The following is a 69,266-nucleotide window of genomic DNA, read 5'->3' as shown; positions in this document are numbered from 1 at the left end:
GCGACCGGCTCCCCGCCAGTGCTGTGGCCTCCGCAGAAACTCCCTGACCACGGCCCCCTTTATGACCCAGCCGGTGTGGCAGTCCTCCACGGCTGCTGGAACGCATTACCCCACACTTAGTCAACTCCAAACAACACAACAATTTCCTTATAGTTCTGGGGTCGGAAGTCTACACTGGATCGGGCAGTTGCTTCTGGAGGCTTTCCTGGCCTCTTCCAGCCTCTGCAGACCACGCATTCCGTGGCTTGGGGCCCTGCCTCTCCTGGTCCTCTTGCCTCTCTGCCTGCCTGTCCCTCTCTCGTAGGGACCCTTCTGATTCCCCACCCATCCAGTCCTACGATAACCCCAACAGCCTTGACTCACTCACAATGGCAAAGTCCTCTCTGCCACATGGGGAACTCTACTCCCAGGTCCTTGGAGGGTCATTATTCAGCCACCACACTTGGGTCTCAGACTTTCTTACCTCCATGGTCTGGAAAGTCACGGGCAGCCAGGGTGGCCCTGGTGCTGAGATAGCATCACTGTACACACATCGCTGATGTCCAGACAGAGTCATCAAAGCTATCACGGGGCATGGGTTATTCTCTCCTGCATACTTTGGTATTTGGCGGGGGGTATTTTTTTTTTAAGATTTTATTTATTCATGAGAGACATAGAGAGAGGCAGAGACATAGGCAGAGGGAGAAGCAGGCTCCCTGCACAGAGCCTGATATAGGACTCAATCCCGGGACTCCAGGATCACGCCCTGAGCTGAAGGCAGACGCTTAACCACTGAGCCACCTAGGCATCCCTTTGGCGGGGGTTTTAAAAAGAGATTTATTTATTTATTTATTTATTTATTTATTTATTTATTTATTTATTCATTTATTTATTTGAGAGAGAGCTTGGGGTGGGGGGCAGAAGAAGAGAGAGGATCTTAAGTAGATTCCCACTGAGTATGGAGCCCCACATGAGGTTCGATCTCATGACCTGAGATCACAGCCAGAGCTGAAATCTAGACAACTACCAGGCGCCCCTACTTTGGTATCTTGTAGTTCCTACAATGAGCATGTGCTATGCTTACAATCAGCATAAGGGATCATAGGGTGATTGGTGATATAGGACAGATGACAGACCAACAAATGGCAGGTGGGCTTTCCTGCCGGCAGTGGCACCTGGTCATCGAATTCAGATGATGACCAGTGCCCAGGGTGGAGCCGGGATGGTGAGTAAGAAGTCAGTGCTGTGCCCCCCAGCTGGTCCTGGGGCAGCAGCCGAGAGAGAGCAGTGAGGTCCATGTCCCAGAGGCTCAGAGCCAGAGGAAGATCGGGGCTGGACCAAGGAGGAATCTGAGTGGATCGGGGGCTCAGGCTAAAGCCGGGGGGTGGACACTTCATCGTCCCTGTCACCTGCTCTCTTAATTCCTGCATCATCTGTGGGAGTCCTTGGTGTGGCTTCCCCAAGAGGCCCAGAGTGGTGCTGAGACCTGCTCATGCCCACATGGCCCGAAGGAACCTGACATCAGTGATGCCCTGAGCTTGCACAAAGCTAAGGGACCAGGGGTCTGGGGGGTGGAGGGACAAGTCACTCCTGAGAGGTGGGCTCAGGGTGGAGGCAGAGATGCTTCAAACCCGGCCAGAGGTGTTTTAGGGGCTTCCCCTCCCCGCGGGGAGCTCACAGGGTCTGGGACCAGCCCCAGAATCCCAGAATCCCAGAATGCCCCTAGCCGGCAGCAGCAGGATTCCCCATTTGTCAGGAATTCAATTAGGTGGGAGAGTCCTTATTAATTTTATAGGCTTTGCTGGTCTGGAGGCTGCGCCGGGGGCGAAATCGGAGGGCCGCCTCTTCCCTCAGAGCTCGGGGTCAGCCTGCAGAGGCGGCGCGAAGGCACTAGTCGAGGTATTAATGAGATGCCTCTAGGTGCAAATAATAGTTTAATAGGTGTGACTTACCGGGGGGCGCCCTCCCCTCGCCGCCACGCACCTCCCGCACACCCAGACAGCCCGCCGCGCCGGCCTCCCTGCCTCGTTAGAATAAGTAATTAGAGTGTACGAACACTCACTTTGACACTTTAATAAAGTGTCAGCCATCACCAATTTGGTATTTAATAAAATAAAATTAAATATTTATTACATTTTTGTATACATTATATTTAAAACACATTTGGCCCCCAGTCACCACCCCTTCCTAGCACCCCAAGATTTTAGTCCCAAGGACACCCCTTCCCACCTGTCAGGAGCCACCCTGTGGCAGGAGACGGGGCTGGTGATGGGACATGAGGCAGCTGGTGGGGGGGAGGCCCAGGGAGAGGTGTGGCGGGAAGAGAGGAGTCCCCCCCCGGGTGAGAAAAGGCAACAGACGGACCCCCACAGACACCTACGAAGGTTTGAAGGCCTTGGTCTTTCCTGCTTTGCTGTCATTCTGGACCAAGACTAGCTCCAAAGCACTTCTTGTCCTGTCCCACCAGCCCCCCAACAATTTGCTGAGGGCCACTGAGGGCCCCTGTGGAGCCAGCAGTGCCCGGAGCCTTCAGGACAGCAGGCCCCAGGTGCACCTGGGGAGCGGGCAGGTGCACGGAGGTGGGGCCAGGGCCCTGGAGTGGCCGGCTGCATGGACCCCAGGTTCAGAGTATCCCAAAGACCCCAAAAAAGCCTCAACCTCCCAGAGCAGGCCCACCCTGAGGATTTGGCAGGGGTCTGAGGAGTTGGGGGTCACACTGCATGTGCCATAAGTGGTGGAGCGGCCACCAGCCTCCCCCAACCCACCAGCGCAGCTTCCCTCTGAACCCAAGCCTGGTTTCCCCCTCTTCTCGCCCCTGCACAGCCTCCCCCACAGCTACCATAAAAATATTGTTTCTGATAAAAGTAGTAACCGGGAGGTTTAAATGCAGGAGATGGAGAGCTCACCAGGCGGGGAGCAGTGTTAGGAAAGCCTCTGTTACGCAGGAGCAGGGGGTGATGTGAGAACCACACTGGACCCCCACCCAGGACCTGCTGTGGGGGGTCCTGGATCCGTGCACCCAGCCAGGAAGCTTGAGACCGCAGGGGCCCAGCACCATGGGCCCAGCGCTCCCCGTGGAACACACGCTCTCGGGACAACGAGCAGTCATAGGACGTGTGCCCCCGAGATGTGGTCGGGAGTGTGCTCGGCTGCACGTCCGTGGGGGCTGGAAGCTGGGAAGGACCAGACGCCCCGCGTCGGGAGTGGAGTACGGCACAGCAAGGAAAAAGCCCCCTCCACAGACCTGCTCAGCATGGAGTGAAAGGAACCTGACATCACTGCGGGATCCCGCGTATCAGACGTCTAGGTCAGGCAAACGCCGCTGGTGGGGAGGCGGGAGTCCTTCCGGGCTCTTCTGCTGAGCTGACGGCAGGGGCTTGGCTTGACGCCCCTCCTCAGAAGGGCACCCTGGAGGCATCCCCCAGCTCCCTCTGCAGGCCTGGAGAGCCGAGGGCCCCCCCACTTGGGATGCCCCTGCCGAGAAAGGCCCTCAGCTCTGCTCATCTCCCCAGTCCTGCCCCACGCCCACCCCCAGCAGGACATTCTGTGCCATCACCCGCCCACACCAATGCCCCATCACCATCACCGTCCCCGTCCCTGCTGGCCTTTCAGCTGGCCGTAGCCTGCTGCTGGCCAGGAGCCCAAGCCGGAGCCTGTGCTGCACCCCGGCCAGCTGAGCTGGGTAGGGGGGCCCTGGCTGCCTCCAATGCTGGACCCCTAACATCCACAGGCTAGAGGCTAACCCAACGCACCCCAGGCCACACTGCAGCTCGTGGCCAAAAGAAAAATCAGAAAATTGGCTCCTGACTTTTTTGTGGCATCCTGGTATTTTGTTCATCCTGGACTTTGTGTGTTAATTTGGAGTATTTGGAGTACTAGACCGAGCTCGCTGATGGCGCTGCTGTGCACCCTGACCCCGACCGCCTTGCGGCCGTCCCGGTTAACCCAGTAGCCAGAGCAACACGCGCAGTCAAGTCTCCGAGCCCCCAAGCCCCGTGCAGGGCGCCCATCAGTTGCCCTGCCCCCAGTGTCCGAGCAGACCTCCGCCCCCGGCAGAGGCCCAAGGAGGCCAGGCGTGTCAGGGCTGGTTATGTGACAAATATGCAAGGTTCTGAGGGACAGCTGAGCGGAGATAACCGGCACCTGACGCCCAGTGGGACAGTGGGAAACCGCAGGCTCCTTTCCCGTCTCTGTCTCTCCCTCCCCCCACCCATGTTTGCAGCAGAGCCATGTGAATTAAATGCACAGAAGATGGGGTTCCACTTGATTCACAAACTCCCCCGCTCTGCCCATAACCAGCACCCTCCCAGCTTGCTAGGAGCCAGCAGTACCACCACTGCCTCCTCTTCTGCCAGCGGCTCTGCTCCCTTTGCAGACAGGGAAACTGAGGCTCCCGCAGGAGACTCCACATGCCAGACCACTAAGGAGCAGGGGAGAAGCAGGTGATTCCCATCTAAACCCACGGCTGGAGCCACAGCACCCCTGGTCTTGTTGCCCCCACCCCATTAACTAGCTCGTGGACCTTGCTAACCTGGAGGTCAATGTGGGGGTGACTTGGGTGCGGTGAGGTCATAATCAGGCAGGCAAGGTGGAGGGAGCCAGGGAGCTGGCAGGACGCTGAGGGTGAGGGAGGGCAAGTCCCTGGGCCCCCAGCGCCCCCAGGCCCCACGTTGCAGATCAGCTTCCATGACCACAGAGCCCAGCCGCCAGCAGCACACGCCACAGACAGGAGAGCCAGCAGGGTGGGTCAATCCCAGCTGCCCCTCCATGACCACCCCCGCCCCAGGAGCCAGGCCAGGGGGCTCCTTCCTGTCCCTCAACCCCCACACTCTGCAGGTAGGCTGCCCTGCTCAGCTGCGTGGTTGGCTTTGGAAATTCTGCTGAGAGGCCTTATTTGTTGGTATCTGTGGCAGGGGTACGGAGGGGTCTGGCTGGGAGGTGCAGAACCAGGGCCTGTACAGACCCCTCCCCACAGTGGATGAGAACCCAGGGTGCAAACCCAGCTGGGGATTTCCTCGCAAGGTTCCATAGCTCCAGACTGTGGCCAGGGCAGGTGTGTGATGCCACCAGAACCACAAAACCCTTAGCGAACCCCCATGTCGGAGAGGGACTGCCCAGGGGTCTAGCCCAGACCCAGTGGCCTTGCCTCAATGACCCAAAAGCCCCAGAATTGTATTCCAACCTCCAGCCTCCTGCTAGAGCCCCATCCCCGCAGCCTGTGCTCAGACCCTCCCTAGGGACGCCTTCTCACACCTGCTCCCTGCATGTGGGGTGGGGGATCACAGTGACAGCCCCTCTCTGGGTGAATGGTGTCATACTGGCTCGGGTGCTGGGACCTCAGGCACTGGCCGGGAGCTGGGGGGCCCCCCGGGGCCTGTGGTCATCCCAGGCATGACCCCACCCCCTACCCCGAGGAGCCTTCTCTCCTCTTCCAGTCTTTGTGGATGGTGCTTGGGTACCCAGGGAGCCAGTCCCCAGAGCAGCCCTTACCTCAGGGACAGCCCTGGGCCCCGTTGCTCGGCAACCGCCTGGTGCAACCCTGGGCAACCGCCACCACCGGGTCTCCGCAAAGGCCCGTGTTTCCACTGCGTCAGCCCCTGGGTCCCGGGAGCCAGGATGGAGCGGCCCAGGGTAGCGCCAGCCTCCTGCCCCGTCACACCTTCCCCCTGGGCCCTGGCGCGAATGTCCTGCCCGAGCGTGGGAGCTACAGCGGCACCCAGCCCACCGTCATTGGTGTGGGACAGGGTGGTGGGACTTTGCAAACTGTAAAGTGCCCTGTGTCCCTGAACCGGTCTGGTGCCCCAGGCCCAGCTACGGTGGACGGTAAATCCCAATCTGCAAAACTATACAGACAGCCCCAGCTGCATTTGCATCAAAATTGGTTGCAAAGAGCAATTAGCACTTCATTAATAATCAATGAGGTGCCAATTTACACATCGTCCAAGAACAAATTGCAGATTCGGCTTGGCCTGTGACAGGCAGGGCTGTGGTGCCAGCCCTGGCAGAGAGGTCCAGAAGTGACGAGGAGAGGCCGCTGGGGCCCTACCCCACTTGCCTCTGCCCTCACAGAGGCAGGGAGGCCCCGGAGCAGGTGCCCACAGCTCGCTGCAGGTGCAGAGAGGATGGCGCGGCTGCCCCTGGCCACGGAGGGACTCAAGGAGCCGCCAGCGCCCCCCACGGTCCAGCCTGAGAGAAGCTCCTTCCAACGGTTTCTGGAAGGCCTGTTCCGTGCAGGCTGAGGAGGGAACGGAACCTATTGTTTGTCCCTTGCCTGTCATAGGGAAAGTGGGGCCTTTCCTGAGTACCTACTGTATACCTGCCATGCCTCCCTTTTCAGTCCATTTTGTAGGCAGGGAGAGCAGACAAAGAGGGCAGCAGGACCTGTGCGTGGCCCGGGGCTCCGTGCAGAGGCCCAGCGATCCTGTGTGCACCCTGACAGACTTCACTTCTTGTCCCCACGGCCCTGTGAGCCTCTCTGCTTAAGAATCCCTTGCTCATGGTCTGGGTCAGTAAGGAGGGCTCCCTGGAGGAGGAGGGGGCCAACTCAAAGGACTGCTTTTACCTTCTTCCTTCCCCAGACCAGGCCTTTGCCACTGCTGTCTCCAACCAGCGAGGGTGCCCCCAGCTTGCTGCCTCCTCACCCATTGTCATGTATCTGCTGCACAAAATGCTTGCTCTCACTGGCTGGGGAGTACCCTCAGTGCTGACAGGCAGTGGGTGCTCTGGAAATGTGGACAGTGATCAAGAACAGACCCCCAGGTGAACACTGGCAGAGGGAGTAGCCTGTGCAAAGGCCCTCAGGTAAGACTGGAGCAGACATAAGGGCCCGTTGGCATGAGGACCAAAGTGGGGAGGGGAGGGTGAGGAGGCTGGCTGAGATGCAAGCCTGGATTTTATTCTGGGGTCTCCAGCAGGGAATGGAGGATGTGGCCTGGTGTCCATTGGCTGCCATGTGAGGCTGCTTGGGAGGGGACACAGGCAGGGACCACAGAGGGCATCTGAGGGCCACGAGGGAGAGTCTGAGGGCAGCTCCAGCACAGGTGGGCCCTGGCCGTGGGCGGGATGGGGCGTTGCCTCTGCTTGTCGCCAGCAGGTGTAAGGAGATTCCCAGCTGGGGCCACACACAACTTCTCCGATTCCACCCAGGCCCCGGCCTCCTTGCCGCCTCCTGCCTGCACCCGCCACCCTCACCATGAGATTGAATTTACAACGGACTCCAACACATTTAAATCCATTTATTGCAAAATTACTTTTCAATAATTACATCACCGTGCCGACTGTGTTGCATAATGAAATTAGCATGAGGGATATTAGAGAGAATATAAAATTATAAGAAATATTGAAATACCTCTTCCCCGTCTGTCTTCATGAGGCCCCGTAGCTTAACTGGGGAGCGGGCGTACCTCATGGACGGGATTGGAATGCACAGAGTGTAATTTTATAATGTCTTTTGTATAAATTAATTATAACAGTTATTGCAGGTTTCTATTATTGGATTGAAATTTCCCTCTACTGAAGGCTATTAGGGGAGAGTGGGACCCTGGCTCGTGGCCCTGAGTCCCCTGGGGCCACAGAATGGAGCGGGCGGGGGCCTGGGCTGCAGGGTCAGAGAGATCAGAGTTCAACTCTTGGCCTGCTGTGTGTCTTCAGTGGAGTGGCGTAGCTTCTCTGGGGCAGGCTCCCCTCGGCTGCTAAGAACAGTCCTGCCACAAACCCAGGTACGTTGCCATGTCGGTGTGGCCGTTGCGTGTCACTGCACAGCGGACAGCTCCCAGACGCACTGGCCGCCGTACACGTTCAGCACTGGCAGTTCCTGTGGGTCAGCAGCCTGGGAGATACTCCGTTAGAGGCTCCGGCTCGGGGCTGCTCGCGGGGCGGCCTCTCTGAAGGCTCACCTGGGGTGGAGGACTGCCCCCCGGGGGCCCTCGGATCAGGACTCACAGGCCAGCCCTAATCCATGCTGGGAGGGGCTTCACCAAGGGGTAAAGACCCCGAGGCAGGGGTCACTGAAAGCCGTCTCCTCTTGCCTTGGGATTTCACAGGGCGGGTCCCCGACAGCCCAGGGTGTGTAGTCCCGAGAGGACCTGTGTTCTTGTCCTGCTTCAAAGGTGGCGAGCCCAGGGCAGCTTTCTGGCCTCCACAGCCCTGTCTGCCGAACCTAGGATCAGGAAACCCCGGAGGGGTGCAGGGGGGGCAGGGGGACATAGAACCTGCGCCTTCTTTCTGTCCCCGTGTTGCCAGAACGACTGGCTGTGTGTGTGTTTCCTGAGCACGCCCGTTGTAACTGGGCCCCTCGCACGCTCCGTGGTGCCAGCCAGTATCCCCAGGAAGACCAAGTGTGCCTTCCGTGTGGGGACGGTGCCAAGCTGCTCCGTGTAAGCCAGGACCTGGGGGTCAGAGCAGCGGGTGCCAACAGGCAGGCAGCTGGGCCGGCTGAGGTCCGGGCCCCACAGATGTGCCGTTCAGCCTGTCTCATGCCCACTGGCTGCTCCAGAACGGGTGGGGTTGCCCAGCAGGCCAGGGCCCAGGATCCTCTCCGGGAGTCTGTGTGATTTCCCAAAATCACGAGGAATGGAGGGGTCCCCAAACATGCCACCTTGGTCAGCTGGACTCGGTGATGTTCTTGCTGGGGGAGGCTGGGGGTGGCATCCAGTGAGAGCAGAAGTGGGTCATGTGAGCGAGATGCCAAGTCTGGGCCAGGTGGGAGTGCCCTGCTCTGGTCATCCTGGGGCAGGTGCAGGAGACTTTCTCCAGAGGAGCCCAGGAGGATGGACCCAGGACCAAGGGGGTGCATGGGGCTCTGTGGTTGAGAGCAGGCCCTGCTGTCTCTGCAGCCATGCTAATGCCACCAGCCATGCTTTCCTACCTCCAGATGTCACATTTCCCCAGTGTGGACATGCGCTGCTCTGCAGCATAGAGGAAAACTCAGCCACTTCAATGGGACTTGGTCACACGGAGACCAAAGGGGCTGGTGGCAAGGAAAGAAACAACCCCATCCAATGACATCAAAGCCAAACCTTTTAGCTTTTGGCAGCTGCTGGACCAAGACAGGGGATGGGAAGGAACTGGTAGCCTTCTCATGGAGTCTAGAGTCGGGGCCTGAATTCGGGGTATGGGTCTGGTGTGACCATGGGCAGGGGGGCGAGGGTCCCTGCAACAAGGTAGGAGTGCAGGGGCTGAGAAGAAGCTACCTGAGGCAGGCAGGGTGACAGGCTGGCCTGCCGCAGGTGGGAGCCGTCCCTGGGATCCCAGAGTGGGTTCTTAATATGACCATTCCCTCCGGGGCTTCCTGGACCAGCCACCTTGACTGGGCCATGGTTTGGGCTCTCCCGGGAGGGGCTGGCGCCTGTCTCTGGGCAAAGCATTCTGGTGGGACACTGGTTGGAGGAGGGTCAGAGGTGGCAGGAGATGGACCAGGGCCACCTCCCACTTCCCCATGGCCCTCAGGAGCCCCTCCATCCCTCCCTTGCCCAAAGCCTGTTCCAGGTTTGTCCTCACTGCAGCAGGTCTAAGGGAAAAGGCTCCCAGGCTGCAGGCAAGTGGGGCCTGCAGGGAGCCCCGCACTGGCAGCACTCTCTCTCCCCATTGCCAGTTTGCAAGCCAAGAGCCGGGGCTCTGGGAAGGCCCTTCAGACCCGAGGCCTGCAAGCCCCTCCCCACTAGCCTCCCAACATTAACTCCCAAACCTACTGTGTGCCAAGAGCTGGGGTGGGTCAGGCCTGGCCTGGCCTCAAGGAACCCTGACAGTTCCTGAAGTGAGGGCAACCCAGGAAAACTTCCTCTAGAAGGTGATGTTCGAGCCTGCCCTGATGAGAGAGGATTGATGACAGGTGCGAGCATTGCCAGAGTTGGTTTGCCTTCTGCCACTGCAGAGACTTGACAGATGCACACACGTGGTCTCACGGTTCCTGTGGGCTAGGGTTCAGCACGACTCACCTGGGTGGCCGGCTCAGGGTCACAAGGCTGCAGCCCCATCTGCAGGCTCGACCGGTGTGGACTGTGTGTGGCCTGCTCAGGTTATGGGCAGCACACGTTGTCTTGCAGGTGCAGGGCTGAGGGCCCTGCAGCTTTGCCGACGCTGTGCTCAGGTCCCAGAGACTGCCCACGGTTCCCTGCCACATGGCCCCCTCACAGCGCCACAGCCCGCTTCTTCAAAACCAGCAAGAGAGGCAATCTGTATGGCCGTCTGCTCCACGACCCGCTTATAGGACAGAATCCAACCTGGGAGCTGGTAGCTTCACCTTCACCATGTTCTGCTACTTAGGGTCAAGTTGCACTCCCACACTCAATGGGAAGGGATCATGGGGGCCCTTGCCACAAGGGTTTGACCCCAGGTCACAGGGCGAGTGAAGGATGGAGCTGACCCCAGGTCATACATGGGGGAGGGATGGGGTTGACCCCTGGTCACTGATGAGCGATATGGCACTGACCCCTGGTCACAGGTGAGGTAGGGATGGCACTGACCCCAGGTCACAGGTGAGCAACGTGGGGAGCTGACCCCAGGTCACAGGTGACAGAGGGATGGAACCCTCGTCCTTCCTCTCCAGGTAGGGCATCTGGTTGTGGGATGCAAGGGCAAAGATGCTGGAAGGGTAGAAATGGGTGGAGGGAGTGGCCAGAGGTACTGACCACTGTCTGGGAGAACAGGGGTGGCTACAGGCACGGAGGCAGAGTGGGAGAGACCAGTACCCCAGCCCCACGTTCAGCAGAGTGCCACCGTTCACAGGTCCTCAAGAAGACCAGTTCTAAGTGTGGCCTAATTTATTAATGAGGACGGAAAGGCTGTTTATGGCGGCCAGCGCCAGCCGATCCCGATCGATGGGGGTTCCAATAAGCGGGTGATCAACCTGGCTGTGTTTGGAGTCTAATTGCAGGACGCGCACTCGTGAGGGGTTCTGCCTCCGAAGTGGACCCCAGAGAGCTGAGGTTAATTGATGCAGCTGTTTGCTCCCCGCCCACACGGCTTCATGGGAATCCCCTGAGGTTGTTATTAAACTAAAGTGTTTAATGAAGTGCTAAGGAGCCCGTTTCCAACGAGTGCTCCCAGAATCCGATTAATGGAAGGAGAACGCTCCTCCCCAAGCTGTGAGGCACCCCTAAACCTCGGGAAGAAGATGCAGGGGCCCAGAGCTCTGACCAGCACCAGCCTCCTGAGGCCTCGGCCCCCAGCGCAGTCCCACCAGCCTCCACTCCTCGGGTCTGCTGAGGGCTCTGGCTGCCAGAGGGTGGGAGTGGAGGGCAACGTTCCCTTTTGCACTTGGCTGCTCCTGGCCCCATCCTCACACTGCCCTCTGGGCCATGTCCTCAGTGGGAAGCTCATCTCGGGGTCTACCCTCCGGACCTGAGGGATCTGTCTGTCCCTCCAGGCCCAGGGGCCTGGGCATCCACAGTCACATTTCTCCATCTATCTATTTGTTGCACAGCTAACATGTTCACAAAATTTAAGATTTTTTTAAAGTAGAGAAGGGTCTACACCCTTCTTTTGGTATGCACCCAAAAGAAGCAAATGGCTACTTCTAAGGTTTTCACAATAACCAGAGCTGGAAACAACCACGAATCAACTGGCCCAAGACTGGGTCAATAAAGCATGGTGCATCCACGCAGTGGAATACTACATGGCAATGAAAAAGAGCAGCTGGGAGCCAGATCTGCAAGACATGCTGCTGGGTCGCACAGAAGAGGACAGGGATGCGGGCCTGTGCAGGAAGTCCAGGGGCGAGCCACACGACAATGGGCTCCCCGACCTGCATGCCTGGGACATAGGCACTCTCTGGAAAGTGTGCTCTGCTCCCATGGATACGTTCACTTGATGCTTCCAAGTAGACAAGGGTTTACAGAGGAAAGATCTGACCCTCGGTCCCCGATCACCCAGTAGCCTGTCACAGGCAGGGCTCTGAGTACTTCCAGACGCATCCTGTACCTGCAAAAGCGTGTATAGCCGTGCAGGCGTAACAAGCACCCCTTGTGATTCTGATGATGAGTTCAGACAACACTGCTTCGGAGAGCAACCAAGGCCCCCCGCTGCCCACAACTTAGTGACTCACGGGCTGTCTTCATTAGGGATCTTTGCACACCAAAGAGGACTTACAAAAACACGCACAAGTGCATATGTGCACAATTAGCATAAAGTTGAGCAGACATTTCCGTGTTGCCAGATTCCGCCAACACTAGTTGGGCATGGCCCCGAGTGGAGACAGCAGCCTTCAGTTAAAGGACCTGAAAATGGGAATCAAAACCACAGCGATGCCACTTCACCCAACACTAAGATGGCTAAAGTAGAAAAGGTACTGACAAGTGTCAACAAGGACGGGGAGGCACTGGAGCCCTGCCACGCTGCAGGTGGGCGTGAGAAATGATACAGCCGCTGTGGGACACGGTCCGGCCACTCTGCAAAGCAGCAAACATGCCATTATTGTGCAACGCAGCACTTCCAAGGCTGGGTTTGAATGAGCTGAAACCATACGTCCACACAAAAACTGCATGTAGGCGCTCACGGCAGCATTACTCACGACAGCTACCACGTGGAAATGACCCAAGGCCCATGGACTGGTGAGTGGATGAACACAATGCCGGCTGTCCATACCCTGGAGGGGCATCGTCACATGGTACAACATGGACGGATCTTGCAAACATGCTCTGTGAAAGAAGCCAGACATGGAAGGCAGATGTTATATGATTGCATTGATAGGAAGGGCCCAGAAGACACAAGCCCGTGGAAAGAGTAGACTGGGGGTTGCCAGTAGACTGGGGGAAAGAGTAGATGGGGGTGGTGGTTGGAGGTGGCTGTGATGGCTGCAAAACCCTGTGAACACACTAAACCCACTGAATTGCACACTTTCAAGGGTGAGTGGCATGGCATGTGAATGACATTTCAAGTATGAAAAGAGGAGGAAGAAGGATCAAATATCAGTGATCACTCAGTGCCAGGATGTGGCAGGAGCAGCTCAGTGCTTGAGTCCCTACGACAAACATGCCAGGGAGGCGAGTCCTCATGGGGGATGGGACAGGGGGTGACAGAGGACACCACAGAGGGGTGCTGGGCCAGCCCCAACAGCCGCTGCTGCCCCGCAGCTCCCTGCTCCTCTGCCCACCTCGAGACGGCCAAACCCTGAGCATGCAGGAGGATAGCTCAGTGACTCCTCGTCACTCGTAGCTCCCACATGCGAGGGAGCCAGGTGGTAAACTGAGTCAAGGAACAAACAAGATTTATAAGTGAGGGAGGACAGAAGGGAACAGTACGTTTCCCACTGTCTGGGGACAACTGGCAGCTAGCGGGAGGTCAGTTGTGGCTGGCCAACGAAAAATCATTCTTCGTTATTCACGGCTTCTCCAGAAAACCTTGAAAGTTCCACCGTGGATCATACCTGACAGGCCGTGTCCAGAAACACCTGCCAGGACCCAGGGCTGGCCGCGTAATCTGTGAAATGAAAACGCAAGACTCTTGTTCGAAAGGCAGTGAAAACTACTACTGCAAGTGCTAAACTAGAAAACTTTCCATCCTTCCCACTGCCTCCCCTCTTAACTGGTTGGAAATTCTCACCACAACATGAAGAGATCTTAAATGATGTTTTATTATGGAAAAATACACATAATATAAAATTGACCGTCTTAACCAATTTCAGTGTATAATTCGGGGACACTGAGCGCATTCCTGCTGCTGGGCCGCCGTTGTCCCATCCAGCTCCAGAACGTTCCATCCCCATGACCCCCAAAAGCTCCCCCAGGCCCGTCCCGCCATCTACTATCTGTGTCTGTGAGTCTGAGGCCACCAGGACCTCGTGTGCATGGGGTCCCCATGTGTCCTTCTTCATCTGGCTTGTGTCACTCGGCCTCACATCCTCAGGGTGCATCCCTGCAGTGGCAGGTGTCCCTCCTTCCTTCCTTCCTTCCTTCCTTCCTTCCTTCCTTCCTTCCTTCCTTCCTTCCTTTCTGAGGCTGAACAGTGAGCCACTGTGTGAACGGACCCCACTGTGTCCATCCGTTCATCTATCACCAGACCTGCTGGCTGTTGTACATCGTACTGTTCCAAACATGGGGACAAGCATCTCTTCCAGTCCCTGTGTCCAGTGCTTTTGGGGATACACCAGCAATGGGACCGCTGACTACATGGTGAGTCTACGTTTGATGGTCTGAGGAGCCGCGGAGCTGTGTTCCACAGCAGCTGCCCCGGTTTGCAGTTTCACCAGCAAGTGTCCCAGCTCCTCCGTGTCCTTGCCAACTCTCATTATTCTCGGTTTTGTTTGTTGACTACTTGAGCCATCCTAATGGGTGCGAGAAGGCAGGAACCCCATTGTGGTTGTGACCTGCATTTCTCTAATGATCGGCAACATTGAGCATCTTTCCAAGCACTCACTGGATGTGTGGCTTTTCTCCTAGAGAAACGTCTGGTTGGGTCCTTGCTTGTTTTTGAACTGGGCTGGTGTTCGCTGTTGTGTGGAGCCCTGGATGCCTTCTGGATGTTAGCCTCTTACTGGACATATGACTCTCCATGTTCCCTCCCACTGCCTGGGTGGCCTTTCACTCTGTCCATAGTGTCGTTTGATGCACAGAAGCTTTTCATTTTGATCGAGACCAATGTATCAGGACACCTGGGTGGCTCAGTAGTTGAGCATCTGCCTTTGGCTCAGGTTGTGATCCTGAAGTCCCAGGATCGAGTCCCATATCGGGCTCCCCTCAGGGAGCCTGCTTCTCCCTCTGCCTGCATCTCTGCCTCTCTCTGTGTGTTTCTTATGAATAAATAAATAAATATTTTAAAATTTTTAAAAATTTAAAAAAGACCAATGTATCTATTTTTTTCCATATCTATTTTTCATTACCTATGCTTTTGGTGTCATAGCCAAGGGATCATTGCCAAATACAACATCACAAAAAAATTTTTTTAAGATTTTATTTATTTATGAGAGAGGCAGAGACACAGGCAGAGGGAGAAGCAGGCTCCCTGCAAGGAGCCCAACGCAGGACTCGATCCCAGATCCTGGGATCATGCCCTGAGCCAAAGACAGACACTCAACCGCTGAGCTGCCCAGGTGTCCCCAATGCCACACAATTTTGCCCCTATGTTTTCTTAAAGAGTTGTATAGCTTCTCCGTTATGTATATGTCTGATCCATTTTGAGTTCATTTTTGTATATGGGGTGAGGCGAGGGTCCAGCTTTATTCATTTGCATGAGGACACCCAGTTGTCCCAGCATCACTGTTGGAAAGACTGTCCTTTCCCCAGGGAATGGTCTTGGCACCATAGTGGTCTTTATTTGCTATTTAACGTCATTCTCAGTAAATAAAATATGTTTTTAATTCAAATTATGAGCATGAATTTTACTGTTCCCCTTTATATTGTGCAATGTCAGTATTAAATACCAGTAGAAGGAGGACATTTAACTCATACTGGAACCACCAAATTACACAAGTCACACTCTCTTAGTCGTACATCATGTGTGTTTCCTTCTTACTGGAACAGTGGGCTGCATTTCCCAATGATGGCCACCATCCCACATGATCTTCCAGAACCTTCCTCATCAAGAGGTAGTTCCCATATCCCCTCGCCTTGAACCCGGGTGGACATCAGTGACTGCCTTGACCAGGAGCAGAAGCAACTTCTAAGCATAGGTGATAAAAATGCCAGCCATCTACACCTTGTTCTATTGGGACACTGGCTCCTGGAACCCAGCTACCATGCTGCAAGAAAGCCCTACAGCCATGGTGAAGCCCACATGGGGAAGAAGGAAAACCCAGCTCACATCCCGCTGGACTCCCAGACATAGCCATGTGGACAAGCAGACCTGAAAATGGGCCATCCTGCAGAGCCATTCCCACTTTGCACATTTGAGGGCAAAATAAGTACCTGCTGTTGTTGGAAGCCAGTACTTTTGGGGAGGGGTTGTTACACAGCAGTTGGTAACTGGCAGGTCGAAGGCTGGACGCTGGCGCCCTCCGACACTGCAGCCATAGCCTTGGCTGTTGTCCACACAGAGCCGGTGGGGCCGGAAAGAATTGGGCAGACTCGGGACGTGCTCAGGGGTGGAATTGCCAGAATGTGTGGGGATGGACATGAGGGGGCAAGTGGGAGTCCTGGAGGGCTGCATGTTGTGGGGATGGCAGGGCTACCGGTTGAGCTGTGACATTTGGGGAAAGGACCAGGCAGGGGAGGGGGTGTTTGGGCTTCACTCTGGGGTTCTGGGTCTGGAGTGTATGGCCAGGAGGAAATGTTGCAAGAAGGGAAACAAGCCATGTGTGTGGGCAAGATCCTGTCCCTCCCAGGCAGTGATGGGCTGAATTGTGTCCCCCTCCCCCAGAACCTCAGAATCTGACCCTGTTTGTAAATAGGTATGATGAGTGCATCCTGGAGAGGGTGGGATCCCAGTGCAATAGGCTCTCATAACAGTGGGACATTTGGACACAGACACACAGGGAGGACATCATGGGACCGTGATGGCAGAGATCCAGGGTCGTTTCTACCCCGAGGACTGCCAGCAGACCACCTGCAGCTCTGGGGGTGGCCTGGAGCAGCGAGTCCCCGCAGCCTCCAGGAGGAACCAGCCTCACCACACCTCCATCCTGGATTCCTGCCTCCACAGCAGGGAGACAATGAACTTCTGCTGCTGAAGTCACCTGGTTTATGGCTTTTTATTAAGGCAGCTCCCGGGGAAACTGACCCAGGCCTCAGTCTCTGTCTGCCAATCAGGGGACAGAGGGACGAAGTTGCCCAGTGGAAGCTACTCAGATGCAGTGGGTAGCCAAGTTCTGCCCCGGTGGAGGCAGGTGGGGTGGGGAGGCCTGCCTCAATGCTTTAGACATGGAGCACAGCTGCGTGTCCAAGCCGGATCCTCACCCCCCACCCAGCAGGTGGCATATTGGCCACTGAGAGCCAATGGTTTCCAGGAACAGACATTGATTGAGCCCCTGCTGTGTGCTCACACAGGTTTCAGATATGACAATAGACAAGCTTCTATGTGTCCTTCAAAGCCCAGCTCAGGGGTCACCTCCTCCTTGAAGGCTTCCCTTTACAACTTCCACCCTGAGTGACCTGGGTCCCTTAGCATCCTCTTCATTTCCACTGTGGGGTCCTAAACAAAAGGGACAGCACTGTGAGCACCTGAGAATCCTGTTCATCTCTGTGCCCAGCACTGAACACAGGGTCTAACGCATAGTCGGTTCTTAATAAATGTTTGTTAAGTGAATCAACAAATAAAAGTTTAGCCTAGTGGGTTTGGTCCAGTGGAGTTCAGCTGAGTTTGCTCATTTTGCTAAATACAAGGAGAACGTGGCCTGTTGCCTTGCCATGGGCACCTGTTGGACATCGGAGTCTGAGGGGAAATCCAGGAGGTCTTCGTGAAGGAGGGGACATCTGAGAACACTCTTTGAAGCTCAAATAGGTTCACCGTGGGGATGAGGAAAGGGAAAGTGAGGTGATGGGTACAGGACTGGAAGGGAGAAGAGAGGGGCTGCCCAGAGCCCCCAGGAGGCCCCCCACATTGCAGTCCTGCCTCCCACAGGCCCCCATCCCTGCTATCCTGGAGGGCTAACGTGTCCCTGCTCTCAAGTGCACCTCATGAGAGGTAGGGGGTGCTCTGGGAAACAGAAGGGAATGAGCGTGGGCAGTGGGGACCCTCTAGGCCACCCACCAGTCACCCTGGATGTGGCTGCTCCTCAGCATGCACTGGACTGTCCACTCGATGTCCCCAAACACTCCTGAGACCCTGGGCGCCCCTGCACCTTGCTCTAGGCCTCAGCTCCCCATCTGTTCAGTAAGGGGTCACCCCTATGCCCTCAGGACTCCCTCCCGAGCCGGTGTGCCCTTCACGTGCTCCTCGCCCCTTAGGCCCTGGCAGCCTCAGTGAAGCTGACCCTGACAGTGGCCTGGCCAGCGCCGCCGCCCAAGGTCCCCGCCAGGAAACCGGGGATCGGGCGGGGTTGGGTGGACGGGGCGGGCGGGAGGCAGCAGCCCTGCCCAGCGCACATTGGCGCTCCACCGCGGGTTGTTTGTTTTCATAACCAATTCAATATTTAAGACGCGGCCAGCCGCCGCCGGAGCTCTCGGGCTCCCCCTTCCTTTGTCTCCGCCGCTCCCCTCCGCCCCTCGCACCTCCTCTGACAAACCCTGCGATTCTGATGGAAAATTCATTAGTCTCTCCCTCCCCTTCCCGCGTTCCCAGGCAGCTCCGCGCCTGATGTGTCAGCCTCTCCATCCTGATTATCTGGAGACGCCAATTTCAAAGAGACATCTTAATAGTGATGTCAACGAATTAATTAGATGTGTTAATGAGCTAAAAGCAACCCAAATTAAATTAATGCGGCAATAAGCACAGACAGCAAAATTAGCTCCGATTTCTCTGAATGACTCTGAACTGTACACAACACCTCATCTCGCTAGAACATCACCATCCCCCAAAGCTAATCAAGAACCCGGCGCAATTAACTGCTTAATTACAAACAGGCACGCGCGCACACGCACGCGCACACATGCAAACACGCCTACAAGAAATTCAGCAGGCAGGGAGGGTCCAGCTGCGGCCAGCCTGGAGGGGTGGCCACGAGTGCCCCCAAAATAGCACCCATCACCAGCACACCGCCACCCCACCCCAATCGGAACCCCGACAGAGGGCAGTCAGAAGGGCCTGGCTTGGAGGCCCCGGCGTTCGGGTGTGCAAGCCACATCAGGTGGCTGGACCGGCCAGCGGGGAGGAGGGGCGGCTGGAGTGCTCATCCAGAGCCCCTGGGCCTCTACCTGGGGGTGCAGAGTGGCTGAGGGGGAGGCCACAGGAAGAGCCAGCAGGGAGGAAGAGGAGCAGGGGGAGGGAGGAGCCCAGCGCTGACTTGTTTATTGCTTGCATCAGAATCTGAGTTGCAACTAAAAAGCTAATTGTCCAGCCGGCTGATTTCCCACCGGGCAGGGAGAGCTGCTAATAGCTTCGCAAGCGGCTCAGGTATCTGATTAGCTGTAATTGCAGCTAGAGACAGGAGACGGGTAAGGACAGAAGTGGAGAAGAAGGGGGAGACTGGGGCCAGATGGATGGCGGGGTCCCAGGCGTGGAGGGCACCAGGCAGGTGCCAGGGAAGAGGGACCAGTGACCAGAGGAGGTGAAGGAGGAAACAGAGGTGATGCGGGGGCTTCCCCAGCAGCCTGTCTGAGGACCAGCCCCCCGTGTGTGGATCTGGGATCCTGGATCCCGGCAGGACCCCCAGCGCGACTCCTAGGCCGTGCCACCCCAGCGGACGCCTGCACCACTGCGGGCCCGTCTATAAGACAGGGGCATGGCTGGCCTAGCCCGGCCCTGCGTGATGGCTGGGCCCATGACCCAGAGGCCTGGTGCAAGGAGCAGGCCAGAGCTGTACACAGTTGGTGCCAGGCGTCAGGGGCACGCCCAGGGCCAGCAGACAGTAGGCCCAGACCCCTGCCGCTGCTCCCACCTTCCCACCTTTGACAGCCATGAGTTTAGTCTCCTAAGTCAAGGATGCTTTTTGTTCATTTCAGATCAGGGTGATTGATTCGGGGAGAGAAGGAAGGAGCTGATCGATCTGGCCCCTCCAGGCCAGCCTCCTGGGGCGCCCAGCCCCCATGGAGAATGGCTCTCCCCAGAGCAGGGCAGGGGAGGGGGTCGCCGGGAGACCCACAGGTCGGGGCTGGGGGCACAGGGCACAGGCCCTTCCCTCTCTGTCCTTCCCTCTTCGTTCATCCACCGGTCTGTTTCTCAACCGATCGATTCATTTAAAATATGTCCATTTCCATCCTTGCTCCACACTGGAAACAAGGCAGCACTGCCTCATTAACCCGTGGCTGTGGGCTGTGCCCTCATGGTGGACACCGAGCCCCCAGGACCCCAAGACAGCCATCCCTGGCCTCCAGAGCTCCTGTGCACTGGGACAGGAAGAAGCAGTTGAAACCCTGTGACAAGTGTATTAATGGTGTACACACAGGGCACCGGGGCTCCAGAGCACCCCGTGGGGGCACAGGAGAGTCCCCAGGAGGTGGCCTTGGAGGGAGTGGGGTGCAGATTAATGGGGGGGGGAGTTGAGGACATGTTCTGTGACAGGAAAGCTAGGGGCTGCTGCTCAAGGAGCCATGGGGGACTGGGGGGCCTAAAGGTTATGCTCCCACATGTGTGTGAGCAGATGCAACCACATTGCCCTGCAGAGAGGTGCTGGGCTGTTGATTAGACCCCCAGACTGCAGTTACAGGGAACCCACCCCCAACTTCACCCCTCAACGCCAGCCAGGCCTGTGATTTCACAGATGTGAACCACAAGCACGCTTTTAAGGAAGGAAAAGCTTCAAGGTCTTTAGAGCCACCCAAGCCACAGGCCCACGGAGGTGGCATCATGCAGTTCTCAGGAGGGCAGCCAGGGCCGCATCCATCACAGGTTCAAATTCTCAGGCTGGGTGCCTGTGCCACATTACAGGCAAGGAAGAGTGAGGCAGAGGGTCCTTGGTCTGTGTCACGCAGGACCCCCCGCTTGCTCTCCTCGGATGCCGTGCCATCACCTTTGGATGTTGTTACAGGATTTTATCTCCCAGCAGGAAAAAAGGATTGTTTTGCTCAGGCAAGTGCTCCAATGAGCTTTCCAGTCCCTGAGCAGGGGTGAGTCCCAGAGGCCCGCTGGGGGCGGGGACAGCAGGATGGGCAGGGCATCCCTGACCTGCTCTCCCCTTGGTGGCCGCCCCTTAGTCTCTGTCCTCTAACTCAGGGAGGCACCAGGGCATGAGGTGGGGGCTTCTGTGCTCGCCCGTGTGCACACAGACAGGTGTGAGTGTGTGGTGAGTCTAGGGGAGCAGGCTTGTGCCGTGTCAGGCACACACCTGGAGGCTGCCCAGGCCCCGCAGCCCACACCAATTAGGAACTCACTTTACATTATTTTAATTTGTCTCTGGGGCCCTGGAAGCAAAGTCATGCGATTATTATTATTATTTTTTTGGCTGGAAACTCCAGCAGCCATTATATAAATTACATATAATTGAATCCATCAGAGGCAGTTTCCCTTAAACATTCATGTTTTCCCTTTCCCAACAACTGGGCCACCCACTCCTCAGAACATGTTCTGAGGAGAACAGAACCTCAGTTCCCCTGGGAGGAGGAGGGAGGCTCTGCATCACCCAGGCCACCTCACCTATAGGGGACAGGGGCTTTGGAATCCATCCCATCCCTCATGGGATCCACCTGCTGCTGCACCACTGGCTTGCTGTGCAACCTGGAGTGAGTGGCCTAAATTCTCTGAGTCTCTGTTTTCTCACTATCAGAGTGCTGATGTGAGGTTTAAAGAGAGAAAGCCTGGAAGGTTCTCAGTATGCTGCCCATGCAGAGTGTCCCGGTCAGAAAATTCAGTGTCCAGACATCTAGTACATGGGGGTTTGGCTTTAATCAAGTGCCAAAAGACACACAGACATGGAAAGGAGTGTCATGAAGGAAAAGTTTGTTATTCTCACAGTCCCCTGGAAACAGGAGGCCACACACACACACACACACACACAAACACACACACACACACATAGGGCCACAAAGGAAGCACCAGGGTTGGGCAGGAGGTGGGAGGGGGAAATGTGAGGCAGGATGGGCAGGCCTAGGATTGGTTAGTGTGAATGATCTCAGCAGGTTCTGGGCTGTGGGGGCCATTCCTGGTGTCTGGGGTGATTAGGGCAAGCAGATAGGGCTTAGGAGGAGGTGAGGGCTCCACAAGGGAGGGTTGGGGTGGGGGCTCTGCACTCACTGGTTTGTATTTGGAAAGTGTACTCTCATTTCTGGGACTCCGTTAATCAGGGAGGGAAAGTCCCTCCAGGGTCAGCAAGGCCTAGATGTCAGAGCATCAAACATGTAAGCAATGAGAAAACATAGTTAATACAAAGGGAATCAAATGGATGCCAGCAGTCCATGGGAGGGCTGTGTCCCGCCTGAGGAGCTTAGCCCTTTCCCTCAGCTTTGTGGACACCGCAGTCTGAGCTTGGATGCTGCCCCTGGTGTATAGCTGAGGACACTGAGGCCCAGCATCAGAAGCCACTGCCTTGAAGTCACCCAGGGAATTGTGCTGGGCCAGGGTGACCTCAGCATCCTTGGAGTTGGCAGAGAGAGGAAGGAGCTTGCCAGTGGGTCACATGTGGGGCCAAACGCCAGGCTTCCCATCTGCGTCAGGGCCCAGTGAGGCTCTATCTGTAGTGCGCTGGCGCCTAACAGGTGCCAGGTAAGCTCTCACTCTCTAGGTGAGCTTGGACAAGACCCAGCCCCTCCCCAGGCCTCCGTTTCCCTATATGTACCTTGAGGGATACAGTGGTTAGGCCACGGGCCCAGGCTATAAGACAGCATACACCATCGGCCCTGGCATCCTCACTCTGGGAACCCACCCCAGCTATACTCTCGTACATGGGAGCTGGGGGTGGGGGGCCCAAGCTGCTCCTTCCCTCTTGTGCAACACTCCAAAACAAATTGCACAAGGGCTGGTGGACGTTATGGTCACACCCTTTGTTGGCACACTTGGTGGCTGACAAAAGGGACAGTATAGCTCCACATGGAAGCACAGTCAAGTGACCTGGGTTAGGCCAGAAAGACACAGGGCACTGTGTGACATGCTATCACTGTGGGGAAGGTGGGGTCTTCCTCGGGTCCTCGTACAACTGTAGAGCGCTTCTGGATACACTGGACGCTGAGGGGGGGACACTGCAGCTAAGGGACTGGCAGTCTGGGGTCCATAATAGAAGGGAAGCATTTTCAATTCATCCCTTCTGTACTGCCTGTGATAGCTTTTTTTTTTGTATTTGTTTTTTTGTTGTTGTTGTTTTGTTTTTATTTTGTTTTGTTTTGTTTTGTTTTTACCAGGATAAAGTTTTCTCTTTTATGAAAAGGACCTGCACTTTATCTTTAAAGAAGTTTTAAGCACTTCTGGGTATATATCCAAGAAAATTAAAAATGTACATCCATGCAAAAATTTGTACACGAATGTTCACAGCAGCATTACTCACAATAGCCAAAAAGTGGAAACCACCCAGATGTCCACAGACTGACGGATGGATACACATGGTGCGGTCAGTCCATAGGAGGGAAATTGCTCAGCCATAAAAGGAATGAAGCCCCGACACCCACTCCAATGTGGGCAACCCTTAAAGACATTCTGCCCAGAGACAGAAGCCAGGCACGGAGAACATATAGCATACTACGACTTCTTTACAGAAGATGTACAGCATGGAGAAACCTACAGGGATAGGGCAGTGGTCTGGGAGCAAAGGGGGAGTGGCTGCTAATAGGTTCGGGGTTTCTTCTGGGGTGACGAAAGCGCTCTCAAATTAGACAGTGGGGATGGCTGCACAGCTCTGTGAACTCACTAAAAACATGCAAGTGAGCTTTAGAAGTGAGAAGAGTAGACTGTGTTGCCTGAATTTCTAGGGCCACGGGGACAAAGTCCCACGAACCAGGGTAAATGAAACAGCAGGAATGTAATGTCTTACAGCCCTGAGGGCCCTAAGTCTGAGATCCAGGTGGCAGCAGGGCATGCTCCCTCCAAATGCTGTAGGGGAGGAGCCTTCTGGACTTGCTCCTGGGCCCACAGCAACACTGGGCATTCCTGAGCTTATGGCCATAGGACCTCCTCCTCCTCCTGTCTACACATGGCCTTCTGTTCTTCTTATGAGGACACCATTTCCCCCCAGTGACCTCACCTGAGTCCGATGACCTCCACGCAGACCTTACTTCCAGTATGGCCACATTCACAAGTACCAGAGGTTAGAGCTTCAGCATCTCTTTTTGGAGGCACAGTTTAACCCAAAGTTTATGTGACTTTTATCTCAATAAAGCTGTTATTTTTCTTAAAAGTTTTAAGCTATAAAACACAAAGAGAGAGAGAGAGACAGAGAGAGAGAGAGAAGGAACACAGGCCACGGTAGGGATCATGAGCCTGATCGGCTCTGGGTGGCAGGCACGGGGTGCTCCTGAGGACGGCAGTGGCAATAATGCTACCCCTGGCCTGCATCCCCACCTGCCCTCCCTGGGGGTACCCCCCCCCCGCCCTCTCTCCTCCTCCCCCGACCCTCCCAGGCCTGTCACGTGCACACACCCCCAACTTGTGAAGTAACAACCTGTCACACGCACAACCTCTTTGCACCCAAAACGTTCTCTGATCTGTGTAAGCTGCTGGATGCTGCGCGGCTTGATATTAATATCTTTTGTTTGTGTGTCAGGGTTCTGCAGAATCTAATTAAGGCGTGTTCCTGGCGTATCCGGGGTGTTCAAACAACTCCGTGGAGCAGACGATGCAAGCTGTTGACCTGCACAGATAAACTGTGCGTCTGGAGGGTCGGGGGCTGTGGGCGGGGGCTGCTCAGCTGTTCTTTTCTGCCGAGGAGCTGCGCCTTACCGGCTGCCACTCACCCTTGTATGAGGGCACCCCGGCATCTCCTTTGGGGGGCTGACCACAGCAGTTTTCCATATGTACTTCTGTGTATACACACATGGGCACACACGTGCACCAAACATGAGAGCCAGGCCTCCCTGGATGAACGACCTGTCTCAGGAGTCTGTCTCCCGTGTCACCGTTCCATGCACAGAGGAGGCAGCGGAGACGTTGGGTGGGACCTCAGGGCTGCCTTCAAGTAGCTTGTCAGGTACCAGAGAATCCCACATTTGGGAAGGCTCGGCCGGTCAGCAGGTGAGATGACACACAGGCCTGCCCTACAGCCTCCGGGGCCGGCCCAGGTAAAAACTGTCATTCCCCCCCACCCCCCAACAGATGGGAAAACTGAAGTCCAGAGAGGTCGGGGCCTTGTCTGAGACACACAGTGGGCTGAAGGCAGTGCTGGGCTTTCCTGACCCTGCAGGCCACAGCTGAGCTCCCTTTTAAGGAATTTGCTTAAGCTCAAACCAAGAGGCCAAGGCCAGGAATGAGTGTCCTTCTGTCTGAGAGCAGCTTTGGGACCCCAGACCTGGCCCCATCTGCCCCTGACCTTGGCTAGGTTTGTTCCCTCTACCCTCAGTTACTCTCAGCCTGGGAGATAACAGGACCCAGCAGGCAGGTTGGTGAGAGCCTTATGGTAGCGAGATCTGCCCATCAGCTCCTGCCCTGTGCTGGAGCCCAGGAGGTACAGCTGCTCAGAGTTGCCACCATCACTGGTGCTGTGGTCAGCGACCCTGCTGCCCAGTGGATGGGTGTGTTCTGTGCTGTGCACACGGGACAATGTCCATTCCAGACCCCACCCCAGTTCAGGGCCTGTCCACCCCCCAGTGTGGCTAAATAGAGATGCTCGCTCCAGGTGGGAGGGATGTGCTCTTGACTTGCCCCTGACCTTGACATCCCCCAGACTCTGGAGGCCAAGTCTGCTGAGGGGCAGGTAGGGGCAGGCTCCAGGCCCTGGGGCTGCAGAGTGGAGCCGGCTTGCAGAGGAGGCAGGAGAGGTGGTGAGAGCAAGGCTTGCAGACAGCCTGGCCCAGCCATTCAGGGTTGGAGCACCGGCTAGGGTAAGGACCCAGCGTGATCGGTGGGCAGCGAAGGTCTACCCCCATGTGTGCATGTGTGTAGTGGATGCGCAGGCACGCGACTTACGTGTGCGTGCAACCGGGTGCACAGCGCCACATCTGTGCTCAGCACCTGCCCCGCGCCGCTTAGGAAACGCCGCAGCGCCACCTGCCGACCGCGCTGCGGGCCACGGGGAGGGCGCGAGGCTGGACGCGAGGCCCCGCCCCCTCCGGGCCCCGCCCCAGGCCCCGCCTCTCGGTCAGGCCCCGCCCCCAGGCTCCGCCAGGCCCGCCCATCTGCCCGGGGCCCGCCCCAGGCCGCACCTGTTGCCCCGAGGCCCCGCCCCTCTGCCGTCCGAAGCCCCGCCCACCTGCCCGCGGCCCCGCCTCGTGCCCTTGGGGCGCAGCCCGGGAGGCAGGCTCCAGGAACCCTGACCCTATAGTTCCCCAGGGAGGCAGGCACCCGGATCCCAGCTTTAGGGTCCAGCCTGAAGTGGACCCAGACGCAAACCGGGAGTGCAATCAGCGCGCTCACTGTCCATGATCCTGCCCTATAGGACCCCATCTTACGGATGAGGAGACCCAGCGGACAGGTGTCACCGGCCCGGGTCCCACAGGGAGGAGTGGGTTTTGAGCCCCACAGCCTGGGTGCACAGCGTGCACTCCACGATGACCGGCAAATTGAGATGTATTTGTTGCCTGGTAATTAAGTTGTTTACAACTGTAAACCGGTGTGACCCTCACACTGCTGTGCAATAGGTGTGCTGACACCCGTTTCACAAGTGAGGCGCACAGATGCGCCCGCACCTACAAGTGTCAGGGCCGGATGCACCTCAGCTTTCTGAGCCATCGCCAGGACCCGACTTGAGCAGGAGTTTGGGGCAGAGGCCGAGGGCTGTCAGGGTGTCAGAAAAGAAGGCATAGGATCAGGAGCCGGGTGGGCAGAGGGCCACGTCGTGGGCAGCACTGGGAGACAGGGCCCCTGGCTGCTCTCCACTGAGTGGCCTGTCTCCCCATCCTCACAGTGGGGGGGACAGTGGGAGCTGGGGTACATTCTCAGGGTCTGCCGGCGCCCCCTCCAAACAGTGCTATTCCAGGATTCCAGCAGGGACTGTGCTGGTGCAGGGACTCAGGGTTCACCAGCTCTGTGGCCCTGCCAGCGCCCACAGGCCCCTCCCAGAGCCTGTGGCTGTCCCTGAGGGGGAATTTCAGAGCCTCTGTCCAACACAGCTCCATCCCCTGCCCCACCCTCATCTCTAGTGTCCCACCCCGAGGGGAGGCGTCTCTGGGGATTAGGGGCTGCCAGGGGCATATGGCACCAGCCTGGGCTCCACAGAGCCTGCTGCCGTGGAGAACTTCTGCCAAGAGTGTGGCAGGCCCTGCACTCGCGGCCACCTGGGCGTGGGAGAGGACAGCCACTGGCTGGGCTGGCTCAGCAGTGCCCCTAATAAACATGACCTTGGGCAAGTCCCTCTGCCCGGCCTCCTCCCCCAGCCCCCAGCTCTCCCTCCACCAGCGACCATGTCACTGGGGGCCCAGTCACACATGGCTCCATGCACACCCCAGCTGGGATGCTGGCTGACTGTGTGGCTTTGGGCGAGTCACTTCACTTCTCTGAGCCTAATTATCCTCATCAGGGGCCAGAACCTGAGCCTTGAGCAGAAGAAGGTAGGTCTGCAGCCCCCGGCCGGACCAGGACGGTCTTGGGAGGCCCTACTGTGTGCTGGTACCGCATCAGACTCGATGTTGCTGCTGGCCACTGCATCCCACAACTAGCCGGCCAGCCAGGCTGGAGGGCCTTGGTCAACCCCATTTTACAGGTGGGAACATGGAGTGTCAGAGAGGCAGTGTGATTTTCCCAAGGAGTGAGGGGAACAGGTCTCTAACCCCATCCCAACCTCAGGCCCAGGGGCCCCCAGGCCCATCTGGCCTGGCCTGGACTCTGGGACCCTTGGAGAAAGGAAGGAAGTCCAGACCCTTCGCAGATGCTGGGAATGGGCTCCTCCTCCCACAGAGTCACAGCAGGGCCTTCAGAATGTTTTGCAGACAGGCAGCCGAGGCTGGGGTACAGCCGCCAGGAGCCAAAAGTGTTTGTCTCTAAAGAGCAGCAGGCTGGTCACACCATGGGCAGGAAAGGCCACCATGGGCTGCTACTGCCCAGCAAGTGCACACACAGCCCTCTACCCACAGCCACACCCCACACTGGTGCACACACACACACCCCTCTGGGGTCCTGAACAGTAACAAGAGCAGGGACCAGCTTTCCACCAGCCTTGTGGGGTGAGGAGTATCAGAGCTCCCACAGTTCAATCCCCAGCCCCTGCTTGGGCAACAGGCCTGAGACCAAGGTGGTTCAGAACCATCCACGATGTCCCTCCAAGCTGTAACCACTTGCCTGGTCCCTCTCAACTCACATGGGCACACCTGCATGCAGGTGTACCCAGGCTCACACCTGCCCATCCACGCACTGTAGATGTGCCTGCTTTTGTAAGTTCAGGCGCTGGGCAACGGATATAACTTACAAATGTCCACTTCAGGGCAGCCAGGGTGGCTCAGCAGTTTAGCACCGCCTTCAGCCCAGGGCGTGATCCTGGAGACCCGGGATCGAGTCCCACATCCGGCTCCTTGCATGGAGCCTGCTTCTCCCTCTGCCTGTGTCTCTGCCTCTCTCTCTCTGTGTCTCTCTCATGAATAAATAAATAAAATCTTTAAAAAAAAAAAAAGTCCACTTCATTGTTGGGTGTGTGGGAGGCTGGATGGAGAGGGATGCTGGGCACTGGGCGCTGGGCGGTGGGTGGCCAGCTGGAGGGACTGAAGCTAAAGGACGAAATGCACTGCTAACTCCCCCATGACTGCGTAGTGGACGTGGGTTCCTCTAAGTCCTGCCACGAGCCCCATTTCAGAGGGAAGAAACCAAGCAGGAGGCAGGCACCACTGGCATAGGCCCCCAGCGCTCTCCGCAGAGCTCAGGACCTGTGGTCACAGAAGCCCCTGCCCCGTGGAGGTGGCTCGGTGGTGTCAGCACACCCCAGCCCCGCAGACCCTCCGAGACCCCAGATGGGCCCTGGCCCCTGCACCTCCTGCAGTCTTGTCCGGGGCCATCCACCTCCTCCCCAGAGCCTGCATGTCCCCCCGTTCCAACCCCCTTTCCACCAGCTCTCCAGAGACCCCTCACAACCTGGGCCGGACACAGGGCGCTCAGAAGCAAGCCCTGGCGGGATGGGCCCCTCCCAAGGCTCTCCAAGTGCATCGTTATACAGAAGTTTGTAATTAAACACTTGAGCCCCATCAGACTTCCCCGCAAGGTGCCTGATGTATTAATTAGGAGGATGCCAGACCCCGGGTTTGTGGCCTCACTCCTGAGCGTCAAGTGGTGGCCCTGAGCCTGCACTGCGGGAGGAGATGCTGAGAGGGGGCAGGGTGTGACAGAAGCAGACCCAGCTCTCACCCTGCAGCCCTCTGCAGGGCCCCCCAGGCACGCTCAACAGAAATGGAGGTCCTCCTGGCCCACTCCTCACCACCCTCAACGCCCCCACCTCCCCAAGTGCTCCAGACCCACCTCCATGAGTTCTAAACGTGAACCCCTGCTCATTGTCCTCTGGCACTCCAATCCCTCTCCCTCTGCCCTCCTGACCCCCAAGGTCTGCTCATCCCACCCTAAAGTGCCCAGATGTCCCCCCTTCCCCCCATGGGTCTCCTGCGGCACCTCCCCAGGTGGCCAGATCTGAAGATGGCAATCTTCCTCCCAAAACCCTGAGCCATGAGGAAAACCCCAGACAGACCCTAATCGAGGGGCATTCTGCAAAACGCTCAACTAGTACTCATCAAAACTGCCAGCGTCATCAAAGCAAGGAAAGTCCGGAACAGGAGTCCAAGGAGCTGTGACGCCAGATCACGGGGGATCCCGCATGGCACCCTTGAGCAGCAAAGAGGGCTGAGGGAAACAGGAAATCCCAGTGACGTGTGGGCTGTCCTTCCTGGGCATGCACCTGCACAGGTGTCCCAGCGGTGACCTAGAGGGACGGGGATGCTAACAGCGGCGCACAGGTACCCTCCATGCTGTTGCTGCAGCTTTTCTGTAAACCCACACTCTCCTAAAATAAAAGGTTGATTTTAAAAAGAGAGAGAGCCCGTTCAAGAGATCTGCTTGAAATACGTAGGAACATTGACATCTGTTTCATCATGGTGACGGGTTAATGGGGATCCGTTATACTGTTTCTTGCGCTCCTCTGTGTGTAGGAAATGTTTCATAATTAAATACATAAAAAAAAAATCCAGACCTAGCGCATCGCCCTGGTCTGACACCCTCCGCGCTTTCCCTGGAGTCCTCAGTGTCAAGTCCCAAATGCTTAACCAGCCCACAAGGGGGCCCGGGACCCTCCCGCCACACACTGCCTCTGATGCCACTCAGGGCCCGGTGCCTTCCCGTCGCCCTGCTCCAGCCCCTGGACCACATGCCAGCCTGCAGCTCTAGTGGGTCCAGCACTTGGAGAGAGGGGCCCGGGTCCCAGCTCCTGTGCGGTCACCTCGCTGGAGCCACTACGTCCTCCCCGCTCGGCTGGCTGCTCCTGGGTGGGACCCATAGTAAGGGCTCGCTCCCACACAGGCAGGGAAACTGAGGCTGAGAATAGACGGAGCCTCTCGTAGGGACAGCTCAACTTTCATTTGCTCCCGATTTGTCTTCTAAAACTCACATTTCACAGAAATACCCACACGTGTGCACGTGGGTGTGTTCACATGCACACAGGTAACACAGGTGTAATCACAAGTGCACACGCTAGGGCTGGAAGTCTGTGGTGGGCTGCTGGCCAGGTCTGTCACTTACAATGCACATGTGTGATGTGACAGGTGTATGATGTGTCCTGTGGCGGTCCTGCGCCAGGAGTCACAGCATAACGCACGGTGGCACATGTATGTGACATACTCCCTCTCATGCAGCGTGCGGATGGGCGAAGTGTTTTATTCCCATGTGGATGCACATGCGCGTGCGAGGGAAGGCTGGCTGCAGTGGGCATGCAGCACTCTGTGTGTCAGGTTTGGCTGCTTTGGTGACAGTACAAGGACTTCGGGTGTGACTGCTGTGTACAGTGTGTACCCTGCACTATGTCTAAATGTTTCCAATGGGATCAATACATAGCAACAAGGACACCATGGCAATCAATCGATCGATGGATCAGTCAGTTGATAAATTGAGAAAGATGATGTTGAGCACTGCTATGTGCCAGGTCCTGGGGATACAGCAGTGAACAGATCCAGTCCCTGCCATTATGAGACTTTCACTCTGTGTAGTGGGGGGGGAGGGGCTCTGACAATAAATAAGCAAACATATGGTGTCCTGACCAGAACATGGATGAATAGGAATGCAGGAGGGAGAGGGGATGGGAAATCCCGTGGGGAGCCATGGGAGGCCTCAAGCAGCTGAGGGAGCCACGCAAATACTCCAGGAAAGAAGCATTCCAGGCAAGGAATAGCAGGTGCAAAGGCCCTGAGACATGGGTAGGTCTGCCCTGTTTGTAAACCACAGAGAAGCTGGCATTGCTGGAAAAGAGTGAGGGGGCACCAGGAGACTGGTAAGGGGCCTACTGACCCCGCTGATGACAAGCCCTCCAGCAGGACAGCCACAGTCCTGGACCACAAAAGGCCAGGCTGCTGGAGTCTGAGGACTGACCGGGCCCGCAGGACATAAGTATCCTGAGCGCCAGCTGCACCAAGCTGACTGCCATCCTCAGAGACCCTTCTGGTTTGGTGAATGTCCTCCCCTCCCTGTCACCACAGGACAGGCAGGGAAATGGGGCGGGGGGTGGCAGGAGGGGCAGCAATAGTCTTCAGTGTCCGTGCAGCTCAACTCCTGTTGTCCCAAAGGTAACTGAGACCCAGAGAGCATGAGGATCCCCCAGGACCTCCAGAACCTCAGGACAAGCTGCTGGGACTACCTACTGGGTCCCTGCCTCCCTGGTCAGGTGTGTACAGGTGGGTAGGCAGCTGCAGGGCCCACCTGGTGGGCAGGTGTCCCAGGACACAGCAGTGTCTTTTGATGGGAAAAACTTGGCCAAAGCACCAGTCAGAGCCAAAGGCCCTGTGCAACCCCAATGGGCTCCCAGAAAGGGAAACTGAGGCCCACAGAGGACCCGCCCCTCCCCTGAGATGCTGTAGTGCCCCCAGGCCAGACTGGGTCCCCGCACCTTCCCACCCTGTCCCCCTGGGTCTCGTGACAAAGAGAAATCTGGGCCGGGGGCTGCATCCCACCCTGGACTCTCCCCGCCCCAACCCCCGAGGAACAATTTACCTTTCAGAGCCGGTCCAAGATATTAATTAAGATAAATCTACCTCAATTTTGAGATTCTCTTATCATGTAATTTATCAAAATTATGTTAATTATTTCTGTAGGGCAGCAAAATTATTACCTCTTTTGTGTCTGATTTGTATTAATATTCATAATTTAATAATTCAGCATCCTGGCCATCTGGTCCGGGAGCAGGCTCCCTTCCCTCCTTTGGTCCCAGCCGTCGCGTCTCCACCCCGCCGGGCGTCCCCGGGGCCCAGCCCGCCCTGTCCCCTCGCCTTCCCGCCGCCCGACCCGGCGGACACGGCCCCTGGCCCGGACCTGCCCGCCCCGGTGGCCCCACGCCGCCTGCGGCGCCCGGAGGCCCGAGCACAGGTACGCGCACAGCACCGCCACCCCCGCTTGGCAGGTGAGCCAAGCTGAATTGACATTTTCCACACTTTGTGAGTTTTACACTGTAATTTGACATAATTAATGCCTACATTACTGCTGATAATTTAGCTAGTTAATTAAACTCAGAGGAGATAATTAAGGAAAGGCTACTGCTTGGATTGCTAATTGTTTTTGTCATTATTTCAGGGGGCCGACAGCTGCCGGCTGAGTCATCCTGTTTTGTCAGCTGACGGGTCATGTGACGTGGGGGTCCCCTGGGGTCCCCCACTTCCAGGGAGGGAGGTGTGCAGCCGGCTACCTGGCTGCTGCCTGGAGCCCTGCCAAGAGCCAGGCGCTACTGGCTGGCTGAGCCCCACGTCTCCTCCTCCACCTCCTCTCTGTCCTCCTCCTCCTCCTCTTCCTCCTCGTCCCTCTCCCTCCCCGCCTCTTTCTCTTCCTCCTCCCTCCCTCTCCTTCCTCTGCCTCTCCCTCCTCCCTCTTCCTCCTCCTACTCCTCCCTCCTCCCCCACTTCCTCCTCCTCCTCCCCTTCCTCCTCCCCTCCTCCCTCTCCTACCCGCCCCCCCCAAAAAAGCCCCTAGAGAACTCTGGCCTGGGGTCACACAAAGGTCAGCCTAAACAAGCTGAAGGAGGAGAGACCCCTCCCACCCCGCATCCAAGGGGCAAAGTGGCACTGGCAACAGCCCAGCCTTCCACAGTGGTCAGATGGGAGGTGGGACTTCCTGGACCTGCTAGGTTATCTCTGGTCAGAGAAGGGCAGGGAGGTCAGGGAGAGGGCGGGGTGGGGCCCCTTCTCCAGACTTCTTGGGCCCATGGGGCGGAAGCTGTGCTTGGGGAAGTTCTCCACATTGTCCCCCACCGCCAGCCCTCCTGAGGCCCTGTGCTGCTCCCTGCCTGGTGGCAGGCAGACCTGAGCCCCCCCAGGGCTGCCTGGTGGAGGGGCCGCCAACCCTGGGACCAGCCGTTGGCCGCCACCAGCAGCACCTCCCGCCCACAAAGCCAGTCCTGCACACGGCATAGCATGGGGATGTGCTGTTACCACCATGTCCCCACCTTCCTAGACAGGACCCCAGGGCCCTGCTCACGGTCACACGACAGACCTGATGCAGGCCCCCTGGGAGGGCAGAGCAGTGTCAGGACGGACGCCAAACCCAGGGCCAGGCCGTCCTGGACAGGCCGGAGGCAGGGTACATGGTCAGGGTCAGGTCTTTGCCTCCAAGGAGCTCCTGGTCCCAGGTGGGACTTGGGACTCACGGTACCACAGCAACCAGCTTGGGACCATGAGGGGAGAGATGGCTGCCGTGCGGAGACTGGCAGGGCAGGAGCAGGGAAGGTGTCTGGGTCTCTGTTGATGTCCTGCTGATGTCAGTGAGCCCTGAATCAACCAATCTAGAACCTTCTTACATATCAACCTCTTGTTCTAGTGGATAATAGACCAGAATTGTTTGGGTTTCTTTGACTTGAATGACCGAGAGTCAAGCTGAGCACCGTCATGGTTGCCCATCCAACAGCATAACCGTCTCCTCACCCGAGGCACCCCAGCAAAGATACGGGTAGTGTCTGTCACGTAATCATATTATCGTCTTCATGGGTGGTTTGCGGGGTGGGGGGCCGGAAACTCCAGGTTTTCTCCTTCGAAGACTTGTACTTCCTTCTTCACCTTCTTCACCCCTGGTGAGCACTTCCACTTCGGCCACAGGATTGGCTCCCCCACCACGGCAAGGCTCCAGCTCCCAGAATGCTTGATCAACCTGGCTTCAGACAAAAGCCCCCTCTTAGCAGATCCCAAAGCTCCTTCCTACAACTTTCACACTGGCCCCTTCACCGAGGCCCCCCTCTCTTGTACGACGCCAAGAGCCACAAAAAGTGGTCCACTAATCCTGATGTTCTGTTTTCCCACTGTGTTCCCAGCCTTGCTGAGCTGTGGTCTGGGAGCCCAGGGCCCCACGGTGTCAGCTGGGTCTCATCTGATGTGGGTGCCTTCCAATGGGTGCAGCCCGAAGGCTGGGGTTCCCACTAGCCAGCACCCCACCATGGTTCCGTGACTTACCACACCCCCAGTCCTGGAACCGAACTCCGTATCAGCTAGGACCCTTTCATCGACACACACCGGGAGATCTGAGAGAAAGTTTAAGCACAAAGAGGACAGTTACCTCGTGTGTAATGGATTAGATGCTGGCCCCCAAATTTCGTGTCCACCCAGAACTTCAGAGCATCCAGAGCCCTGTATTTGGAAATCGGGTCTTTGCAGATGATCAAATTGAGGTGAGGTCATTAGGGTGGGCCTTAGCCCATTGTGCCTGGTGTCCTTATAAAAGCGGGGGTCATTTGGACATAGACAACACACGCAGGGGAAGGCCACATGCCAATGGAGAGAGAGATGGGAGCCATGTGGCCACAAGCCCAGGATGGCCAGTGGCCACCAGAAGTGGGAGAGGGGCCTAAAACACTTGTCCCCACAGCCTCAAAAGCAACTAGCCTTGCTTGACACTTTGATTTCAGACTTGTAGCCTCTGGAATTGTGAGGAAATAAATTTTTGTTGTGTTAAGCCACCAAGTTTGTGGTATTTTGTTATGACAGCCCTAGGAGATTCATACATCTTAAGATAAATCCAGAGATAGGTTTCAGGACTGACTAATTCAGGGGGCAACTCACTGATGTCACCAAAGACCCACGGTCTTCCATGTTTCTGTCCTGCCATCCTCAGCATATCAGCCATATTCTCCCTCATGGTCATAAAGTGGCTGCTGCAGCACCATGCATCCCAGGGAGGCATGATGTTCAGCAAAGAAGAGCATATGCCTCCCTGGTGCCTCCTATATCAGGAAGATGCCATGATTGGCTTGTACTAAGGATGATTCACTCTCTGGGCTTGCAGGCGGAGGCACATCTGAACAAATAGGGAAAAGCAGCAGCGTCTGCAGGGATGCACACCCAGGGCCCTGGGAGAGGGTGGCAGATGGGATTGCAAGAAAAGTAGACAGAAAGGGCCGGGAGTGGGACGGGGGTAGAACAGGTGTGAGAGGGATGGCCAGGCCGCTGATCCTCAGCCCTTCGTGCTTCAGGTCTGGCCACCGCCACCATGTACCCGTGAACATGGCCTTACTCGGAAGCAGGGACTCTGAGGTGGTGATGGTTACGTTGAGGTCACGCTGGAGCAGGGTGGGGTCCTCGTGGAGGAGGGGAGCATGGATGTGCACGCATGGAGGAGGCCACGCAGCCAGGAGCTGGCAAGGCAGGAAGGACCCTCCCCTGGAGCCCAGAGAGGGAGCGCGGCCTGCACACCTTGGGTTCACACTTCTGGCCCTAGAAAGGGGGGAGGATCCAGAGCGTGCTGGTTTGAGGCCCCCGACCTGGTGCTCTGTTCCCGCAGCCCCAGGACACTGGGAACCCCCGAACCCACTCTCCCTGCATCCTGTCCCTACAGAGCCTCCACCCCCAACCACAGCCCCCACGCGAGGCACCAGCCCCCAGTACTTGATGCCTCCACCCACAGATGCAATCACCCCTTCCAGAAAGTTCTCCCTCGTAAATAAACGAGAATAGAAATGGCCCATATGGAAATATAATGTTGTTAAAACCACTGATTAAGTTTTACACAACCGTGTGAAAGCAAACGAAAAGGTTTTAGCTTTTTAATTTAAGAAAAGAGGAATATGATATAATTTCAATTTGTGATAAGATAAGATGTTCTCGATATTGCGGCTTCAATTGGATTACATCCTAATGTACTTTGTAAAGTGTCAGGCCGGCTGCCGATTACGGTGTGTGTGTGATATTCTTTATTAACAATGTAATGGGCCACGTTCGCTCTATCCGTCTTCATCAGCGTTCCTGGCCCACCTGGGAGACCTCGTTAGTGGGGGATCTGCAGCCCCAGCCCTGGGGTGGGAGGGCTGGGAGGGGACCCCCAGGTGGACCAGCTTGCAAGCAGGGCTGGGGATGGAGGGGAGGGAGGTCCCGGCCTGCAGGAGGCGGCATGCAGAGGGCCGGGTCTGCCGCACTGTGGGGAGGAGGGCTGAGACCCTGGTCCTCCGGCCGCAGCCTGAGGGACCCCGGGGATAGGACCCAAACTCACATCCACGGCCTACAAAGTGTTCTGGGTACCCAGAGCTCCAGGACTCCTGGAAACCCTCTTTCCAGGGGGTCTTGAGGAACCCCCCAACCAGTGGTGTGCACAGTCCTAGAAGGGAAGTGGGGTGCACGCACGTCCTCCCGGGGCAGGACAGGCCCCAGGGGGCAGGAGGCAGGGGCTCCAGGGAGGCTGGCTGCTGGGTGAGCCCAACCCCCCGGCCCCCCGACCCCGGCCCAGGACCTTCTCCGTGGTCACGATGAAGGAGCAGCTGACCCTAGGGTTGGGGAGCCCAGGAGGGATATGGAGGGGAAACCCCTGGCTCAGACCCAGAAGATGTTGCATGAAGTCCCAGCCACTGTTTCTTCCAGGGACCCCCAGACACACAGGTGCAGAGATGGAGTCCATGCAGGGATTTCATGTGTGGGGTGACTGTGGGTCCTGCCCAGGCCCAGTCAGACAAGGTCCTCGTGCCAGGGAGTCCAAGCTCTGAGGCCTATGTCCTCCCAGATCAGGCCAAAGGCACCCAAACCCAGGCCCTGCCACTCCAGACATGTGACCCTGGACGTGCTTCTGTGACTCAGTTTCCCCTCCTGTCAAAGGGACATACTGCTGCCTAACACCCCTCCTTTCTGTAGGGGAAACTAGGTGCCCCCCATGATCCCCTCTGCAAGCTCTGCTGCAGCCAAGGACACCCCTGCCTCCTCTTCCTCATGCCTCTGTCCCTGCTCTGTGACCCCTGGGAAGGCCCTTCCCCTCCTGAACCCTGATCCCCTCCTCTAGGATGGGAAGGGGTCATGGGAGCTCAGTTCCTGCCCATGGGAAGGGCCAAGCCAGGCTAGCTGCGCAGCGCAAGACCCCTATGGGTGCGTCCACCGGGGCAAGGGCTGAGGGAGGAGGGTTGGGCCGAGTCAGCGGAGGTTGCATGGGGCGAGGCGTGGCGGGGGTGGGTGCCCTTCCCATACCCCTCACCCCCCTCCCCTGCCCCAGGCAGGGGCCTGTGGGGGAGGGGCCGCCAGAGTGAGACGCTCCCCATGACGCCCCTGGGCCTCGGGTGCCCAGAGCATGTGGTGCAGACCCCCAGGTGGGCAGGGGGCAGAGATGCCTGGTCTCTCCATGTCCCCGGCACCCAGCAGGGGCTCTCGGCCCCGGTGAGGCCGCTGATTCTCCCAGGCCGGGGCTGCATCTGCGCCAGGCCAGGGTCCAGGCAGGGCCTCCCTCCTGCGCCCACGGACACCCGGCGCCATGGCCACCCTCGCCCACAGGAGACAAATGGAGGCCTGGAGAGGCCACCGGCCCAGCCAGTGTCACAGCTCGACATATGCGTTTCATTCATTTCCTCCACACATACGTTTGTTGCACTTGCACCATGTTCTGGGTGCTGGGGACCCCGCGATGCTAGGAACAGACAAACTCCCTGACTCAGGGGCCATCTGTTTTCAGATGAGATCAACACCTGAATCCAGAAGGTGACTTCCAAGTGAGAAAATCCACCGGGGTGGTAGGCAGAGAGCCAGGGGACTCAGGAAAGCTCTCTGAGGAGGGCACAGCTGAGGAGCCAGCCTGGTGGGTGGGGGTTCTAATAGGCACTAGCAAGTGCAAAGGCCCTATGGCATCTGGGTGGAGGCCAGTGAGCTGCAGCAGAGCAGAGTGAACAGGGGAGGGGCAGCAGGAAGCCAGCCCAAGCCCTGCCTTCCTGGGGGTGAGGCAAGGGTGTGCCCCCATACACACACACACCCCAGCACCCCATCCCTGGGCTGGATAAGCCTCCCTCCCCACCTCCAGCTACAGCCACACTGGCCCACTTCCTACCCTGAGATCCCCCCCAAAACTTCTACCCGGTCAGCACCTAGTTCACAGGTTCCCTCTACCCCAAATGTCTTCCAGACGTTGGGCCATGAGCCCTAGACCCACGGGGCAGTGGGGGCTTCCAGGAAATATGTGCCATGGGTGTGAGGGGTTCAGCCCAGGGAACAGCCCACCTAGCAGCCCCCATCCCAGGTCTACTGATGGGAACACGGGTCTTTCTGGGCCCCATCAGGGAAGACAAAGGCCGAGACGTGAATTGAGAGCCTGCTGCATGCAGTGTAGCCCCAGGAACAGCACAGCAGGCAGGTCTGGCTGGGCCACCCCCTCCTTAGCTGTGCCTTCTGGAACCTGCCCAGGTGTCTCACACTGGGGTGGGGGCTCCCTGGCCTCCTCGCAAGTTGTCAGAGGTCCCCTCGAGGTAGACTTGGCTCCTCAGCTGTGCCCTCCTCATGGGGGTAGATCCCCCATGCTAGGGCAGGACAGCAGGGCAGTCAGACCCCACCTGCACCCCACAAGCGGCCACAGCAGTGGTTCCCCTCCTGCTCTGGCCCCTGGCTGAACAGACACTGCAGGACCTGGCAGTCCCGTGTTCCCAAAGACATGTCCCTGCTTGTCCTGCTCTGACAGTGTCCACAGGGTCTGCAGGCCTGTGGCTCCCGCAGAGAGCAGGGCTCTGTTGGGAAGCGCCAACATGTGCCCACGTGGTCCCCCAGGCAGTGGTTGTGACGATGGGCGTGTGCCCCCAGCAGGACCCCCCACCCCTGTGCCCCTGGCCTTCCAGGATGGACAACACACCCTCGTGGGTTCCTTGCCTGCCCCCGTCTCAGAGTGCCCACACGTGCCCCAGCCCACCAGGCGTCCCAGGGCCTGGGGGATGAGGGCCCCAGAGGCCAGGCCCAGGCCCCACCTAACTTGCTGTGTAGCTTCAGGGTGTCTGGAGGCCTCTCAGCCCATTTCCTTGTCTGAGAACCACAGCTTCTCCCAGGCTCAGAGCCCCGTCCCTGCTGGGTGGCCCTCTGCCTCCCTCTGGTGGTGAAGAGCCCACACTTCCGCGGGCCCCCGGGGGTGTGCCCAGGGGAACCTCAGGAGCTCCAGGGTCTCTGCTGGAGGGACCAGCAGCCCCAGCCACTCTCCACCATGCCAATCCCACCCTGGAGCCTCTGCTCAGAAGCACCCATGGTGCCCAGCACCCAGGAACGACACCAAGCCTGCGTGGCCCAGGCCCTGCTGACCACTCTGGCTGCCCCCCTCCACTGCCAGGCCCTCCAGTCTCTCCAGGGCTTCCTGCTGTGATGGGACAACCACTAGGAGGACTCGAGTTCCTCCACCTCCACCGCAGCTGGTATAGACACATGACCCTGCCAGTCCTTAGAGCTGAGCGGCACAGGGTGGACTGCAAGCCCATCTCTACCCACCCCGTCACATGTCACAGCCTGACCTCAAGCCCTGGAGTCCGAGGCTGAACCCTCCGGCACCCTGTAAAGGCAGCAGGATGCAGTGGGAGCTCTGTGGGCCCCATGTGGTCCTGAGCCCGTCTGCCACCAGGCTGGGGAATGGTGGCGCTGTGCCATTGTCGAGGGTCCACCAGCACGGCCATGATGGGCACCCACAGTGGCTGGAGATGGCACCGAGACAAGCCCAGTCCTGTCACACACAGGGACGCTGAGGCCCCTAGAAGTTACTCTCCCAGGTCACCTCCACGAGGGCAGTGCTAGGCAGGGACTCAGAGTGAGCTGCAGGGACCTGCTCCCTTCTAGTCCTCTCTGTCCAGCAGGCATGGGGAAGGATGGTGAGCCCCCCTCCCTTGCAGGACACAGGGGTCCAAGGCTCAAATCCTTCCATCCCAGGGCACAGCTCACCTCCACCCCAAAGTCAAGGGAGCAGACTTCAAGCTTTGGAGATGACCGCTTGGGGCCAGCCCCTGAGTACTGTTGGGGCAGAGAGGATCAAGGCCACAGATGTGTCTACACTGGTACAGAACTGGAAGTCAACCAAGACCTCCGCGCCAGGCTACCCTGGAGTGTGGTGAGTGGAGAACAAGAGAGGGAGCCCAGGCCATGTGGTTTGTTCCTTTATTGTGGCTGCTCAGACCCCACAGGGAGGGTGGTGCACATCCCCACACCACAACCCCACCCCCACGGTGGCCACCCTCCCCGGGCCAAGGGTCAGGGTCCTGCGGCTGGCCAGGCAGCTCACTCGGGGTTCCTTTTGCTCCTCAGGGACAGGACTCTGGACAAGCTGAACTTGGACTTCTTCTTCTGATCCCCACTGCTTCTCTGGAGATCTGGGAGTGGGGAGGGCGGACACTAGGACAGGTGCCACCTCTCAGCACCTGCCCCTGCCAACATGCCCTTCCCTCCCACCTGCAGGGAGCCAGGCCCCCACAGAAGCCCTGATCTTCTGCCCTTCCTTCTAGGAAGCACCTCTGCACCTGCCTTCAGAGCACCCACCGGCCTGAGCATGGCCCTTACCCCAACTACATGGTCAGGAGCTGCTCTTGGCTCATCTGAATGATGGGAAGCTTGCTCCCTTGGGGCTGCATCTGCCATGGGGTCCTGGCCCCCAGTCCCACAGAAGGTGTAGCCCCGACCCTCCCACCTCTGCCCTGGCCCTACAGTTACCCAGATTCTGGATCATGTTCTGTAGCATCTCGTCCTCCTCCAGCTCTCTGAAACAGGACAGGATAGTAGTTGGGTCCTTCCACCTGCCAACAAGGCAGTGCCTACTCTCTCTGGGTGCTGACCCTCATCGGTGACACAGGATGGAAGGCCCTGGGAGGACCTGGGCCAGGGCTCCCTCAGCCCAGAGAGTAACATATTTAACAAACTTGGCCGCTGACTTTGTGGCCTTGCCAGGTCCCTCCCCTGAGCCCCAGAGGCCCTGCCCTCCCCTGGACCCCCGAGGCTCCTCTCCTTGGACCCCAGAGGCCCTGCCCTCCCCTGGGCCCCCGAGGCCCCGCCCTCACCTGAGCCGGTCCTCCTCCAGGACGTCCACGATGTTGCTGCGGTCCTCCACTGTACTTATGTACCGGCTCAGCAGATCCGCCTCCCGCTGCTGGTCCAGGGGTGACTTCAGACTCTCTGCAGGGACAGCCTGCCCTCAGCGGCAGCCCTGCTGTCCCGCCCTGCTCAGGGCATGGCATCCCCACTTTCCAGGGTCAGACTCCTCCACTGGATGTGGGGGAGGGTTTGGCGGACAACGGGGACAGAGTCTGCCCATCTGCGGTGGGCTCTTGGCAATGCTGAATGCATGGATGGGTGGACCGGCGCGTGGACCGGCGGACAGATGGATGGATGGGTGGGTGGATGGATGAGTGAATGAGTGAAAGAAAGACCAGATCAGAGGAAGAGCGCCCCCATCCCACAGCAAGGAAGGGCAGAGGCAGGACTGCCAGGACCTGAGCCCCCAGCACTGGGCCCTCAGCCACTCCATCCACGGCACCTGCAGGCTGAGCTGGTCAGGGCTTACTGCCCTGGAATCACTGCAGCTGATGGGGTAGGCGTGAGTCCTGTCCCCACTTTGGAAGCACAGAGAAGTTGAGTGCCCTGGCCGAGGACGCACGGCCAGGAGTGGATGGGCTGAGACTACCCTGGGCTCCAGCATGTGGGCCATAACCACATCCCATCAGCCTCTCCAAAGGGTAGCCACGCAGGCAGCCAGTCGGAGGGGCCTGGAAGGGCCCGCCCCCATCACCCTCCCGGCCCAGGTTCCCAAGGGTGGGGGTAGACGGGACTCACCAGGCTTGGCCATCAGCTGACGCAGCTCCCCCTCCAGGTTCGACTGCTCCTCTGCCAGCTGCTGGTCCCTGGCCCTGCCGAGGTGACGCAGGCGTGAGGCCCGGCCTGCCTGGCTGACCTCCCCCGTGCCTGAGCCCGGCCCGTGCAGACCGGAGGTGGCCATCCCGGAGAGGACCCTTCGGGCCGAGGTGGAACAGCTGGACCCCTCACTTGTACATCAGCTCCGACTCCTGCCTCAGCAGCAGCTGCTTCTTGTGAATGAGCTGGAACCAGTCCACCATGAGGGTGTCCTCAGAGGCATCTGTGGAGGGGGTCCGGGAGGGTCAGGCCAGGGCCAGTGAGGCCCCCGGGTCAAGCTGGTGGAGGCCCGGCCGGGGCCATGGGGAGGGGGCAGGCCTGTGTCGGGTAGACGAGGCTCACCCCCCTCAGCCGCGCGTAGACGCTTCTCCAGCTCCACACCCCTGAGCTCCAGAACGTCCAGCTGCCTCTCGATGTCCTGCATGTGCCTCTGGATCTCTTCTGGGGGCATGTAGTTCGGGGGCCGCTGGGGACGGAGGGGAGGTAAGGGGCAGGCAGAGAGGTCGGGTCATGCCCCAGAGGGCTGAGCTCCTGGCCCACCTGCACCCTCGACTACTCACCGTGGCCGGGTTGGTCACTGCCTTGCTGGGTGGAGTGGGGACACTAGACGAGCCCAAGGACCTCCCTGCTGATGATAAGACAAGTCTCCTGGACCTGGGGGCACCAGGCCCAGGCCCCTGCCCGGGGTTCCCCTGCTCCCTTCCAATGGTGTCCCAAAGCCAGAGCACACACACAGATGCAGGCACCATCCCCACCATCCCCATGCCCTCCCTGGCCCCCCAGCTTCCCCAAGTCAGCGGCCCGGACGCCCTGCAGGCAACCTGCCAAGGGCAAGCGCATCAGCATCCCCAGGTATCTGTGGCTCCTGCACCAGGAGGAGCTGGGGCCTCTGTCCTGTCCTCCCTTCCCTTCTGGTGGGCCAGGGCTCTGAAGGGTCCTCCAGGCCCCCTGCCCCATCTCAAGGGAAGCCGGCCACCTGCAGGTGCAGTCGACACTGCTTCCTCCCCTGGGGTACCTTCCCTCCACTTGTCATCCTGCAAACCCCTGCAGCCACTCCCTCCTCAGACGAGCCCCCTTCATCTACACTCCAACTAGAAATGGGGGCTGACCTGGTGTGCCCTGAGCAGGGGGCTTCCTCTTCTCTTCCTTCCAGCTCCGGGTTGGGGCTTCCTGCTCTGAGGGCTCAGAATGAAGCCAGTCGCCAGAAACATCCAGGCTGGCAGGGACAGCCAGCTTCTTGCGGTGGGACGGGGACGGGGAGGAGGAGGTGGCTGCCCGAGGGCAGAGGACAGGGCCACATGTCAAGCCAGCAGGTCTGGTGCCCCCCCGACTGCTTCTCTGAGCAGGGTGGTCACCCAAGGGGACCCCACCGGCTTCACCGGCCAGCACAGGGTCAGTCTCCTGTGCCCGTGTCCATCCAGGGAGGGCAGATTCTGTGTCCTCGACAACACAGGGGCAAATGAGCCCAGCGGGTTGGAGACTGGCTTGAGGTCACACAGGAAGTGACATGAGGGCTGGACATGGATCCAGGGGCAGCTGAGAATGCTGGGGACAGCACACTCACGTGCAAGTGTAAAGACACACACATGCACACACGAGCTGCCACCTGACTCCTCTGGCACCACAGGGCCATGTTCCCGGGCTGGGCATCTGGACCCCCGGGTTCCTGCCCAGCATTACCTGAGAGGCCAGGCCCAGGGCTGGCTGTACCCGCTGTCCTGTCAGGCCAACGAGGGGGTGGAGGGACGTGGACATGCCCCTCGGAGCTCCCAGGGGCTTTCCCAGGGGCCTCACCTGTCCGAGGCTCTCCCAGGACCCTAGACAGAGGGCAGGGGGTCAGCCGAGGGCAGGACAGGCTGCCCCACACCCAGGTGCAGACCACCAGAGGCAAGAAAGGAGTGCACGGAGCACGTAAGGGCTACCTGACTGGCTGTGACCCTCCTAGAGCACATGTGTGTGTGTTCACCTGTGTGCTCACCTTCGTGTGTGTGTGCACATGCTCAGGCACTCACAGCTGGCACAGGACCCGAGTGTGCCGCCCACCCGTGGGCCACCCACTGCTACACTACACACAGGTTGGCCACTCATCACGGGTGACCCTGGACCAGCACGCCCAGCCCCCGGGATGGATCGTGTGACCGTCCGGCCCTGGCATCTGCAGCCTCATGCAGGGATGCATCTCCTTCCCCGTCCCACCCAAGCTTTCTGCGGGGGGGGGGGGGCGGGGGGCTGTCCCTTCCCCGCTGTAGAGCCAGCATGGCCGCTCCAGGCTTAGGCCTGGTGGGCTTTCATCCCTTGGCCACCATGGCTGGTTCAGGTAAGTGAGGACCCCGGGCCTGACAGACCCTCCCCACAGCTGCCCACCCTCCTGATGCTCCAGCCACACAAAGGGAATGTGGTCCTGTGTCACAGCCTGGTGTGACTGCTCCCCTGCCACTCAGGTCAGTGTGGCTGCTCCTCGTCATTCAGGCCCATGTGACTGCCCCACTCCATCACTCAGGTTGGTGTGACTGCTCCCCCCATCATTGCACCCTTGTCACTTAGGCTGGTGTGAATTGGTTTCTGCTACACCCAGTGAATGGTCCAAGCAGATACGCACACATCCCTCTGTGGGTGTGTCCATCAGTCCACATGCATGCCATCATTCACCTGTAAGCATCTGTTGAGCACCTACTGTGTACCAGGCCCTGTGCTAATGCTCAGCTTCATGAGCACAAAGCCATAGGCCCAGGTGCAGGTCCCAGGGAGACCCCCTGCCCCCAAGCCCTGCCCACCCTCCCCTCACCTCTCAGCAGGGTGTTTCTTCTCCACCGGCTTCAGGCGGGCCCTCCATCCTGCGGGCCCGTCTTCCTGGCCTTCCTGGGGGCTGGTGCCTGAGCCTAGGTGGGGGGCAGGGACACAGGTCATGAGGGGGTATTCCGGGTTGGGAGGCTGGGCTCTGCCAGAAAAGACTGGATCTCACTCACCCCCACCCCATCTTCCTGCAGCCAGTCCCTCTCAGATACCCACACAACCAGCCTGGCCCATGGGACAGGTGGGCTGGGAGTCCGGCTCAGGACTTCTGGCCTGACCACCTGTGCCATGTCCCCTCTCTGGGCCTCAAAGTCCCCAGCTGCCCAATAGAGAGGGTGTGACCAGCTGAGTCCCGTGGTTGTGGAGTGCCAGTGTGTCTGTGGGCTGAGTGGTTCAGAACAGAGTGGCTTTCATGATGGGGGCTCAGCCAAGGAAAGGTCTCAGTAAAAACCTATGTGCGGGGTGTTCTCTGAGCCCAGCTCAGTCCCTCCAGGGCTCTCCTAAGAGATACCCAGGCACCCAGAAAAAAGCCAACTCCACAGTCACCCAGAAAGCATATGCAGTGACAGTAAGCAGTCCAAGGGGCTTCTAGGACCCTTAGGGCCCTGTTGTTGGGACAGAGCAGGAAAACAGATACAGACAGTGGATGCAAAACCCCATGGGAGGGGGTGACCCTGCAAGGAGTGCAAAGCAGGAGAGAGTAACTGACAGCCACCTGGCGTCACCAGGGAACAGTGACGAGGTTGGGCCATGGCCGCAGCAGGACATGCAGGCAGGGCAGGTGGGCAGTGAACAGTGATTGTAAAGACACACACAAGCCCGAAGGGGCATCTGGCACTCCGGAAATTGGAGTCAGAGTGGGGAGAAAGTGGGGACCAGGGGGCGCCAAAGATGGGGGTAACATGGGAGCTGGGCTGGTTCTGCAGAACCAGAGGCCAGGGAGCAGAGCAGCCACAGGCACCACACAACCCACCCCACACCTCCCCATGGCGCATCAGCGGGAGAGCTTACCCTTTGCCACTGGGGCCTCTGGCTTCAGCCTGGAGCCAGCACCCACCCTGCTGGCCCCTGAGGACACAGGCGGGTCCTTCTTGTCCACCTGGAGTGACGTGGATGCCCGTGAGGTGGTGCTCACACTTGGGGCTGGTGGCTCAGTCCTCGCAGGGGGGCTGAGGACCTGGGCAGGTGCCACCTGGGACAGCTTGGCTGATGGACTTGCTTGTGGCCCTTCAGCTCTGCTATGGGATTTCAGAGCAGGGGAGGTGGCCGGGGAGGACCTATGGGTGAGAGGGTAGGCATCAGGCACAGGTGGATCCAGGAGCCCCCTCCCACCATGACCCTCAGGCAGAAGCCCCTCAACCTCCCCTGGCAGAGGATTCCTGACGTCCACCTACAGATAGTCCCTCCGAGGGACAGGCCAAGGGCACCCACTTCTGGCACAGGTGTATATGGCACCTGATTTTACCTTTCCATTTAACTCTGGCATCAGCTGAGATTAAAATGGCCCCAAAACACACTATGCATGGGGTGTGGGGAGGGGCCATACCCACAGCCCCTCCCTCTTTCATCTACCTGCCCAGAAGCACCTGGGACTTCCCTGTGGAAGCCCTGCCCAGAGCTGTGGGCCAGCCAAGCCTGCTTAGCCCCATCTAAGCAATAAGGATGAGCCCCACAAGCGGGCTGCCCATCACCAGGCCATCCTGCATCCCCAGGCACACACACGTGCAGGAAGCATGGCCACCAGCACCCAGGAGAGCCCAAGGCAGCAAGCTGGGCACCTCACCAAGCCACAGCAGCTCCTCCATGTGCCCTGTGCTCCCTATGAAACCAATCTCTCCCCACTGTTCTCCCTGCTCCCTGGGCCCAGGGTGACTAGGAGGAGCTGGGCTCTGCCCTAGGCAGACACCCTGCAGGACGCCTCCGAGAGAGGCTTCACAGCCACGCAGCCTCAGTCCCCAGGTGCTCTGGACACCCCCAGGCCTGGAGTGGCAAGGCAGGCTCATTCTCTTGGGGCACCACCAGCTAATCCAGTGGGCCCAAGCAGCTCTAAGCCAGAATGCTCCCCCAAAATAAAGGCAGCATGAGGCAGCAGGCGCAGCATTGTCAGCCAGCCTAGTATGCAATTTCCTTACTCATGAGGCCACCGTAGTATGAATTGTGTCCCCCTCCCCCAATTCATGTCCACTCGGAAGCCCAGGGTGTGGCCTTATTTGGAAATAGAGTCTTTGCAGACGTAACCAAGTTTAGATGAGGTCATCCTGGATTAGGGTGGCCCTAAGTCCAGCGTCGGGTGTCCTTAGCAGAGACAGAAGAGTAGAGGACATAGACACAGATGGAAGCCAGGTGACCCCGGGGGCCCAGATGGAGGCTGTGCCTATGAGCAGGGGATGCAGGGTGAGCAGGTGCTAGAAAAGGCAGGAAGGACCCTCCCCGAGAGCTGGCGCAGGGAGTGCAGCCCTGCCCACCTCGAGTTCAGCCTTCAGGTGTTTAGAGCCGGGTGAGAATAGGTTTCTGGTGGTTTGGGTGCTTTGTCCCAGCAGCCTCAGGACACAAACACTGGGACCCTCCATCCCACCAGGGCCTGCTCCGTGACCAGTGTGTTGAAGGCACCAGGCAGGCACTGCCACGCAGGCAGGGGGCGGCGATGAGCTCCACCCGGCTCAGATAGGACAATCCAGGGCTTCTCACAGCCTCTGGTTTCCCGTCTGTAAAACAGGTGTCCTCAGGTGCGACTCAGTGTGTGCCACATGGTGACCCCAGGGGCAGCATCTGTGCCCCGACAACTTTGCAGTCACAATTGCATCCCCTCCTGCTGAGCACCAGGCACTCTGGGTCCTGTCTCATTCCCAATTTCCAGGTGAGGAAGCTGAAGCTGGGGAGCAGAGCCAGGCAGGGCCTGGAAGCCTCCTAGGCTGCCCCCGACCCCGCCTGCCCCAGCTCCTCCCCACCCACCTGCCAGGTGCCGGAGCACCAGTCTCAAGCCTGGGAAGGGCCTTCCGGAGGCAGCTCAGCGCCTGCTCCCTGCTGTTGGCCCTAGAAGGCACATCTGCAGGAGCCGGGGCCCTGCCAGCTGGGCCAGGGCTGGGGGCAGCTCCAGGAGTCTGGAAGAACCTCTCCCGGGCCTGCTGCATCTTGGAGGCTGCTGATGGGGCCCAGTCTGGGGTGTCTGCTGGGCCTGGAGACGTTGGGCCCAAGCTGACCTTGGTGTGGGGGGGTGCCACTTGAGGGGTCACCCGGCCCTGTGGGGTGGCTGGGCGAGAGTCCAGGGCATTTGGCGTTGGGGCAGAACGGGGGATTACTGCTGCTGTGTGCTGTCCCGCCGATGACCACCCTGCTGGGGAGCTGTTGGCCACACGTGTGCTGGCTCTGCCACCCTGGAGGCCCGCCAAGAATGCAGGCCTGGCTGGGCTCCCTGCGTGGACGTGGGAAGAGGCGGTGGCCTGAGGGTTGGCCGTAGCAGGGATGCCTTTGGCAGTCGAGTTGCCCATCACAGGCTCCCGGGCCGCTGGCCTGGACTCTGGCCCTGCATCTCGGGGCCCATTTGCCTCCTGGGCCTTCTGTGGGGCACTGGGCGGCTTGGAGTCTGAGGGTATGGCCCCTGGCTGTCGTGGGGCTGGGCCCCGCAACATGGGGCTTGCAGAGGCAGCTTCGGGGTGGTGGCTGGAACACACGAAGACGCCGGGCTCGCCGGTGGCCCTATAAGCCCCAGAGTGCAGTGTGTTGGAGCACTGCTTACACCTGGCACAGGGCAGAGAAAGACCCATGAGGACACTCCAGGCAGGCATGCGTGCATTCCCTTATTCACACACACTCCCATGAGTACACACTCATGCAACCCTGTGCCAACTCCTGTGGCAATAGACTCAACAGTCATTTTGAGTCACAGACTCCACAAATCCTCATTAAGGGTGCAAACACCTAGAGTGTCCATGCCTGTGTACATGCATACTCACAAATGCACACATAAGTGCACGTGCATACATTCATGGGTGCAAGTGTGCACAGGTGAACACGCATGCTCGCAAATGTGCACAGAAGTGCACATATGCATGGGCACACAGGGGCATGCACACACATGCACAGGCATGCACACATATGCACGGGCCCACACACACAGGGTGCACATGTGCATTCACAGGCACATACACACATGCATGGGTACACACGCACATTCACGAGAGCACACATACACATGCAGAAGTGTGCACACATGCATAGGCGCACATGCATACACATGCATGGCCGCACTCACACACACACGTGCCCAGGTGCATGCACATGCACAAGTGCATGCACACATGCACAGGTTCACACAAAGGGTGCACGCATGCACACACATGCATAGTCACACACATGCACATACACACACATGCACAGGCATGCACAGGCACACACAGGCACACACCAGCTCTACCTGAAGCAGCTCCGGTGGTAGAGCTTCCCGTCAGCCAGGTGTCTCTGCACGAGGTGCACGTGCTTGCCGCAGACTGCGCAGGTGCTGCTGACTGAGCTGCCTGCAGAGGCCTGGCCCTTGGGAGGGGTGCCAGTTACTATTTCTGAGCCCTCACCATAGGCTAGGAGAGGTCATGTGCCCCAGCTCTCCTCCTGACAGCCGCCCCATCAGCAGGCAAGAAGATCCCACTTTACAGACCAGAGAACTGAGGCCCTGAGGGGAGCAGCCCACCAGGCACTGATGGACTCTAAGTTCAGGGGCTGCAGCCTGACCTTGGGGGTCTGGGGGGACAGGGGCCAGATCCCGGCGCTCCTGAGCCCACCAGAGGTACAGCAATCCCAACACCAGGCCGCAGTTCCCTCGTCACTTGGACAGCAGGGGGCGCCCGACTACAGCACATCACTCGTCCTCTGTCCCCCCCCCCCCCCCCCACCTCTGAAAGTGGGGGTGCCTAACACCCTGGGCAGGCGGGAAGGACACACCCAGGATTCTCTCCTGGCCCACCCAGGAGGGAGGGGCGGGAGGCCAGAAACCACTCAGGAGCCCAGAAACGTCAGGGTTCAATGTCTCAGATCTGCTTGGCCTGCATAATCTCCCTGGGCCTCATTCTACCTATCTGTACAACGGGGATCATATCCTGACATGCAAGATTGAAGGGGTATGTGGAGTCAATCCTGATAAACAGTAGCTGAGGATGTGCTGGGGAGCCAAGGGGACCCCCATCCCAGGCCCTGCGGTGTAGAGGTCACAATCCCAAGAATCAGAGGGAAGGTGGAGCTGGGGTGCTTACGGTTTTCAGCAGGGGGCCTCCTAAGCTCCCATCCTTCCGCTGGACGGTGGGGTTTGTGCTGACTGGAGACAGCGGCTGCCCCCGGGCTGGAGTGGGTGAGGGCCTGGCCAGCTGGGATGGAGCCTTCTTCCCAGATGGTTCCTCATCAGAGTCCGAAGGGGGCCTCTTGATACCAGCCATACCCCCAACTGGCATGAGACATGTGAGATCAGGCTCTCAAAGTATCTGGGGCCACCCCCCCCCCCCCGGGGCCACCTCCCCCCCCCCCCCCCCCCCCCCCCCCCCCCCCCCCCCGTTCTGGGTTCTCTGTGGGTGCCAGTGGATAACATGAGGCCTGGAGCCCAGGGCTGTTGGAGCAGGCTAAGGGGCAGCCTGGAACAACCACAAGCACACATTCCCAGCAGGGGCCTGGTCTGACCCACGCCCCTCCCCCCAGGCTCCAAGAGCCCCGATCTGGGGTCAGGGAAATGGAACTTTTCTGTTTCTCCACAAAGTGGAAATATCAAGGCGGGGCTGGTCCTGTGCCCAGAGTGGTTCCGGGGATTTCTAAGGCCTGGATGAGGAATGTGAGGGGAGGGGAAGGAGCTGAGCTTCGGGGTGCGCAGAGCAGCTGGAGTCCAGTCCCTTGGGCCCATCCCCCACCGGCCTGCCAAATGTCAGGACCAAACGGGGGTGGGGGGGCGCCTCTGGAGCCAGGCCTCGGAGCCCACACAGGGTCTGCCAAGCTGCCTGAGGCGAGACTTGTGGGCATGGGCTCCAGGGGTGCAGAGGGGAAGGAGAGGCAAGATCTGGGTGCCTTTGTTTGGTGCACAGGTGAGTGTGGGGTCTGGGGGGCTCGGACCCTCATGGTGGCAGGAGGGTGGGGGCTACTCCCCCGGGGAGGAAGCCACAGCTCAGGGAGCCCCACGGATGTGACTCCAGAGAGGCCTCCCTGCTGCTTTCTGCCCTGCCGGGTGGTGCTAAAAACCACCACTGAGCTGGCAGGGGGGCTCACTTGGGCCCAAGACAGAGGGCCAGCCTGGCAGATGCAAGGCCTGGGGGGGCCTCCAGCCCCAACTCACTGGGGGAGCGTCCGTGGAAGTAGTTGTAGTACTGTGACACGTAGGTCAGGATGCTCAGCCGGTCTGGCACCTTCAGGGCCACCATGTCCTCAGCGTCCAGCAGGGCTGGGATGCCCAACTGCTCCTCGGCCACACAGAAGGCCTGGAGGGAGTGGTCAGCGCAGGTGGGCTGGGGGACACCCCGTCCGTCTCCATCAGGCCACCAGCACCCTCCAGGAAGGAGGCCAGAAACCCGCCCAGGCCCAGAAAGGTCTAGGTTCAAGGTTTGAGCTCTGCTCAGGCTGCGTGACCTCCCTGGGCCTCAGTTTACTGGTCTGTACAACAGGGACCATATCCTAACTATGCAGGGTTGAAGGATCTGGGGAGCCAGTCCCCACATGGCCAGCCTGGCATCTCCTGCCTGTAAATGCCCATCCCTCACCTGACAGTCCTCAGGTCCCTATCCATATCCTTCCCTTAAACTGCTGAGATACCCATGCCATGCCTGAGGGCCACATGTCCATCTCCATGTGCCCAAAACTGGGTTCCTGAGCTCTCCCAGACACACAGCCCAGCCAGCAGTGACCTTCCTTCCAAGGCTCAGGCCAAAAGCCTCGAAACTCCTTCGACTCCCCTTCAAAATGTGTGCGGAATCTGACTATTCATGATGCACCTTCATCCCCTCACCATCCACCTGGTCGTCAGTATAGATCCTACAGACCTGAGCACCCCAGCCCAGCAGCCCTGGGAGGAGGCCAATTGCTTCCCATGCCCACCTGCCCCCACCTCCCCCAGTCTGTCCTGCCTGCGCCCCCACTCTGTTCCCACTGCCTCTCCCACTCTGTTCCCACCGCACTCCCTCTCTGTTCCCACTGCCTCTCCCTCTGTTCCCACTGCCTCTAATTCTGTTCCCGCCGTGCCCCCTTGCTATTTCTCCTACTAGCCAAGGTGCCCTCCAGAGGGGACAGCCTCGTGCCAGCAGCCCCCCACCAGGCTGGCCCCTCCTAGAGGTGCCCATGGGACTCCTCTTTACCAGGGGAGCCTGCCCTGTCCCCTCAGGACAAACACGCGGCGGCCTCACACACCTGCCCTGCACTGTCCCACGTGTTCATCCGGCCCACCCGCTATGGCGTCCCCACAGAATTTTCTGTGACAATGGACGAGCTCTAGACCACACGATCTACTGTGAGCATCTGACAGGTGGAGAGCATGGCGGAGGAACTGAATTTGTCACTACTTCCTCTAAATTAAGTCAGATGGAAATGCAAGTCGTGCAGGAGCCGAGCGGAGCGCGCATCGGCTGTGCGGGTTTGACCCGCAGAGCTGGGCCTGCCACCCCAGAGCTGGGAGAGCCAGCTTGGGGAGGCCCGGTGCGTGTCTGCCTCTCTGGGCATCAACCCAGCGCAATAATGGGGCTTATTCTGCAGCAAGGAAACTGAAGCTGGCACAGGGAAGCGTCTGGCAGCGGGGCGGCGGGCAGGACCCTGGACCCAGGCTGGCCAGAGCACGAGGCTGCAAGCAGTGTGTTCAGGACCCAGTGGCCAGGCCCACAGGTGGGCTCGGGGCTGCTGGTCCCCACAAGGTGGGGAAGGGCCACGGCCCAGCCAGGACTCACCCCAGGGCTGGTCCTCCCAGAGCCACCTCTGGACCCACTCTGCCTTGGATGGTAACTAAAGTCCCAGCCACCCCCAATCTCTTCCTTCTGTGACAGGAAGAAGGAGCCAGGAGGGCCTGGGCACCAGATTGGAGGCTATTTCTGGGGTTGGGGTCCCCTGGCTTAGGACAGGCTGTGGAGCTCAGCAGCACGTCTCTGGCCTCCAGATGCTCACCTGCTGTGCCAGCACCTCCCACAGCTGCCCTGGTGGTACCTGAGGGTGGTCCCTGGGACCTGAGTGATGGCACAGGACAGACTGGCCACAGTGGCTTTGAGGCAGGAACAAGGACACTCACCAGTTTGTTGTTCTCATAAACGTTTTCCTTCCTGAGAGCATCGAAGTCTCTGAAAGAGAAAAATACAGGTGTCCAAAGCAGCTCAGAGGTCACCCTGCCAAGATAGAGAGACCGAGTCCAGAAGCAGCAATTGTGAAGGAATGAGGTCCCAAGGCAGCCAGGAGTGAGCAGAGTCGGCCCTGCTCCAGGCTCAGCAATGCCGGCCAGCACCCTGGTGACCATCGGGCCCTGCAGCCACGACCCTCACCTCTGGTGCCCTGCAGAGACCAAGTGCTTACCCCCTGGCCACCAGGCTGATGGCAGGCTCAGGGTGGCTGGTCCCCACAGGGTGGGAAAGGGCACGACCCACACCAGGACCCACCCCAGGGCCCTGTCCTCCCAGAGTTACCTTGGGCCAAGATAGGCCAAGCACCAGCTTGGGGAGTACAGTCAGGCACACCTCCAAATGGCCTGCTTCCAAACTCCCAGAAGGTTATGGGCCTAGTGGGTCACGGGAGGCCCATGTCCCAGGGGTGAGGCCACAGGGTGGACACAAAAGGCAGTGTGGGATAGAGCTCCATGCTGCCCACTGGTCAGGGCACCCTCCGCACTTGACCTCGGGGGTACAAGACATCCCAGGTGCCAGGGCCCAGCCTGGGTGGTGGGCCTGCCTGGGGATGTCACACGCAAAGCCGACGTTTGGACAAAGAGAGCCCACTACAGCTCCAGGCTGGTCCCAGGACTCGGAGCCCCCACCCACCACAGGCACCCCTGCAAGGAAGCTTGGAGCAGAAAACACAGCCGGGCCCAGCAGGCGCTCATCCTGACGCAGGCTGCTCAAATACGCACTGGCAGGGCAATCCACGGCAGCTCTGCCCCTTCGGCGCACGCTGGATGGTTCTGCAGGGTGGAAAAGGGCTCAGGCTGGGAGCTGCCTCCCGACCCAGCCGTGTTGCACCGTCAGACTCTGGGGGAGCCTCTCCACTCTCAGGCCTCAGTATCCCTGTCTGGAGGAGGATGTAAGCCAAGAGGCCTGGCTGTGGCAGGGCCCTGTGGCCTCGACCTGGGCCGCGGGGCGGGGGAGGGGACAGGGCTGCCTTTGCCTGCCTCCCTCCAAGGAGGCCCCCACCAGCCTCCAGCCCCACGTCCATCACCCTGCCGGCTTCAGGGAGACCTCACCGTCCGCTTGGACCACCTCCCAGGTAACGTGTTCCAGATGGTAAGACCACCCCGTGAACACAGATGGTGCTTTTGTGCAAGGGCAAGATGGCAGGCAGCTTTGTCTCCAGGGGGACAAGGGGGGTGGCAGGGGCAGGCAGGGCACCCTCCTGCTTCCTCAGTGCAGCCACACGCAGGTCACCAGGGCTGTCCCACCAGCGTCCATGGCACGTGGAGCGGTCCGTCTCCATCGGTGGCCCAGGGGGCTCTCGGCATGCTGGGCCCTGGCCCACCCCTCCCCCACCCCTTCCCTTTGAAAGTTCAATCTCTTTTCCAGACCTGCCCCAGGTCACTGACCCAAACGGCCATGTCCTCAGCAAGATGCCCGGGTGGCAGGAGGGCAGGATAACAAGTTCTGTTTTGTCTCCAAACACCAAGGAGAAGGAGGCCCTCTGCCCCCTGCATCTGCCTCGGGGAGGGGATGCAGCAGCTCTGCCTGGAGGATTCAGCAGTGGGGGGTGAGGACCCTCACTTGGCCGGGACCCTGAATGAGCATCTCAGCGCCCTAGGCAGGCCAGGACACCCGGTCCAGCACCCACAGCAGTGATGCTGGCACCCGCTGAGCACGGGCAAAGGCATCCGGGTCAAAAGATGCTGAGGTGACCTTCCACTCAAGGTCAAGGGCCACCCCCCGCTCAGCACCTTGCCCAGCTGCTCCCCTGGACCCCTAAGACCTCCAGAGCGGGACTGGACACCCTGGCCAGTATCACGACCGCCCCGCCCCTCCCAAAGCAAGCTCTCCGCCACGGGCCCTGCCCTCCCGGCCTCCCAAGCTCGGCCCACGCTTCTCCCTACGTGCAGAACACACCCACCCTGGGCCTCAATCACCCCCTCCCCAGAGGCACCCTGCAGGTCCCCGAGTGGACACGTCTCTGCCTCTGGCAGGCAGCTGCGTGAGCACACATCCCCCGCATCATGGGGTGCGGGTGGCGTTGCCTTTGTCCCTGAGGGCTGCCTGGCCCGGCGCTCTGGGGCACTCTAGGGCCAGCGTGCTGCCTCGCAAAGCCTTCAGAGGGTGCCAGGTAGAGACCACGCCCATCCCAATCAGGAAGTCCAACAGGACCAGCTCTCTGCCGTCGGGCACTCTTGTTGGGATGGGCTGAACTGTGCCCCCCGCAATGATCTGTTGGAGTCCTAACTGCCAGGACTCCCAAACATGACCTTCTTTGGAAATAGGATCTCCCTGACAGAGAATCCAGTTAAAATGAGGTCATGATGGTGGGCCCTAATCCAAAATGACTGGCATCTTATAGAAAAAGGGAAATCAGGACCCAGATGCGTACGGAGGGGAGCTGGCCCTCCACCAGCCACGGGGAGGCCCCGGAACCTCAGGAGGGGCCTACCTGCCAGCACCCGACTCAGATGATGCATGTGTGCAGTACCCCGTAGGGCCGGCTTCAGTGATGGTCCCACTTTGGCCAATCCTCGGAGAGGTGGCACGTAGGGACTTGCTGGACCAAATGCCCAAGCCTCGCCCTCTCAAGCTGTGAGTGGCTGCCCCTTGCCAAAGTGGCAACAGCCCAAGGACCTGCACACCGGGTGGGCTGTGGCTCAGGGCACCCCGACCCCTCACCCCGGTGAGATCAGGATTTAGTGGAATCCCTCTCATTTAAATTCAGATCCGTTCTGGTATGACTCCACGGTACCTGCACACAGCTGGCGCTCTGTAAATGCTCGCTGATGAATTCATTCTTCCAGCACTTGCCAAATGAGGGGACTTGTGTCCATCTATTCTTTCAACATCGGCCAATGAACGCACCCATCGGGTCTACACGTATGTCGTGTGACCGCTGACTTGTCTGCCGTTGGCCGGGTGCCCGCCTATGCCCGTGTGTGCCCAGCCCCAGCCTGGCCGCCAGAGCCTGAGGCATGGCCCCTCCTGTGGCCACAGCTGACCAAGACTGTTGACCTCACACTCTTAAGCCAGCCAGCCTCCTGCTCCCAGGCTTTGGGGCTCTTGGGAATGTGTACCCCTTCCAAATTCCTGGAGAGCTGACCTCACGCTGTTTATTTCCCGGAACAAAATGCAGCCCTGCGGGGGGTGGGCGCTCGGCGGGGAGGGGCTGACCGAAGGGAAGGCGCCTTTTCCAGGCACCCTCAACATATCTGGAGCTAGTCCCACCAGGAGGGGAGCAGGGATGAAGGGGGGACACACGGAGATGGATAGGAGCCACAAGCCAGAAGGGCAGGGAGACACTGGGCAGACGCTAGCACAGGTCCTGGGGCAGGGTGGACACGCGGAAGGACTGGGACATGACCAGGCGCCCGAAGCCTGAGGCTGGGAGAAGTGTCCTGGGTGGGTGCAGGGCCAGGGCCCAGGATCCCACCTCCTTACACCCCATGGACAAAAAAGACCCCTCAGCCTTGGCTACCCAGCCGCAGGCCTCCCCCTGGGCCAGAACAGACCCTGACCCTCCAAGCCTGGGCCCAGGGTAGGGTCCAGGCAAGAGTCAGCCCTGGGGCTTCTGCAGTGGCCTGAGGGGGGCATCACAGGGCACTGGCCCCGGGCGACCCTGAGGAGGTGGGCTGGCAGCGCGGCCTGGGTCCATCCTGGAGAGTCTGGCCGGAAGGCGGCAGCGGGGGCCTGGGCAGCAGGCCCTGAGGCTGGGGAACAGAAGGCCTCTGTCCCCAGGCAGCTTCCTGCTGGCCAAGAGGCCGGTCTGGGAGGCGAGGCCAGCCCGGCGCCTGGGCCCAGCCCACCCTCCGCTCTGGCCCGAGGAGGGGAAACAGTGCGGTCTCCGAGTGCCCGGGTGGGGACCTCTCCTGGCTCCCGACTACGTGCGAGTCTCAGGGTGGGTCTCAGGGAGCCCTGCCGTGGCCAGGGAGACGCCTCACCACCACGGGCTCTGCCCCAGGCCTGACACTGGCCTCCCAAGCTGGAGGGTCCTGGAGGAAGATCAGGGACTGAGGAGTTGGGAGGCGCGCGAGTCTGCAGCAGAACCCGCACTCACTGACACCCTGCCCTGGCCCCTCTACAACCCCTACAAATGGCCCAAGGAAGCCGGGACACTTATGCTCGCTGCTGGGAAGGTCTCCTGCACCCTCCTTCCTGGAGGAGGCCGCCACCCCTACCTCCCGCCTCTCTGCTGAAAACCTGTCAGTCACCCCTGGTCAGCCCAGAAGGGGAAGGAGCCCAGCGGTGTGCTCCAGCCCTGAGAGGTCTACTGCCCCGGGGCAGGAAGGGGCTGTTTGTTCTGGGCGGCTCCCGCGCTCACCTGGCTGCTTGGCGGAGGTGGCGTCACTGGGGAAACAGACCTCGGGTGGAGTGCCACACACTCTGCGGGCAGGCGCCCTGCAGGCCCCCCTGAGAAAGCCCGCAGCTCTGGGGCAGGCTGAGCAGAGAGGGGCCCGGGCTGCTGCTGCCCGGCCAACTCCGGTGGGGTGTCACGGGTGCGCCCACCTCCCAACCCATACCCACCTCCCGGGGTCCCCTCATGGCCACCAGCACGTCACACGTGCCTCCTGGAGCAAGGCCGCAGGATCTTGGTGGGCAGACGCAGACGTGGAGCTGGCGTCGGAGCTGCCTGACCGCCACCTGTCTGGCTCAGCGCCCGGCACTCCTTCACAGCTGCTCCCAGAGAGGCTGCCCTCTGGGAGGAAGCGGCTCTGGAGCAGGAAGGCTGGAGATGAGGCACGGGGAAGGACTTCCTGGTGGCAAAGTCAGGAGACACAGAGCCAGATGTCCACCCTCCGGGGGCCAGAGGATCTCCAAAGGATGGGAAGCACGGAGGGAGCTTGCCCCAGCCTGGCCAAGGAGGTGTCCCGGGGAGGTCGCGATCCTGCACTACTCCATATTGTGTATTTCTGTGCACCCCTGGGGGCAGGTGGGCAGCACAGGGACTGGGAGTAGGGGACGGGTGTGTAAGGCAACAAAGGACACATGTGCCCACACTCGGGTGCAGACACAACACCAGCACCCTCACAGCACCCCACCAGGCCTTCCAGCATGTATCAAAAGCCGTACTAATGTTCTACTGCTGAACACAAACAGAAACCCATTCCCTTCCAGTTCCGGAGGCCAGAAGTCCACGATCAGGGCGTCGGCAGGCCCCTGCTCCTTCTGGAGGTGCTCCTTCTGTTCCTTAGACCTCCCCGCTGGCCCACTGGCTCCAGGCAATCCTTGGCTTGCGGGCCCCATCACTCAATCTCTGCCTCTAAGGTCACATGGCCTCTTCCCTTCCCTACTGCACACAGGCACCTGCAGAGCCTCTACCTTGCAATGACACTTACCAAAGTCCTACCCTACCTACTGAGCCCCAAGTGCATGTCCTTATCTGTAGCTCTCCAACTATGTGCTTGTATCTACCAAATACCTGTCATGGGCCAGACACAGTTCCAGGCACGGAGGATTAGCAATCCCCAAGACAGACACCCTCATCCTTTTGGAGCTGAAAGTCCAGTGGGGGCAGGTGAACGAAAACCAAGTCAGCAATAAATGAAATAACCGAAGCTCTTGACATCACTTCCCTGGGCAGGGGCCAAGTCCTTCTTCAGTGTGTGCTGCTGAGAATACAGCAGGCACTCATTAATGGTTAAAGGAGCGGTTATATGACCCCTGCTTGTGCTAGCATGGTACACACCCATATGTGCACACCTGTGCTCATGCTCAGGCAGTGCATGCTGGGACAGGCTCATGCACCCCCACACACACACACATGCACATGCACACACATGCACACACAGAAGCCTCTAACCCAGCATGGCTAGGAGCAGATAGAAGCTCCCAGGGCTCAGAAAAGCCCAGATCTCCAGTGACACCCATAGCGTCGCCCAAGGCTGCTGGCCAGCAGACAGCTGTACCTGATTTGTCCACCCTTGCAGACTTTTTGAGCCGCGCTGTCTAGGCTGCCTCGGCTCAGTCCCCAGCCATGCTCCCAGGAGGGGCTCAACCTGTCCCACCCTTGGCCTACCTCCCCATCAAAGCTCAGCTGAGGGTGTTCACTGTGGAAGCCCAACATTTCTGCCTCCAAGGGTGACTGAGGTGCATCCCTGGACAGGGGGCAGAAGCTGCTGCCCAAATGCCACCCAGGGCCTCCCCAGGAGTTTCCACAAATGCATTTCACAACCGTGAGCAGGAGGAGGAAGTGCGTGCCGACCTTTGTTGAGACTAGCTTCCCGGTAGGGTGCCTGGGGGTGCAGGGTACATCTGGGAGCTGGGGAGGAGCCCCAAGTGCCAGCCCGGCTCTGCCGACGTGCTCTGTGCCCTGAACAAGGGTGTCTGGACTCTGGGCCTTGGTTCCCCCATCTGTACAGAAAGGGGACTCACTGAGCTGCTGGCTCTGGCCTCTCCCTACCTGGAGACCTCTCTGGCAAACACACACCCCACCTACCCCTGGATCCAGCCATGGCTTCTCAGAATGCTTTTGAACACCACTCTTTTTCCAGAAGGCAGGTGGCCTTCTGGGGACAGCCTTCCTGACCCTCCGTCCCCCGAGTCCAGGCACCCTCTCTTGGGGGTTTTACCCATCTCCCGTTCACACGAGTCGAGTTGGGGGCCAGGCCCTCATCACACAGACCTCTATCCCAGCAAGCCAGGTCCCAGTCTCCGCTAAAGAGCGTTTGCTGAGTGAATAACCCATGCAGTGGGTTGAGATGGAGACAAGATCCAGCCACCATTCCAAGACCCTCCAGGAGGGAGTGGCCCTAATCCCGTCCCTTAGCTCCCAGGGATGGGGGCTCAGCCTCCGCCCCACACCTGTCACCCAGGGGTGCCCAGGCAGGCTTGTGGTCAGGGGCTGGGAAGTCTGGGGCTTTGGGCTCTGCAACCGGCCCTTCCCCATGGGGCCCTGGGCTGCATTCCTCAAGGTGCCTGGACCGGCTGGGGTGGGGAGGGCAGCACCCCGGATCTGGGCGGCAGGCAGGGCGCTGAGGGGGGCAGGAGGGCAGCGCCGCCGGCCCTGTCCAGGGAGGCCGCGGGAGGGGGGGCAGTGGCCGGAGCCCAGACGCCGGCCTGACTCACGGACTGACTAAGCCGGCGGGGGCGGCCCGCCTGGCTCCGGCTCGGCTCCGCTTGGTGGACGGACACACCGGGGCCCCGGGCGGTGGCGGCTGCAGGACCCCGCTCGCCCCCCCCCCCCGTCTCGGCGCCCCCTCGCCCGCGGGGCACTCACAGGAGGTCGGGCCGGTGGCGGTGCAGGATGGCGCAGAAGGCTAGGCCGTCGCGGAACGACGTGGTCATGTTGGTGATGCTCACGTCCCGGTAGCCCTCGCACTGCTGCCGGCACCACTGCTGCAGCGCCTTGATGGCGGCCATGCGGGCGGCGGCGAACCCCGCGGCCGCGAGGCTGCGACTGCACCTCCCGGGACCGCGAACCCACCCCGCGCTGCCCGCGGGACCCGCAGAGCCCCGCCTGCGCCCCCGCGTCGACCCCCGCGCCGACTCCCGCCGGAGCCCCGCCGGAGCCCGGGCACCACCGGTCTTAGCCGCGCCGCCCGCGGGAGTGCGGCCCGAGGCCGCCCCCGGGAAGGACCCGCCCCCGCCAGGACCCGCCCCCGCCAGGACCCGCCCCCGGGAAGGACCCGCCCCCGGGAAGGACCCGCCCCCGCGAGGACTCGCCCCCCTGGAAGGACCCGCCCCCGGGAAGGACTCGCCCCCTGGGCTCGCTCCCGCCCCTAGGGCTCACTCCAGCCAGGCTCCGCTTCGGCTGGCCACGCCCCCTCACCAGGACCCGCCCCCTCGGGCCACGCCCACGCCCGGAGCCACGCCCACCTCTCCTCCCCTCGGAGCGCCCCCCCCCCCCCCCCCCCCGCCCTCCACTGATCCTGATCCCCGTGGCTTCGGGACTTTCTTTTTTTTTTTTTTATATATAAATTCATTTTCTATTGGTGTTCGATTTGCCAACATATAGAATAACACTCAGTGCTCATCCCGTCAAGTGCCCCCCTCAATGCCCCTTCGGGACTTTTTCACCGCCTCCACGCTCCAGCATCGTGGAAAAGTGAGGGACAAAGCCCCGCTACAGACGGGGAGCCAGGCTAGGACGTGGCGGAGCCCCCCGGCCTGCCTTTGGTCCTGGGAGCCCTTGCCTGCCCCTCTCCAGCATGGAAACGCCCCTGGCGTTTCTGGGCTTTCAGGGGACTTTTCCTCCCGGGTGCTCACGCTGGCGGAGGCCCAGGCGAGGCCGCTGAGGCTGGGAAGGGGGCGAGGTCCCCGCGTGGCCCCGCTAGTGGGGGGGCGTGCCCGCCAGGAGTCCTCCCCCACCCGCGGGCCTGTCCTGTACACCGGCTGCTCCTGGGGCACCACGTCCCTCGGGGGGTCCTTCTGGTCCCTTGTGCCCTGGATTCCACTGATGCCGGGTCTTTGGGGAAGCACCTCCCGTGGGGACCCCATGTACCCTGCTGGCTGTCCTCCACATTCTGAGCCCTGGCTGAGGCCGAGCAGAGGATCAGCTGGAAACACTGACACCGGCCACAGTCGTCCAGGCTTGTCCAGACAAGGCCAACAGGAAGGGAGGTGTTTCTCCACTACTGGACCCCAGCAGGGCTGTGGGTGGCTTCTCTGTGCCCACTTGAAGGAGCAAAAACTGAGGTCTTCCAGGCCAGAGCCAGCATGTGCACTCCTGCTCTTTCCTGTGGCTGGGCTCTGAGGGTGGACATCCAGTTGTTCTACAGTGAGAATGAGGCTTGTGTGTAGGTAGTGAGCTCCCCATCACAGGGTGCATGCAAGCAGGTGCTAGACAGGGGTGCCCCGGGCCTGGGATCAAGGCTGGCCATGACCATTGCCCTGACCTGCTGGGAGTTTCCCAGCATGAGGACAAAACACAGTGCCATGCCTGTTTAGCTAGGTTGGTGGCTGGTCCTGAAACAAGGAACCAAATGGGTTTTCCTAACCCTCGGGGCAGCAGTCAGGAGAACTGGAAAAGCCAGTGAGGACAGGAGAGGCCTGGGGGCAGAGGTGGAGCTCACAGGAGATAGGGCTGGAAGCCCACCTCCCTAGAAGGAAGAGTGGGGGATGGCTGGACCTCTGGTCTGCAGGGGTCACCACACAGCTTCCTCTAGGGGCTCCAGGAGTAGCATTTGTGGTGGTGTCCTCCTGAGCATGTCATTTCCTTCCACTGGCCCTGCTCCCTCCAGGACCTCTACAGTCTGGCCACCATCATTCACCCCTCCACAGCAGCCAAGAGAGCTTTCCAGAAAGCCAAGTGGACAAGCACTTTCCTGCTTGGCCTCTGCAGCACTCCGAATAAAGTCCAGGCCCCTAGTCATGCCTCCTGGCCCTTATCAGTGCTGCCTTCCCTTACCTCTGCCTCTCCTTCCCTTTCTGGCCTCAGAGCCTCTGTCCTACTGGTCCCCTGAACTCAGCCACTCTTCCAGGGCTGCAGACAGGCCCCTTCCACAGCCAGCCACACAGAAAGGATGGTACCTTCCCCCCAAAGGCCACCAGCCTGGGAGTGCCCCTTGCTTCCTGTCCTCTCAATGCCCCACATGCAGTCCAGCAGTAAAACCAACCACAGCCACCACCCAGTGGGCTGGATTCCTACTGGAAGCTTCTGACCCTGCCTCTGCATCTGTTTCGCCACCTACAAACTATTCTCCACACACAATCTGCAACAGCAGAGGTGAGGGCATGCCACCCATGCTCACACCTGTCCTCCCATTGCCGCCCCTCAGACCTGCTCAGGGTCCTGCCTCTGGACCTCCACATTCATGCTTTCCTCTGCCTGGAATGATCTTCTGGCCTCCCCTGAGGACAGTGGGGCTGCGTGGCTGATTTCTGGCTCAGGAGGGGATGCATATGCCTCCAGACTCACCACCTTCCCTGGTCTGCTGGCCAAATGTGCAGGACGCTGCAGGGGAGGCCGTGTGGGCCTCTGGGCAGGGGAGCCACAAGCGTGCACTGTGTTGAGTTGTCGTTACAGCGGCTAGCTGGCAGTCCTTGTCCCTGACACACACCCAAGCACAGGTAAAAGAGCACCTGGGACGGCCCTCCAAGGGGACACACGGCACCATTCACTCCACAGTGGAAGAAGGACCCTGTCCTGGTTGATGAGGGGGCATCCCTTAGGAGGCAGCATGGGGACTGAGATCTGAAGCACAAGTGGAGAGAATTTCCCAGGCAGAGGGAATGGTCCATGCAAAGGCCCTGAGGCAGGAATGAAGATCTGAGGAATACAGAAAGGGGAGTGTAGGTCCCTCAGAGGAAGTGGGGAGGAGGGCGCAGGGCCCACCAGGCCCCCTACTCCAGCCTACCAATTTTCACACCTATTTCCCCTTTTATTGCAGCCACCCTTTAAAAGTGGGTTGATCAGGGGCCTGGGTGGCTCCATTGGTGAAGTGTCTGACTCTTGATCTCAGCTCGAGTCTTGATCTCAGGGTTGTGAGTTCAAGCTGATCATACCTTTCCTGTAGCCCAAGGAGCAGAGGCTCCCTGCTCACTGAGGAGCCCTGGCCCTGACACAGGTGGGGAGGACCTGAGCCTGGGTCAGCACAGGCTGGCGTCCTGCCTGAGTGGCCACCAGGAGGACACACTGGCTACTGGGCCCCAGGAAGAATCTCAGTGGTGAGGTGGGGCCCGTAGACCTGGAAACTGAATTCAATTCCAAGTAACTAATTTGCCCCAGGCTGATGGGCCAAACTAGGACTGCAACGCCTCCAGCCTCTGGAGGCAGAGGGGAGAAACCATGAGAGAGGGGGTGACGGGGAGGGGGGAAAGGGGAAGGGGTGGGGCAAGAACAAAGGGAGGTCCCCTGGCTCTGCAGCTTTCCTTGCAGGACTTCTCAGAGCCTTTATGTCCTGCGGCACACCAGGACTCCCAAGGGAGCGGCCACACTGCACAGGGTTTCCGAAACTGACCTGCCCCCAGAATCTCTGCTGCAAGAACATGTCACAGAACAGAAGTGGGGGCCCTGGCTCCCTCAGAAGACACGGCTTGATGTCAGACTGGCAGGCTGAGTTGGGAGTTCTCACTCAGACACTGGTTTGCCCTGGGACCCTATGGAAGGTTCCCCATTTCTGGAGCTTCCTCATCTTCACGGCAAGACAGGGCCTCTCATCCCCGGGCGTTTAGGGAGGATGGCGCCAGGCATGACCTGTGGACATGTGGCTCCCTTCCCCCGGCCACGGCAGTCACGGTTGTAGGAGATGGACACTGGTGGGGCAAGGCGGACAGAGCACCCCTGGAGTGGACCACAGTCGCACCACGCACGCCCTGCCCAGGAAGGACGGTTTGGGGGTCACACCGGCTTCACTGTCCCTCCTCCCCCAGCTCCCAAGGCCACAGTCAGGTCGGCCACCGTGGAGGCCAACGCCATGACCGCGGCCCCAGGCAGGAGAGGGAGCTGGAAGCTGTGACACCCCATTTTAAGGGGCCACCCATTAATTAATTAGGCCCAATGAATAATGCATGCCGCCTTGGGTATATTAATAGCATATTTATATGGCGTGCTATGGATAGTATACATCCCCGTCTGAACACTTCACAAATAATTCATGACCCCGCTCCTTCCCCGGGCTCCGGGAGAGCCTGGCCAGTGCTTCGGCGAGGGCTCGTGGGTTGCTTCCAACAGCCAAATTTTACATTTCATTATAAATGGCTTTGCTGGGCATGTCGGTAACTTCTCCATTTCCACCCACTTTATTATTAATGGCTTTCCTGAACTGTAGCAGCCCAACGTCGCACACAATGCGTTATAAATATTTGATCCAGCATCTATAGTTTGCCATTTATCATTTATAACGGGTTACAAAAACATTATAAAACATTTACCGCACATTTATAGATCATTTTCGGCTACCACGACGATGTGTTATAAATACATTATTAATCCTCCTCACGCCATTTATAGGAGCCCCTTGTAATGAGGCCTGGCCCGCCCAGCCCCTGGTAAACAGAGCATCCCGGGGCTGGTGGGGGTGGCCAGGCGGCAGGCCCAAGGCCCACAGAAGCCCAGCCCTGCCTCACGTGGCTGTGTGTCCTTGGCCAGATCACAGCACTTCTCTGTTCACAGAGCAGGTCATGCACGGAGCACTTCTTGCGACAGGTGCCGCTCAAGGCCACCCTGAACTTTGGGCTGTACCTCCAGGCCATTTCACAGACGTGAACACAAGCTCTGGGAGGGGAATAATTTGCCCAAGGCCACAGCTGAACTGGTGTCAGAGTTGCAGCGGTCTGTGCCTTCAGGGTCCCCCATCCCAGGGCTGGAGGGCAGTTGGTCAGGCGAGGCTGACCCTGGCCTTAAGCAAGCAGGACTGGAATGCTCCAGGGCGTGGGACTCAGAGTCAGGGTGAGGAGGACCCGGGGCCCATGCTGGCCTCCGACCTGGCGGCCCCTCAGCTCCTGCAGTCACGTCCTTTGCCATCCCAAACGCTCTCAGGGTTGCAAGTCTGGCCCGTGGGCTCCTGGGATGCAGGCTATAACGCTGGAGAGGGAGGAGACGGTCTGAGGGGTCTTTGGGACTCAGACACCCCCCGCCCCCACCAATACCCCAGCTCCAACTCTGCATCCCCAGGAGGTCTCCCAGGGAGGTTGAGGCAGCAGCCATGGTGTGCAGAGCACATGGTGGTCACAAGGACCCTGGGCCCCGCAGCTGTTAGTCTTGTGCTAACCCAGAACCTCCCTCTGCCTGTGGCCATGACTTTGGGGTGTGTGGCTCCTCCACCTGGAACAGTTGGAACCAAACCACTTGCCAGACAAGTGACCACCCAGCCCCACACCTTGTTCCATTGAGCCCCACTGTCCCCCCTAGACCAGAAGGGCACAGAGCCAGAGCTGTGGGGTCACCACTCACACCCGATGACAGATAAGAGCCCTGTGCCTCCAATTGTGGGTTGATAAGCAGAGTCCTCACCTGAAAAACTCCTATTCAGCCTTCAAGACCCCCTTGACATTCTACTTTCTCTAAGAACTCTTCCTGATTCCCCCTGGGCATAGGCCTCATGGGTCCCCTGGAGGCCCAGCCTGGGCCAGGCACTAGCACCAGGGTATGGACTGGTGAGTGGGTCCTGGGGCGAGGGAACTGGATAGTTCTCCCAGAGCGTTTCCAGCAGGTCCCTCGTCCAGGGGGGAGGGACAGCAGGCCCTGGGGAGGCCTCCAGCCACACCCTCCACTCCAACACCTGAAATCACCCTACCTCGGCCTGGATGGGCCTAACTGGGTCAAGTCCTTGGTTGCTCTAAGGAGACAAGGAGGAGGGTCCCAGCCCAGAATCTAATCAGATCCACCCTGTGTGAGTCTGGGCCACTGTCTGGGCCTTGTCACCTTCATCTGAAAAATGGGGGCATCAGCCAGCCCTCCCAGGGTGAACGTGGGGCATGGGCCCTGGGGAGCCTGTGGGGAGAGATCCAGGCCAGGCTCGCCTGTCTGTAGGGCGGGACCCATCCCTTCCCAGGACTGAAAATGAAACCAGGTGTTTGTCCTGAAGCTGCCAGGGGCCGCGTGTGCGCTGGTCACCATGGCAACGCCTCCTCTGGCCCCACCCCTTCCCACCTGCTGAAGGGAGCCGAGCAACTAGCTGCCCTTGCAGTCAGTCGGCCTGGCCTTGGCATATCCTCCTCCCCGGGGCCTCTTCTCTTAGAGGAGGGGCCACAGTCTGGCTCTGTTCTACTTTGGAGCCCCTGAGTGGTCCAGGCCATGCTGGCCCCTGTAATGGGGAGCTCACCACCAGCCTTTGCTGATCCTAGAACAGATGGGCAGGGACCCATCCTCAGGGGTCCTGTTGATTGTCCCCTCCCCACAGCTGGACCTTGGGGCCACTGGGCATTGGGCCCACTAGCTCTGAGGAGGATGGCCACAGTGGGGGTGCTTGGGGGATCAGATAGGCGGAGGCCAAGATCATGGGTGGGCTTTGTGGCCTCTGATCCACCCACAAACTGTTGGCCCATGGTGGGACAGCACCACCCCTCTGACTTGCGCACCTCTGCTTTCACATTTCCCCGCCCCCACGTCCCACCCCCTGCAAATTCCATGTCGGGTATCCCAAGTTCGAGGCCTGCCTGCTGGAGATGGTGCAGCAAGCCCAGCTCAAATCCCAGCTCGCCACTCACTGGGTGCCAGGCCCCCACGCCGCCTGTGTAGCTTGCACCATCCCCCAGGGGGCATGGAGAGGTGTGAGTGCCATGACCATCTGTCTCATGGGTGCCCCCACCAGAGTCACCATCACGAGCCCTGGCCCCAAGCCACCTGGGGACCGGCCAGCCGAAAATCCCCTGCCACCCCCACCCCCACCCCCCGCTGCCATGTGTTTCATGTCGCAAACTTGGCTCAAACAACCTTCATTTTCTTGGTGGGTAGTGAGTGCCGCCCCTTAATGATAGGGAATCTGAGGCCCAAAGACAGGATTCATGCCGAGTCCAGGTCCCACCCACCACCATCCCGACATGCAAGGACCCCCTTCCCCACATCAGTCCAGCCTGGGTGGGCCTCTGGGCCTCAGAGCCAGGTGTGGAGCCCCTGTGGAGCCCGCGGGTGTGAGGGCCAGGTAGGAACATCCAGGTCACAGTTCCCCCACCCCCTGCTCCCAATCCAGGGTCCAGGGCTTCAGACTCTCAGAAACCAGACCTCATTCCCTCCCTCTGCTGCTTGGCACACCATGCCCCAGGCAAAGCCCTGTTGGAACAGTGACCCACCCCACAGCCGGGCCGCCACCCCCAGCCTAGCGTGCAACCACGGGTGGCAAGAAAGCACCCAGCCCAGTGGTGCTGACCTGGCAGGGGAGAAGGGTGAGGATCCAAAAAGTCCTAACTGGGCTGAGCTCCTGGTACCTGCAGACCCCTGCTCAGGCCTGGGCTGAGCAGACAAGGGGAGGTCATGCACCCTGAGAGGTGAGGTGACACGGAGCAGGGGGCTCATCTGGCCCCCACATCCTCAGTCCCGTGTGCTCCTTCTCCCACAAAGCTGGGGTCTGCGGGGCATGCACACCCCCACCAGGCCCCTTCCCCCACACTTGGCATAGGCCAAGCCCCTGGGTAGCTGCGACGTCCATCCATCTCCCCATGCAAGGGGTGGTGCATCTGGTGGTCAGGGGCACAGACTCTGGCCCCGGGGGCCCCAGCATTTGCGTCTCAGCCATGTATCAACTGGAGACCCTGAGCCTGTTATTCCCTGTGCTTGTTTCCTGGGGCCTAACACAGAGACCATGTCATCAGGAGCTGATGCTTGGTGGGACCGCTGGCACCGAGGTAACAGCCAGGGGCTCAGGAGCACCAGGACAGCTGGAGCCTGCACCCCTGCTTCAAACCCTGCTGTCCCTCCACACATCTCACACAAGTGCCCAGGTTCCTTGTGGTCCTGCTGGCGACCTCCACTACTGCCACTGCGGCCAATGTGACAGTGACCACCCTGCCCCACCCACACCCACGCAGAACGCCTTGGTCTTCACTGCGCTGAGCAGGGGAGGCGGCATCTTGGGGCTATTGGGAGTTCCCATGTCCCCCACAGGGAAGCTGGGCCCCTGCCTCTGCCCTCTCCTGTTGGGTAGTTGACGAGAATGCTAACGCTGCTTTTGTGTGAGGAAACCAGGAGGGGAGACCAGGCCAAGGTGAACAGGGGTCCAGGCTGCGTCCAGCCCTGAGCAACCTTGGGCCTTGACCTTAGGCCCTTACGCAAGTCAGGGAGCCTGCCTCTGCCTGCTGGGACCCCTCCCACATGCCAGGGCCAGGGCCTCCCTGTACCAGCTCTGACAAGGGGTGTACTACCCCACCTGCTGGGACCCTGGGGCCCTGGGTGAGGAGGTGCCACTGTGGGGCACTGTGTCTGTGACGTGATCCTAGCAGTCAAGCCAAAGCAGCACCCCAGGAGCTCCCCAGCTCAGGGTCTCAGGGCTGCAGTGGGTGGGGGCTGGGGCTCTGCCTGCAGAGAGTGGGCGTCGGGCCACTGCCATGTGCCCTAGGCTAAGCACGGAGAGGCAGGTGGGATGAGGATCTGGACACCAGGGGCCATCGTGGGGGCAGTACATGGAGGCTGACCTGCCAGGACTTGGGGACCAGGGAGCAAGGGTGCCTGGGAAGGGACTTGGGAGGAGTGGAGTGCTAGCCTACTCCACACTGAGAGGGGCACCACAACTGCCCCCATGCTGAGGCCAGGGTGGGGTGCAGGGGCCTCTGAAGCGAGGTGCAAGGGGCACAGGTCAGCCTGGCACGCAGGCAACTGTCACCACGCCCCAGGCCCAGTCTTTCCCAGAGGCCCGGCTCAGCCTGGACCATCACACAGGGCCAGCTGCTTTGGGCCAGTTTTTTAGCCACAGCGCCCCCTCGTGGCTCTGCTGAGCAGGAGAGGGCAGGGGAGCCTGGGGGGTGGGGGACAGTGGGGAGACCAGGGGTCCATTACCAGCAGAGC

At 59.5% G+C, this 69,266-nt stretch overlaps 1 protein-coding gene and 1 long non-coding RNA gene across 12 annotated transcripts; one reads left to right on the top strand and one right to left on the bottom strand.

Annotated features, from left to right (window-relative positions):
* Positions 1-4,568: 4,568 nt before the first annotated feature.
* LOC112640181 (uncharacterized) lies at positions 4,569-7,450 on the top strand. 3 transcript variants are annotated; one of them, XR_003123891.3, is made up of 3 exons: positions 4,569-4,815; positions 6,558-6,780; positions 7,073-7,450. It is a non-coding gene; the product is annotated as an uncharacterized LOC112640181 (long non-coding RNA). The 3 variants fall into 3 exon arrangements; XR_003123890.3 differs by having other exon boundaries at positions 7,070-7,448; XR_003123889.3 differs by having other exon boundaries at positions 7,126-7,434.
* Positions 7,451-40,014: 32,564 nt separating this feature from the next.
* On the bottom strand, positions 40,015-60,386 carry MICALL2 (MICAL like 2). 9 transcript variants are annotated; one of them, XM_025416039.3, is made up of 19 exons: positions 60,105-60,243; positions 59,091-59,239; positions 58,308-58,494; positions 52,798-52,846; positions 50,869-51,037; positions 49,808-49,995; positions 48,979-49,094; positions 47,517-48,302; positions 45,576-45,841; positions 44,557-44,650; positions 43,452-43,588; positions 42,881-43,042; positions 42,332-42,399; positions 42,114-42,237; positions 41,904-41,994; positions 41,694-41,767; positions 40,922-41,036; positions 40,578-40,624; positions 40,015-40,240 (listed from the first exon to the last, which is right to left on the bottom strand). In XM_025416039.3, exons 3-19 carry the CDS (start codon positions 58,370-58,372, stop codon positions 40,149-40,151), a joined length of 2,643 nt encoding a protein of 880 aa, XP_025271824.3. In that variant the 5' UTR covers positions 58,373-58,494; positions 59,091-59,239; positions 60,105-60,243; the 3' UTR covers positions 40,015-40,148. The 9 variants fall into 9 exon arrangements, with proteins under 9 accessions (XP_025271824.3, XP_025271826.3, XP_025271822.3 ...); XM_025416041.3 differs by lacking the exon at positions 60,105-60,243 and having other exon boundaries at positions 50,869-51,010; positions 59,091-59,230; XM_025416037.3 differs by lacking the exons at positions 58,308-58,494; positions 59,091-59,239 and having other exon boundaries at positions 60,105-60,386.
* Positions 60,387-69,266: the final 8,880 nt, after the last annotated feature.

Source organism: Canis lupus, chromosome 6 (genome assembly GCF_003254725.2).
Source record: "Canis lupus dingo isolate Sandy chromosome 6, ASM325472v2, whole genome shotgun sequence".
Lineage (NCBI taxonomy): Eukaryota > Metazoa > Chordata > Mammalia > Carnivora > Canidae > Canis > Canis lupus.
Note: the sequence above shows the minus strand (reverse complement) of the source record. Positions and strands in the feature narration are given on the sequence as shown.

Coding starts and splice junctions, on each gene's coding strand:
- MICALL2 (XM_025416034.3), bottom strand. CDS start 53,927: ATGGACGTGGGGCTGGAGGCTGGTGGGGGCCTCCTTGGAGGGAGGCAG. Junction 48,303..48,978: donor TACCACCGGAGCTGCTTCAG/GTAGAGCTGGTG, acceptor GCCCTGTGCCAG/GTGTAAGCAGTGCTCCAACA. Junction 41,995..42,113: donor TCTACGCGCGGCTGAGGGGG/GTGAGCCTCGTC, acceptor CCCCCTCCACAG/ATGCCTCTGAGGACACCCTC.